We start from the raw sequence: 72,089 nt of genomic DNA, 5'->3' as shown, positions 1-72,089 counted from the left end.
GCAACAGTTTAACAACAGCAAACTTATCAACAATACTATGAAATGGAGGGGACTAGTGTTCATACTTCTTATCACTGGTAAAGGGCCTTGCTTCAATGCACTGGGCGAGTGGCGGACAATGCTGAAAGCAAAAATAATCAACAATCAATGCAAGCAAATGGCCCTGGTCTTAAATAAGTGGGATGTGGCTATCTATTGGGGCTTGGCTGTAATCAGATTGACTCTAGACAACCATTGGCTAGTGGGTAAATCTGCTACAAAGTATGTTGGTAGTGAGGCTTTTTGAATTTAACAGTGGAACATTCAACCTTCAAGTGAAGGCATTTGAATTGCACAAGGATTAGTCTATCTTCAGAAAAGGTTTCCAAAGCAATTACCAGGGTGTGGAAAGAAGGCCCCTTTTATGGAAAGTAATGTAATAGTGTCATAGAGAGGTGCAGGAAAACGTCAACACTTGTGGGGCACTGCTGCTCACCACTCCAATGTTTCTAAGAATGTCCTCCTAGATACAGTCTGTTTCTTGATGGCCACCTCTACAAATTAGGCTTCTGGCAAGCTGGGGTAGACCACATGGTAGAAAAAGGGCACACTGACCCTTGCATGATTAGAGTGGATGAAGGTGAATATGTGCTCAGCCAAATCAATTGCCTTGAGGTGCCCATTCTCTCTGTTCTCTCTCTCTGTGAGTAGTACCTCTGGTTTCTGAATGAAGAAAATGTACAAGCGGCATACTACAGCTGGAACTAGAAGTGTCATCACTGGATGTTTGGTGCTACAGTACTGTGGGGGGTGAATGACTATAACAGTTTTAATGAACAGAGCAGCAGCTAAATATGGGACAGGCTTTATTTTTTTCCAGACTTCTATTTTGACATAACCCTGAAATATACACATACATTTTTTTTCTAAATAATAAAAACATTCGTTTAAGAAAAGTGATATGCATCTTAGTGTTTTTGGTTTTCTGAAAAACTATGAGCAAAATACAGTGTAATGAAGGGCTGTAAGAAGTCTTGTGACAAGCCTGGAAAGTACAGAGATGTTCTTCAGAAGCTGACATGAAGAACAAGTTCACAAATAAAGAGCCTGGGGCAATATTTGAAAAAAATTCTATAATCCAGAATGAGGTGACTATCTAACGGTCTCACAGCCAACAAAGTATTTTCAGATACAATGCTAAGCTTCCTACATCCTTAACATTTTCTGAACAGATGGTAAAACCTGGCAGATCAATGTTTACCTGTGTAAATATTTCTCAAATTGACTTATCTGACTTATGCCAAGATAAATTTAAGAACAGCCTATATTTTTCTGGGATGGCCTTCTACAAGATGTTCAAGTGTGTCTGTAGGAAATTTTTGGACACTATACCATTACACCTGTATGAGATCGATGGACATCCCCTTCCAAAACCATGACCATTATTAGTGAGGTTGCCCCCCTTTGTGGATATAACAGCCTACACTCTTCAGGGAAGACATTCAACAGGATTTTGAAGTGTGTTTTGGGGAATTTGTGTCCATTCTATCAAGAGAGCATTTGCGAGGTGAAACACTGATGTTGGAATTAGAAGAACTAACTCATGATCTATCCTCAATTTCATCCCAGTGTTCAGTTGGGTTGAGGTCTGAAATTACTTAATTCCAAACTCATCAAAGCATGTCTATATGGAGCTGGCTTTGTACACAAGGGCACAGTCACGCTGGAACAGAAAATGGTCTTCCCCAAACTGTTACCTCAAGGATGGAAGCTCACAGTTGTCTGAAATATCTTTGTATGCTGTAGTATTAATAGTACTCTTCCCTGGAAACATCTGAACTGAATCAGTTGGAGCAGTATCCACCTACTTTTGGCCATATGAGTATGTTAATGGTCCAGTGCCCACAAAAAGTTGGTCTTCATAAAGTTCTGTGAATTATGTAACACCCTGCTATTATTCAGACTGCAGGATGTTAAAAGAGACACAAGGTGGAAGTGTCCTGCAACTCAGTGGCACACAGATTCTAGTGGAAAGCTTTACTGTATGGACTTTGTAGGCTGGTCGCAAGATTTTGCTGTGAGACAGCGTATTAAAAGATTACATTTCCCAGAGGAGCTGGGCTGACAGTATATACAGAAGCTTGGGAACCTGGGGGGGGGGGAAGTAAGCTGAGAGAGTTAGAAGGCGGGTGTGAGGAGAAGGTAGTGTGAGTCTGGAGGACTGGACCAGGTCACAGAGTGAGAGAGTGGAAGGAGAGAGGGGAATCACTGAGCGCTGACATTGCCGACAGGTCTGTAGGACCACCCTATTGGCCGGCAATCCAAAGTGTTGCTGCCAGGAGGGATCCCTGAAGGAAGACCCGCATGACCGCTGGGGGCCCCCAGCTACAGAAAGACAGCCAGTTACTTGAATGATGTCACAGATTGAGTGAAAGAGCCCCATTCTCAAGCCATTTTAGTTATCACTGACATTGCTCAAGCCACCCATTCTCTACTTAGTTATTGACATTGCTCAAAAGTAGCACATGTTGAGGCCTAGTTCGTCCGGTCTATTAGCAAACACACCTACAACATAATTCAGTCGCCAGAGCCTACTGCAGTGTCTGCCCTCTGCAGGCCAAGCCATATCAATGCTTCTTCTGCAATTGACCCTGGATTCTTTCTTGGATACACAGAATATAACTGGTTACTAACATTTATAGGTAAAGTTGATCCAGGGAATATCCAATTGCCTCTCGGGGGATCAGAAAGGAATTTTTTGCTCTGAAGGAGAAAATTGGATCTTGCTTTGCTGTTTTTTTTTGCCTTCCTCTGGATCAACTGTGGGTTTAGGATTATAACTTTTTTTTATGGTTGAACTGGATGGACTTTTGTCTTTTTTCAGCCAGAATAACTATGTAACTATGACTCACATTCATCAAGGGACAACTTTCATTGTTTCCATTTGCTATTGTGGCTTAAAGAGGACTTAACCCTTACCACCAAATGCTTCTGCCCACCCCTTAAACCCCTCTGTGTAAAATCTGCATCTCAGTTTATGTGTTAAAAGGAGACTACTCAAGCTTAATGCCACTTAAAGAGGTAGTGTTGTTCTTTGCATTAATCCTTTAAGGAACTTCCACCTCTTTCTTCGCATCCAAGGAGATCTGAATTCTTGCAGTGCACCAACGTGGGCCCCACAGAGTGCACAGAAGATATTTCACTGCAGTCAAAGGGACATCAACCCTTTAAATTAAAGAGCTCTTTCCTCGCCTCAGAATTGAACTCTGTCACCAGCCTCTCAGAGCCCAAAGTGAGCTAGCCTTACTTGTTGGTAGTTCCTCTGCTCACTGGGGAAAACAACATCTCAGGGTTGTGTACGGTGGTGCCAGCAGGGGTTGGGCTTCCAGAGTGAGGTCAAGGACTACAGGGAGCCCAAAAATAACTCAGTGATTCCTAAGGGGGTAGTTCAACAATTATGTGTAGGAAGGTACTTTAAACCTAGTCAGATTTATGAATCACCAATATAGGATATGTCATGGAATAGGGCAGCAGGGCTGTCAGGAGAAGAATACAGGCACTCCAGTGTATTACGAGGATCCAGACTGTAATTTAGCCAGGTGCTAATTGTTGCTTCCTCTGTGAAGTTTGTACAATTGTGTAGGTAGGACAGAATATTAAGTACAGTAAATACAGTTCCACTACTGTTTTTTTTCCTTTTTCCTCATATTTTCTTCTTAATGCTGTATTCATTTCTCCACCTAGTAGAAAACTCATTGGCATCCTTTGTGTTCCAATAGCGAACCTTTCCAATATAGGTATAATTCTTCACCCCTTGGGAAATTATATCATTTTGTGATTTTGGTCCAGTAAGTGATTCACTATATTGCCCAGATGAGATATGTTTCAGTAAACTGTGTTTTTGACATATGTGCTTATATTCTAGATGTAACCACCTTGATATTTCCCCCTGATGAAGATTTGCATCAAGAATTGAAATACATTGGGATTGTAGTAATATGCTGATATGCTGCATGGTGGTGCTATGCATTTTAAGGGACCAGTTTTAGAACAAATTGTAATAAACCTTTTTACTTTTAAGTTTACATTAATATTTTTGGTTGCCATTAAAATCCCTTTCCTTTTTTCTATTCCTTTTAGTCATATTGTTGGTATATATATATATATATATATATATATATATATATTTATTGTGTGTGTGTGTGTGTGTATATATATATATGTATATATATGTATATATATATATGTATATATAAAGAATAAAGAACTGCTAGCACAGTTGGGTGACAGTCTTCTAATCATTGGTCAAGAGGTTGATTTATTAAAACTGAAGAGTGCATGATAGCCAATCAGTTTATAACTTGAGCATGATCAATTAAGACAAAAAACAAAACTGGCAGCTGATTGGTTACTATGCAGCGCTGCACAAGATATTACACTCTCTAGTTTTAGTATAGCAGCCCCAAGGTCTACCAACAGTGTTTAGATAAACTGTCTCTTCCAGTCTTTCCACCTCCAGACTCAGTGTGCTTTGCGAGTCTATAATGTGACTATTTGAATCTGTATATTGGTGTGTAGAAGCACCAAGAAATAGAAAATAAGACATCAAGTCATTCAAATTTGACCTATATATTCAATAAAATACCTAAAACAATATTTTCTGATGAAGAAGACTATATACTTACACAGTTGAGCTTATGTAAGTATATATTCTTTCAATAGTATACTAAGTTTAAAAAAAATCTGGGGACAAAGGCTCGATATCCCTAGCCTAGCAACTTTTTGACCTTCTTTTAGGGGGGGGGGGCACTTTACTTGGTTATACCCAAATTCCAGGAGGCAATGCTGTTTCTGCACCTGAAGGGACAAATCCATAAAGCTTTTTACTTAACTTAAGTTGTTAGGCAGTGCGTTCACCTTGGAGAAAGTGTATTATGAATGGAAGCATTACATTTGACTGTCTGTAGTTTTACACTGATGCTGCATACCATGACTTGTCATCTACTGGTGGCACAACACAGGTTGCATAAAATACATTTGACAGAGTGTTGTACATTTTCTGTTTTATTTTCAAATATAGGAATCCACTATATTTCTTATACACTTCCTGTCCCAGGGTTGTTGGTTCATGGAAAGAGGAAGTAGAGAGAGAAAGAAAGTCTCAGCCACATGTCCTGCCCAAGCTGCTAAACCCCAAGCCAGAATTTACTATTATGCAAGTATTTCTATGATCCAATAGTTTTAGGTAGTGATGTGCTGAACACCCCTGTGTTCGGTTCTCATTTGAACGTTCTAATCTAATGAACGTTAAACCACAAACTTCGAACTCAATGCAAGTCTATGGGACTCGAATTTGTAAATTCAAAAGTGCTAGTTTTGAAGGTTTATATGCAAGTTATTGGCCATAAAAGGGGTATGGGGATTTGGGTACTGCTCTACGGGACACAAATCAGTGAAAAATGTTTTTTTTAAAAACGTACTGTTTTTAAAGGGGCAGTCATTTTCATTACTTAAAGTAAAAAATAAAAAAAAGATATTTTAAATATCATGCCTGGGGGGTCCCCTTAAACTACCTGCAAAAATGCAATTTTTATTAGAAAAAACAAAACAAAAAACAGTATGGGATCACCCACCCCCCAATCCATACTAGACCCTTTAGATCTGGTAAGAAGGTTAGGAGGGACTCCACAGTAAAAAAGAAAAAAAGGTCAGATGTAAACAAATAGGTATGACTAGTGGTGACGTCACCATCAATGTCACTGCTAGCTAAGCCCAGTTGCGTACATCTGACCAGCATCTTTCAGACTTGGCATATTGTAGCAGTGCAGTCAGTGCTCAGCAGGTGCGGGCGGGTGTCGTTTTTTGTTTTTATTTCGGTGAGTTGGCATCTTCGGGACAACACTGGACACCGAGATTGTTGATGGATTACATCAATGGAACCATTTTTTTTGCTTTTTTTTTAAATTAAAGGACTTGTCAAAAACTGTTATTTTTTTTTGTTCAATTAAAGGAATTTTTCAAAAGTCTGGCATCTTTATTTTTTCAAAATGTAACCTTTTAGTGAATGGGTAGGGGTACAAGTACCCCTTACTCATTCGCAAGGGGAGGCAGAATCAGGGTGCCCCCTTATTTAAAGGGGTAATCTGATGCTAATGAGCTCCCCTGCCCACAGACACCCACACCACCATAGAGGAAGATGAAAGAAAGAGCACACAAACCTCAATAAATAGTGACAAATGTTATTAATAAGGAAATATACTCACAAAGTGATGGTATAACAGGCATAAGTAACCATAATCCAAACAGGGTTACAGGTAAATCGAAAATTGGGGGGGGGGGTGAAGGCTAACGCGTTTCGAAGGGTGCTCCCTTCTTCATCAGAGCTGGGTTGAGCAGATAGAGACTTCAATATGGCAGAGTTCCCATGGCAAGGAGATATTCAGCACTGAGTGTCAGTATTACAGCAGTTCAGCCTGTTTAGTGTCATGCCAGGGTTGTGGGGAAGAGGTCCTTGTCCCCATCAGCATAGGGACACCATCCCAATGCCAAGGGCACGTGACCTGGTAAGTCACAGAGAGGAGGGGGGTCGATTGATCACCCCCTTTCCCTCTTTCCTGCCCTGCCAGGCCTGTGATCAGTTTAAAGGTCTAGTAGGAATTTGGGGGGGGAAATCTTTTCCCCCTATTTTTGGGGGGTGGGGTTCCCCTTCAAAGTTCAGAGAGCGTATTCTCCCCTCTGTCTTCAGCAGTGTAAGGCTGCAGTGTAAGGGTAGGGACTGTGCAATGTGAGTTGGTGGTGTCTTCACATAGTAACCATTCAGATTTATTCTTCATGAGTGTGGGAATAGACCCTGCTCTAAAAATTTAAATTATATGCACCTGTCACACAGTGTGTTGAAAAAACTAACCTTGGGTGTTGGTGCCTCTGCACTGTAACCCATTACAGTTACTCTTGATGAGTGCAGGAATTGGCACTGCTCTAAAAAACTGAAATTATATGCACCTGTCACATAGGTGCGGAAAAATTGGGCCTTGGGTGCTGGTGGTGACTGAACAGTTACTCTTGGTGAGCGCAGGAATTGGCGCTGCTGTTAAAAATTGGTAAAAATTAGAAACAAATTGAAAAACATTTAAATTAGATGCAACTGCCAAACAGGTGCAGAAAAATTGTGCCTTGGGTGTTGGTGGTGCCTGAATACTCTAACCCCTCACAGTTACTCTTGCTGGGGGCAGGAATGGTCCCTGCTGTTAAGAATTGTTAAAAATTAAAAAAAAAAGTAAAAAAAAATGAAATTACATGCACCTGCCAAACAGGTGCAGAAAAATTGGGCCTTGGGTGTTGGTGGTGCCCTAAACCAAAAACATTGTTGGAAGCTAGCATAATCAGGAATAGAATCACAGATCCCTAACAAATTTAATCAATTACACCAGCATCAGGGGCTTGATAGCTGCTGTTGATCCAGGACTGATTCATGTTGATAAATGTCAGTCAGTCAACGGAGTCTGTAGACAAATGTACTCTTTTATCCGTCACAAAACCTCCAGCCGCACTGAATGTCTATTCAGAAAGCATGCTGGATGCAAGACAGGCCAGTAGCTCAATTGTATATTGAGAAAGTCACTGTGACTTTGGCCAATCATGACTCTCACAATGCACTGTGAGAGCACAGTGCATTGTGGAGCACTCAGTGGGCGAACAGACCACCGAACGCCCTTAACGTTCGTGTCTTCAGCGAACACACGAACAGAAGATCAAATACCACCAAAACAAAGCTCCATTTGTGGGAAAAAGGACATAAATTGCACCTGGGTGCAGCATTGCATGACTGCACAATTGTCAGGAAGAGGGGGAAAATCCTCTGGAGGGCAAGTGGTTAAGGAAGGCTCTACCAGAGGTAATAGTGTCTTAGAGAGGTGGAGGCAAAGTTCAGTACATAAAAGGGTGCCCAAATGACGGCCATCCCTACAAACCAGGCTTCTGACAAGCTTGGGTAGACCAGCATGGGAGAACTTGGTCACAGCAGCTGACCTAAAGAACATGTGCACAAACCAAGAGCCTGGGGCAATAATTCAGAAAACTGTATAAACCAGGACAAGGTGACTACGTAACAGTCTCACAACCAACTATGGGGCTGATTTACTAAAGGCAAATGAACTGTGCACTTTGCAAGTTATTGGTCATAAAATGGGTATCGGGACTCAGGTACTGAATGCTACATGAATCAGTGAAAAAAACATTTAAAAAATTATTTATTTTTTATTTAAATTCCTGTAAATATCATGTCCCCTTAAACTACCTACAAAGTTGCACATCTTTCGGTCTGGTAGGAAAGTTAGGAGGGATCCCACAGTATTTTTTTTTTAAAGTACGTGGGGTTCCCCCTAAAAGCCCTGCCAGGCCCTTTAGGTCTGGTAGGACTTTGAAGGGGAACCCCACCCCCCAAAAAATGGGGTAAACAAAGTGTGGGGTCTTGTAAATTCCTACGAGACCCTTGATCCCAGCACAGGCCTGTCAGGCCAGGAAAGGGGGGGGGGGGTTTGAGCACCCCCCTTCCCTGGATCTTACCAGGTCACATACCCTTGGCATTAGGAGTGTGTCCCCATTCCGATAAGGGCAACAACCTCTTCTCCACAACCCTGGCCTGTGGTTGTGGGGGTCTGTGGGTGGGGGGCTTATCAAACCTGAAAGCCCCCTTTACCAAGGGGGCCCCCAGATCCTGGCTCCCCCCATGTGAATGAGTATGCGTGTAGTGTAAAAAATTACAGGAGACAGTCTTTGACAAGCCCTTTATTAAAAAATAAAAAAATGTCCCCCAAAGTATATCCAATGTTAATCATGATGCCCGCCGCCGACCCGAAATAAAAAAAATAAAAATCAAAGCACATTAATAGAAAGTTATGTGGAAGGGAGAAGTGTGGAAGAAAAAGGTGCACAAGCAGCAGGGATGACCGCAGCCTGGAGAAGAGTGGTAGGAAAAGGCCATTCAAAAGTGTTGGGGACTTTCATAAGGAGTGGACTGAGGCTGGAGTCAGTGCATCAAGAGCCACCACACACAGGCGGATCCTGGACATGGGCTTCAAATGTCGTATTCCTCTTGTAAAGCTGCTCCTGAACAACAAACAACGTCAGAAGTGTCTTACCTGGGCTAAAGAAAAACAGACCTGGTCTGTTGCTCAGTGGTTCAAAGTCCTCTTTTCTGATGACAGCAACTTTTGCATCTCATTTGGAAACCAAGGACCCAGAGTATGGAGGAAGAATGGAGAGGCACACACTGCAAGATGCTTGAAGTCCAGTGTGAAGTTTCCACAGTCTATGTTGATTTGGGGAGCCATGTCATCTGCTGGTGTTGGCCACTGTGCTTCATTAAGTCCAGGGTCAACGCAGCCATCTATCAGGAGATTTTAGAGCACTTCATGCTTCCTTCCACAGACTAGCTTTATGGGGATGCCAACTTCATTTTCCAGCAGGACTTGGCACCTGCCCACACTGCCAAAAGCACCAAAACCTGGCTGAATGACCGTGGGATTACTGTGCTTGATTGGCCAGCAAACTCTCCTGACGTGAACCCCGTAGAAAATCTATGGGGCATTGCCAAGAGAAAGATGAGAGACATGAAACTAAACAATGCAGAAGAGCTTAACCTCCTTGGCGGTATGATTCTTTCCGATTTTTTGTGCTGAAAGCGGTACCATTTTTTTGCATGGAAATATGTAGTTTTTTATTGTAGGCTGTAATTTTTAGGAATAACTCACTGAAATCTGTCCGAACAAGAGTCTAGTAAACATTCTGGATATGATAAAACTTGAAACACGAAATCATAAATTATAATTTAATAAATAATCATAAAAATAAAAATAATAATAATACATTTAATTCAATAATATAATCAAACCAAAAACACTGAAATTTGAAATACAGAGGCAAATTCGCACATCGCTGAGCAAAGTCGCAAAATCGTTTTCAGTGTCTGATGACGAATTTCCCCACAAATCATTATCACTCAATTCTGCAAGTGGTTCTGATTTACTATCGCTGTTCTAAAACCGCTTTTGACGTAAAGGAACGCTTTTTGGATGACATGGACTTTTCTAAGTTTCCAGGCAGAAAGAACAGTCAAAATGCAGGCAAGGCACAGGACAAAGCAGTAGGGACAAAATATATGTGAAATGCATTCAAACAGCATTACAGCAAAAATGACATTTTTTAAAAATTTCACATTTCCCGCCGGTTCCGGCTCCCGTACGTTCCGACGTCACAGGGACCGGAACACAGAAGCCGGATGCCGGCATCGGACGGAGGAGATGGCCGGGGACGCTGCAGGGGACACATCGCGGGAGCGAAGGACAAGGTAAGTGCTGCAGGGATCCCCAGAGCAACGCCTCATGGTAAGCCCGAGTGTAGCTCGGGGTTACCGCTCTTGGTATAGAAATTTTACCCCGAGCTACACTCGGGAATACCGCTAAGGAGGTTAAGGCCGCTATTGAAGCATCCTGGTCTTCCATAACACCTCAGCAGTGCCACAGGCTGATAGCTTCCATGCCACGCCACATTGAGGCAGTAATTGCTGCAAAAGGGGCCCAAACCAAGTACTGAGTACATATGCATGCTTATACTTTTCAGAGGTCCGATATTGTTCTATGTACAATCCTTGTTTTATTGATTGCATGTAATATTCTAATTTTCTGAGATTGTGCATTTGGGGTTTTCATGAGCTGTAAGCCATAATCATCACAATTATGACAAATCACGGCTTGAACTATCTTGCTTTGCATGTAATGAGTCTAACTCATATAAATTAATTTCACCTTTTAAGTTGCATTACTGAAATAAATGAACTTTTGCACGATATTCTAATTTTTCGAGTTTCACCTGTAAGTAGAAACATGAAATATTAAAATATAAAAACACCCCTTTCTAAGTTTACGCTTATTTTAGTATACTGCCGTAGCACCCTCCTAGATAGCTAGGGGGAGCTAGTGTCAAATTATTAGTCAGTAGCAGCCTGTGGTAATAGTCAATGGGAAGTTAAATTCAGGTCAGAGCTGAAAGGCTCTGCAGATCAGCTCTCTGAAACTTCCCCCTGCTCTAGCATTTTAGAGAAGATTCCAGAAACAGTGGGAGGGGGTGAGGAGTGGCTGGTCTGCACTCTTTAGGGATCCTGGTTAAACCCAAGCAGGAGCCTATGCATTGGGTCAGGACAGCCCTTAAGAGTGGGAAAGCCTGCTCAGCAGCAGGAGAGTTCGGGTGAAAGATGAAGTGAAAGGCTGGAGAACAGGAGCCTGGGAGGGCGCCCAGATGGGAAGAGGCTCACCTACAGACAAGGTAGCTTGGAGAGGAGAAAATTGGCCCTCATAACAAGGACCATCTGGGGTCCCTAGGGTACAATAGAGCAGCATTTTTCAACTAGGGTGACCAGGCATCCTGGGCTCCCTTCAGAGTTCTTCAGGGGTGCCTTGGCAAGATGCCTAAAAATTGCCCCAAAATTGTACAGAAGCCATCAGGTGCATCAAGCCCGCATTTTAGTTGCACAAAATCACAGGTTTTCATTGTGCAACCTCCCAGCTGCCAGCATCCTAACAACTAATGATGTAGTTGGCTGATAAGGAGGCCATCAGGTACCTGCACAGCGTCCTTGGTTGCCCTTCCTCTGCCAATCTCCATCAGCACTAGGATCACATTAGCTGAATGAGGGTGAGAAACATTGCAATACTAGTCAGTACCAGTGCAAAGGTGTATTTACATTTTAAAATAGGATGCCTTGAGAATGTGCATGATTTTAAAGGATGTTGTAACTGAAAAAGACATTGAGAAACACTGCAACACTGCAAGACATTGAGAAACACTGCGGGGCAGAGGACTTACTGGGGTCTAATAGAGGGACAGAGGAAAGACTGAGGTACCGTAGAGAACAGAGGAGGAATTAAGGTTCAACAGAAGTACAAACGGAAGCCTGGAGTACAATGGAGGGGCAGAGAAGGCATTGGGGTATAATAGAGGGACAGAAGGTATACAGTAACTGGGGTACAAAAGAAGGGCAGAAAGGAGATTGGGTACCATAGATGATAAGATAGTAGAGTACAATAAAGGGACAGAGGGAGGATTGGGATATATTTTTGGATCAGAGGGAGTAATGGGGTACAAGAGAAACAGAAAGGAGGATTGGGGTGCAAATGAGGGAAAGAAGAGAGATTGTAGTACAATATAGGGATAGAGAAGAGATTGGGATACAACTGAGGGACAGACTGAGGTATTGCACTGAGATAGAGGGGGAATTAGGGTTTACCAGATGAACAGATGCAGGATTGGGGTACCAAAGAGGGACAGAAAGGATTTTGGGGTACAGTAACTGCAAATTGGGTGGATAAGAGTATAATAGTGGGACAGAGGGAGGACTGGGGTATCATAGTAGGGCAAAGGAAAGATTGGGGTACTATAAGTGAACAGGGGGATTAGGATTCAAAAGAGGAACAAGGAGAGGATTGGAAAAGAAGGGGAGAGGGGAGATTAGGATACAGTCAGGGGCGGACTGACAACTCATGGGGCCCCCGGACAATAGGGGATCATGGGGCCCCTGTGTCCTTGCCCAAACTCAAAAAAGCCTATGAAAAAGGTACCAGGGGCATCTCATGGGGCCCCCTACTGACCCCGGGCCCTCGGGCAGTGCCCGAGTTTCCAAATGGTCAGTCCGCCCCTGGATACAGTAGATGGTAAGAAGGTGGATTGGGATACACTAAAGGGACAGAGGGAGGACTGGGGTATAATAGTGGAACAGAGGGATCAATAGGGTACAATAGAGGCGTATAGAGGGAATTGAGTTACCATAGAAAGACAGATTGGAGCCATGCTGCTGTCACATTTTACAGTGACACACCTTCAAAGTAGTAACATGGATTGTATTTTAAAGAACATTAGTGATTGGTTGGATAAAACTGTGCTCCTTTATAAATTATATGAGCTGTTGATAATGTCATATTTACAATCCGTAACACATATTGCTTATTCATTTTGTGTACCTTGAACAAATTACAGTTCCTTTCTACTTTTATTATTTTAATTGGATTCTGTCCAAAACATAATTACAGGCAGTATATTTTATTAATAGGACAGCCATGACACAGAAACAAGAATAATGATACAGAATTAGAATAATGACACATAATCAATGCCATAATTAATCTCTTACAAATCTGAGCCAAATGATGCATAGGCCTGTACATGATGTGCCTACCAAAGTAATCTTTCATAAAATCCAAAATTCAATCCTTCTGATAGAACGAGCTAAGTGCTGCATGCAGATTCAAAATTGTCTGTCCTGGCATTATTGAACCACTTTGGGACTTTATTACTGTAAAGGTTTTATGAACCCTGCTCTCAGCAACAGTGTAGTATTTGGAGTCTCTGTGATCAGGATGATGTTGGAAATCCTATGTCTGACTCAACCATCAGAATTGACTAGTCCATATAATCTATGGCCACTTCAAAATGCAAGAACGTTTCTTACACCAGGTAAGCTACCATCCCCAAAGGTTATTGGCCAAAGTGGAAAAGTTGGCCCAACATTTTTTCCTCTATAAATTAAGTAGCATGAAAATGAATATTGTAATTCGTCTGACTATTACTGGTTGTCCAGTGTGCTCCCACCAACATGATAAAACAATACTGCCCAAGTGGTAAGGTTCATTTCTGTTTTCCAAAAGCAAATTCCAATCACTCTTTTTGGGTAAATTTTAGATAAATATCTTTAATAAATATATATCAAAATCTTGGCAAACATTTTGGCGACAAGCTTGAATGACGGAATTACAAGTTTAATTAGTTCCCAACCACGCAATAGCTGAAGGACAGCTACAGTGTGGTTGGCTAGTTCTGGGACGACGTCCATGGACGTCATTCCAGAACACGGCCCCTGTGCGCTCCCAGCAGCGCGCACCCGGCGCTGCCGGTGATCGCTGTGTCCTACGGACACAGCTGATCACGTGATACGGTAAACGGCCAATCACGGAGGCCTTTTACCACGTGATCAGCTGTGTCCAATAAATACAGTTGCCAGTTATTGGCTGTACTTTCCTAGTATATTTGTATTGCTGTCCGTACCCCGTAAGGGAGATTCACCCTCTATAATTGTATCCTGTTTACTATTATCATCGAAACTGAAAGTAAAAGAAACCCCAAATTTTGGGTTGTCCCCAGAAAAGTAATAAGGGGGAAAATTTCCAATGGGAACACTAGTTCTGATGACCTGGGGGTCCCCAAGGAATTCCCTTAATTTGCATGGATTTTCTCACTTCCTGTTTTGGCTATGGGACAGGAAGTGAAGTTAAATCTCTCCGATATGCCACGGATGGCAAAAAATAAACTGAGAGGGGATATAACTCTACTTTACTCGGTTGGGTGCATTGCTTTGACCAATCACAATGTAATGTCAAGGAGCAGTGCATTGTGGGGCGCAATCATGGAACACACGAACAGCCCATGTTCGAGTTGAACTTAGGTTCAACTCAAACATGAAGCCCAAAAGTAAGGGTCCCAACACTGAACCTTGGGGTACACCACTGACAACCCTAGACCATTCAGAGTATGAATCATTAACCACTACTCTCTGAATACGATCTTTTAGCCAGTTTTCTATCATTTACATACGGATTTTTCCAAGCCCGTAGACTTTACCTTACACATTAGTCTTGTGTGGGGAGCTGTGTCAAACGCTTTTGCAAACTCCAAGTATACCACGTCCACTGCCACCCCTCTGTCCAAGGTTTTGCTCACCTCCTCATGAAAAGAAATCAGATTTGTTTGACAACTTCTGTCTTTCATGAATCCATGCTGTCTGTTGCTTAAAATATTTTTTCAAGCAAGAACTCTTCTATGTGGTCTTTTATTAAACTGTCCAGTATATTCCCAACTATAGAAGTTAAACTAACAGGTCTATAATTACTTGGTAAATATTTTTATCCCTTTTTAAATATAAACACCACCTTGGCCTTGCGCCAATCCCGTGGTACTATGCCAGTCATTAAAGAGTCCCTAAAAATAAACAATGACTGTGAAATAACAGATCTCAGTTCTTTAAGGACCTGTGGCTGTATGCCATCCAGTCCAGGTGCTTTGTTCACCTTTATTCTGTCTAAATATTTCTGGATCATATCAATGTGGATCATCTGGAGCTGTGTCAATACCAGGCCCATTATGGACAAGAACTCCCCCATGCTCCTTTGTATATACAGAGCTGAAGAAGGTATTTAATAAATTTGCCTTCTCTTTGTCCCCAGTCACCCACTCTAGGACCTTTTTACTATTAATATATTTGATGAATGTTTTGTGGTTTGTTTCAATTTTTGAGGTCTTGATTTCCTTTTTACATATTGTCATATTCTTTGTAATGTTTAAATGATGATAGCGTTCCTTCATTTTTATATTTTATAAAAGCTCTTTTCTTATTATTTATAGCTCTTTTTTAACTTTGGCCACATAGGTTTGATTGTTAGCCTTTTAAACTTGTTGCCCATGGGAATATATTTTGCAGTGTAACACCCAAATTAATTTACAGATTAATTTATAAGGTTCTGGGTAAAAAGTTTCCTAAAAACCTTAACGAGGCACTGCTTAACCACTTCAATACCGAGCACTTTTACCCCCTTCCTGCCCAGGCCAATTTTCAGGTTTCAGCGCTTTCACACTTTGAATGACAATTGCGCGGTCATGCAATACTGTACCTAAACTAAACTTTTATAATTTTTTTCACACAACTAGAGCTTTCTTTTGGTGGTATTTAATCACCGCTGGGGTTTTTATTCTTTGGTAAATTAACAAATATAAGACCAAACATTTTGAAAAAAAACCTACGTTTTTCTTTGTTTCTGTTATAAAACGTTGCAAATAAATAATTGCTGTTCATAAATTTAGGCCAAGATGTATTCTGCTACATATCTGGTGTAACATACGCAGGACAGAAATATAAGTTGAACTTTTTTGCCGACGATGCCCTCTTGACTCTCACTAATTCCTTGACGACGCTCCCAAATTTGCAACAGGTTCTTGCGCGTTTCTCTCTGATTTCGGGTCTCTGTATTCATTTGGATAAGACTGTCGCTCTCCATATTACCTTGGCCTCAGATTTGGTTTCACGCTTACAGTCTCAGTTCCCTTATAAATGGGCTTCCTCTTCACTTGAATACTTGGGCATCTACCTGACCCCTACCTATGGCTCTTTGTTTGCTGCAAATTATTATCCCTCGCTTCGTTCTGTGTCCTCTGTTATGCAGTCTTGGCAATTCCCGCACCTGTCCTGGATAAGACGGATCAACTCGGTAAAAGTGATCATCCTGCCTTAATTGTTATATTATTTTCGCACCCTCCCAGTGCGGGTTCCTCCTCATTTTCTTCGGCTGATTCAGGTGAGGGTTATACGATTCATGTGGGCCAACAGACGCCTCAGAGTTTCTAGAAATACGTTTTTATCCATAGACACCAGGGAGGTCTTGGGGTGCCTAATGTAGCTAAGTATTACCAGGCGACCCAGATTTACCCACTGTCTATGTTGCACGCTTCCTCTGATGTTCCTCTTTGGGTCCTTTTGGAACTGCCTAACTGTGCCCCTATCACGTCACGATGCTTTTATGGTTCCCCTCTGTCCTGCACCCACTGACACTGAGTCCGATTTTGCTCCATGGCCTACGAGTGTGGGATTCGGTACGTTACTCCATTGGCTTGATGTCTCCCTTTCTGCCTTTGCTCCCAATTACTAATAATCCTCTTTTCCCACTGGGCTTCGATCAACCAGGGGCATTCTCATTGTGGGTAGCCAATGGTTTTTCACCTAGTGTGACACTTTTTGCCTTCTCGATCCTTCCCCACTTGGAGCTTTCTTCGGGAGTCACGGGATGTTCCTGAGGTGGAATTTTTTCATTATCTTCAATTGTGGCACTGGCTGGCCGCATTGTGGGGCAATTCCACTTTCCCGTATCAGACATTTGCCTTTGAACAGCTTTACCAACAGTGTCCGGGAGCCTGTTGGCCAATCAGCAGAAGTTGGCTTCCTATTTGTTTTTGTCGGCCACTAGAAAAATTGCTCACGCCTGGAAAAGCCTGTTTGACTATTCTGATGCTGAATGAATAGATGTCAAGTAATGCTAACATGCACCCCTGTGTGGCAATACCACAATTTACACCATCTAAAATACCAAAATGGTCAAGATTAGCATATTAAAGCTCAATCCCAGCTTTGTCAGAAAATAAAATGTCATTCTCTATATTAGGTAAAAAATAAAAAACAGGATCTACAGCTTTAATACTCACCCTATTTAGTATGTTGTCTCCTGTAGACTGGATCAAATTAAACCTGTGTAGTTGCAGGCTATGCAGAGCAATTCTTTCTCAAAATTCAGGGCAGAAACACTGAGGTCCTTCCCTCAACGAGCTGCTGCGTCACTGCTGGGAGGGGAGAGAAGGATGAACTGAGTTGCTAAAACACTGATGGGAGGGGTAAGCAGGGTGAGCTGAGCTGCTGAGTCACTGCTGGGAGGGGGGAGCAGGGGAATCTGCTAAAGCACTCCTGGGAAATTGAGTAGGGTAAGCTAAACTCTGGAGTCACTGCTGGGATCTGAGTGAGCTGAGATCCTGAAAAAAGGACTTGGATAACTTAAATGGTTCTGTTGTGAACTTTGCATATAAATTGCTCCACAGTGCCCACAGCTACAGAGATCAGTGAGGGATTACTTTCATATAAGTTTGTTGTATCTGAGGATGTTTGTTCATAGCATGGCCACATGTTTACTTCAAGTAAATGCCACTTTTATTGGGAGTTGGTAGTGTACATCAGGGTTCTCCAAACTTTCCAAACAGCCAGTTTACTGTAACAATAAAATGTGAATGAACTCAAGCACTTATTATGGTGAATACAAAATATATAAATCAATAAGCAAGATATGAATACTGTAGCTGCTAGTGCACACAACCCATGTCTCAGTGGGCTAAATAATAAATAATAAACAATGAAAAATTGGTGTGCTACTTTTAAAAACACACCGCTAAAATATATATGCATATAATGGTGATAGCAAAAAACCAAGAACAAAATTAGTGACACCAAAAAATGAATAGTTCATAAAAAAATATATATACCACAGTCCAATAATTAATGTGTTCTCCTGTGACCCCTCCTTAGGATAACGACTACCCTGTGAATCTGTCACAAAATTCCAGTGCAAAACATCCTCCACCCTATATCTGCTCACCTCCAGCAGTGTGACCTCACATTATACAATGTTTTGGTCTGACTGCACTTTTGGTCCCAAATGTATGGACTTGGAAGATGAAATAGCTGAATAACAGCTCCAAAGAATGCTCCCTTCAGTTAACCACCTCAGGCTCAGCCATGTTCCTCATTTAAAAAAAGCTCACAATAGTGATTTACCCTTTAACCTCCCTGGCGGTATTCCCGAGTGTAGCTCGGGGTAAAGTTTCAGTACCACAAGCGGTAACCCCGAGCTGCACTCGGGCTTACCATGCGGCGCTGCTCCGCGATCCCTCAATCACTTTTACCTTGTCCTGCGCTGCCGCGATGTCCCTCCTGCAGTGTCCCCGGCAATATAATCTGGCGGATGCTGGCATCTGTCATCTGGGTTCCGTCTCCTGCGATGTCGGGACGTACGGGAGACGGAACGGCGGGAAATTTGAAAATGACAAAAAGTGACATTCACTAAAATCACTAAAATAACATAGCAAAACATTACTGTATCAAAGCATTTCACATACATTTTGTCCCGAGTGCTTTGTCCTGTGCCCTGCCTGCCTTTTTACTGTTCTTTTAGCCTGGAAACTGAGAAACGTCCATGGCGTCCAAAAGGCATCCCTTTAGGTCAAAAGTGGTTTTAGACCAGCTAGAGAACAGCGATAGTAAATTAGAACTACTTGCAGTTGCAGAATTGAGTGATAATGATTCGTGGGGAAATTCGTCATCAGACACTGAAAACGATTTACGAATTTGCTCAGTGATGTGCGAACTTGACGCTATATTTAAAATTTCAGTGTTTTTGGTTTGAATATATTATTGAATTAAATTTATTATTATATTATTATTTTTTATGATTATTTATTAAATTATAATTTATGATTTCATGTTTCAAGTTTTATCCTACCCGGGATGTTTACTAGACTCTTGTTCGGACAGATTTCAGTGAGCTATTCCTAAAAATTACAGGCCTACAATAAAAAAATACATATTTCCATGCAAAAAAATGTACCGCTTTGAGCACAGAAATATGGACATAATCAGACCGCTAGGGAGGTTAAAAACTTTTATTGCACATTAAACATAAGAAATGCACTTAAGTTCTGTAGGTCCATATCTGCGCCATATATGATGAACATCCAGTAATGTACTAATTAGGCACAAGATGGCAGTATCATCCCCAGCAGCATAGAAATAGTTCAGGCTCCAAAACGTTCAGGCTCCAGCGGCCGTGCTGGATGGATGGATCACTGGGGAGCAAGATGAGGATGCAAGGCCAGACGAACTGGGTCTGTAGCAGTCGGGCAGACCAGGTATAGACAGCAGGAGGTACTGTAGTCGGGTCACAGACCAGGTCAGCAGCAGGAGTTCAATCAGACAAGAGCAGGAGACAAAAGAGTAATCCAAGACAAGCTTGGAGTCCAGGCAGGTAGCAGACAAGCGGAGATCAGGAACAAGCTGGTTCAGTATCAGGAGTCAGACACAAGGATCAGGATACACACTCAGGAGCTAAAGACAAAATGGCAGAGACAATACTGCAGCCAGTTTAAATAGCCCATTTGGCACCAGCATTAGTGACAGGTGTGCACCTGGATGCACGAGTGCGCATAAGTACGCACAACTGTGCGTGCCTATGCCCAATTACATGCACATCTGTCCAGCCCGTTACTGTTCTGCGCATGCTTGTGCGCCATGAATCTTCGCCTGCAAGTCTTTCCTGACATTGCCTCCTCTCTATGGGCAGCCTGCGGATGCCCAACTGACTCCTCTCCTGTGGTTGATTAAGAAAAAATGCACAAATTAAGTCTGTAGCATGCACGTTATGTACAGGTTCCTAAGAATTTTCCTCTGGCCCATACCCTTTCCATTTAATTAGGTACTGTATCTGACCCCCTCCCCCCTTCTTCTACAGTCTAAGATAGCTTCAACCGCAAACTCCTCATCTCCAGCAATAATTAAAGGTTTGGGAGGCCTTGATCTCCAACCAGGGAAGGGATTGGGCACTGCAGGTTTAAGTAACGATACATGAAAAATCAGGTGTACTCTAAAGGATTCTGGTAATGCTAGTTCATTTGAAACATCATTAATCTTTTGGCTTACCGAAAATGGTCCCACAAACTTAGGTGGCAACTGCCTTGCAGAACATGCCATCTTTAGGTTAGTTGTGGCAAGCGAAACCTGGTCTCCAGGGTGTAGGATCAGTTCTCCCCTTCTTTTCTTGTCGAAAGCCCTCTTGTTGTCCTCCTGGGCTTTTGTGACAGTCTCCTGTAACAATTTGTTGTTTGTGTTGAAAAAACTCATAATGCTTTGAGAAGCAGATACAGAAGATTAAGGGACAAGATCAGGTAAAAAAAACGGGGTGAAACCCATAGATAGCCAAAAATGGGGACTGTTTGGTAGCTGAATGACTGGAGTTATTGTACGCAAATTCTGCCAGCGGCAGGAGTGATACCCAGTCATTTTGGACAATTGAGGTGAAACACTGAATGTACTGCTCCAGAGTTTGTTTAGTCTATTCTATCTGCCCATTGGTCTGTGTGTAATAAGCCGAGACAGTTCAATTTTCACGGTTTCGTATGGTGCCCTCCAGAATCTTGATGTAAATTGAACCCCTTGTTCTGAGACAATCTTTGTGGAAACTCTGTGAAACCTGACAAATTCCTTGATAAAGACCCAAGCAGACTCAATATGGGCCATCTTTGATAGTCGATCTGCTACCACAAAGACAGCGGTACAACCTTTGGAAGGTGGGAGTTCAACTATAAAGTCCACAGAGATCATCTTCCATGGTCTATCGGGTACAGGTAAAGGTTTGAGATATCCCCAGGCTCTATTTGGGGTACTCTTATTCCGGATACAGGTAGCACATGTGTTTACATACATCTTGTACATCCCAAAGTGGAACATCAAGGGATGGTCATGGCAATATCCCAGGACAGGGGCCCACACTTTTTCTAGTACAAAAGTTGTTCACTTTTCCAAGTCCTTTTTTAACTTGCAATGTGACCCCAGGAGGGCTGGGTGTTCCTGCTGAGGCCTGCTGCAACTGAGACAAAAGGCTGGTCTGTAGTAGCAGAAAGTTCCCTGCTGGCAAAATAGTGTCTTTTGGATCCTTGAACATGTGTGACAATGCATTGGATTGGTGTTTTTGGACCCAGACCTATAGGTGCTATGGAAGGCAAGAACAGTGCCCATGGGGCCTGACTAGGTTTGAGGCTTTTCAATTCCTAAATATTCAAGGCTCTTGTGATCCGTATAAATCAAAATCGGATGGGTATCTCCTTCCAACAGATACCTCCATTCTTCCAGGGTGGCTTTAATTGCCAGAAGCTCTCGGTCACCCACATGATAACTCCTCTCAGCCGAAGAGAGTTTTCGTGAAAAAAATGCGACTGGATGGATTAGCTCCTTGAATCCCTGTTGTTGGGATAGCACTGCCCCAACTGCATTTTCCGATGCATCTAATTCTAGAATGTAAGGTAGCGTAGAATCCAGATAGCTCAGGACAGGAGCAACTGTAAATAGTTCCTTCAGGGTTTCAAAAGCAGCCTGTGCTTCAGAGGTCCAGTGGAAACACATACCTTGCATGGTCAGTTGTATGATGGGCGAGATGAGAGCTGAAAAGTTCTTTATAAACTTACAGTAAAAGTTAGCAAATCTTACGAAAGGCTGGATTCTTTTTATCTGAGGGAATTGGCCAGTTCAGGACTGCTGAAACATTCTGCGGATCCATCTTAATTCTGGCTGTAGAAATGATTAGGCCAAGAAATTGATTGATCTGTTGCTCAAAGTCACATTTTTCAGCATTGAGAATGCGGAAAATATGAAAATGTCATCTAGATAGACCATGACAAAGATATCAAGACAGTCTCTAGAAATGTTATTGATAAAGTGCTGAAAGGTAGCTCATTGCACAATCCGAAGGGCATGACTAAATACTCAAAGGAAATGGAATAATCTTGATGCAGCAAACTTATGACAGAAACATAGTTATTTCAAGGCCTTCATGTACTCATTGTTCATTTATTTATCATCCAGGAGTTTTGTTACACATGCCTCTACTACCATATTAGAGGAATTGGAAAGAATTTTTGATACCTTAAAGATAAAGGATACAGATTCAAAATATGAAAGATTTACTTATAGATATAGAAAAAGTGAGCGCTCCAAAATCAGCAGCAATGCACGCAAGGTAATCCCAGCAAACCTCATAAGATAATAAATAAAGTATAGTGCAGCGCTAAGTAATAGCAATGAATGTGAGAAGTATACATAAATGATAAATTAATAATACATGTCCCATAAAATATCTGGAAGCACAAATGAACCGTTCATAAAATATATAAGATGATCCACTTGTAGCAGTATACCAAGGCAAGTTGTGACAGGAACAAATGATAAAAGTGCGCACTCACCGGATGCGCATAAATATTGCGCATGTAATCAATATCCACCTGGATCACTTAGGAAGGCGGAGTACGTGAGCTTCCATCTAAAATAGGTAATCTTGTCTTCGTAAAATTAAACTGCTAGGTCCAGAGGTCCCCTTAAGGTTGGACGGGTGCACAGCCTGGTTACAGAGCTCCCTCCCTCTGGTGGTAGTGGATTGCAATCAGATGTCCTGGAAATCAATTAGCTCCAATGAGAGCCAAAAAGGTGCCCATAGTGTAGTATTTAAATACTTTATTCAAAGGGTGCACATATAAAAACAGGGTAGTATACACTCTACATATATCTGTACTAGTGAAGAGTAGTACTGACCCCTTAGTAAAGATGGCCAACCTTCAGGGGACCTCTGGACCTAGCAGTTTAATACAATGTCTACCTTTTCATGATCCATGGGATCTTATTAAATACAATTTGCATTCACTTACTTAGTGATTATTATTCCGCGTAGGATTTGCAATATACCGCTTTATAGCAGGTCTGCTCTAGTCAGCTGATATTTTCTATCCACACCTTATACATTGGGTGAGTCGGGGAATATTTAAATGGTGATTACACCTAATTTATATGGCATTTTGTCTTTATAATAGATGTTGGGTCACAGGCAGGGGCGGGCTGACAACTCATGGGGCCCCTGGGCAATAGGGGATCATGGGGCCCCTGCGTCCTTGTCCAAACTCAAAAAAGCCTATGAGAAAGGTACCAGTGGCATCTCATGGGGCCCCCTACTGACCCCGGGCCCTCGGGCAGTGCCCGAGTTTCCAAATGGTCAGTCCGCCACTGGTCACAGGCCATTGTCAGCAATGGTGGAGCCATATCAGACAGAGGCAGTAAGCAGAGGCAGAATCTGGATAACAAGCAGTGGCCAGGGCAGGTAGCAGAGAAGCAGAGTTCAGGAGCAACCTGGGTCAAGATCAGAGGTCAATACACACATGCACAGAAGCTGCAGACCAAACCTCAATTAGCCAGTGCAATAGCTCATTTTAAGTAGGCTGTCTGGCACCAGCCTTGGTGACAGGTGCGTGCCCAGCCTTGGTGACAGATGCGTGCCCAGCCTTGGTGACAGGTGCGTGCCCAGCCTTGGTGACAGGTGCTTGCCCAGCCTCGGTGACAGGTGCGTGCTGAGCATGCGCATATTTATGCACCGAGAATGATTGTTTGTACTATGAGCACGCCTTTCCTGACAATCAGGTGTTCTCTTACATCAGGTGTCCCAATCAGTGTCCTCTTACATCAAGTGTCCCCACTACAGTTTCCCCTGACATCAGGTGTCCCCATCCGTGCTGTTATTCCTCAGAGTTGTACCCCCTTCCCCCTTGTACTCACAGATCCCAAATGCTGTTCCCTCCTATAATGAAAGTAGCTAATCCTTCCTCTCCCCTGCTGAGACCGAGATGCGTTTTCAGTCTGTGCAGGCTCTCTTCCGCAATATAAAATATTTATAAATTCATTTTTTTAAATATATAAAAATAGACATTTAATAGGTCTATAACAGGAAGTACCCATCCAGACATCACCATGGTAGTATAGTAAGATATACAATTTAATAAAACCTGTAAAAAAAATGAAATACAATTTTACTAAAATATTAACAAAGTGTTCCTAAACTCACAACAGTAAAATCAGTCTGTATATGCAGTAAAGCATGCTTATTATACTCACTGTGGAACCAAAGGGGTTAATCCTCTGCATTATGTAAAAAGGCCGTTTGATCCTGATTCCTCCCCTTGTTTAAGTGATCACCTCTTATCTTCTGATAAGACAGACTGCACGGTAGGCATTTTGTAGATGCTCAGTTTGGTGTGTATTGCTAGAGAGTGTTTTTTTTTTCTTGGGAGTGTACACGTGATCAGCACAGGGCCAATCTGCACTGGTCAGACAGAGGTTAGGGGTTTTGCATCCCTAGAACAGAAAGAAAACTCCTCCTACAAGCTTTAGCTAGTGCATGGATGAACACTGATAGAAGCCACAGGACTCATGTAACTTCTGATGAGAAAAGGTATTTAGCAGTTATTTACTAAAATAATTGCATTTCCATGTTCTGTGTACTTTGGGAGACCAGATATAGTGAATGCAGGGTCCTGGGTTTAGTAACACTTTAAAATCTATATGAAATTTTAATTATTTGGGTTATTGGAATCTTTTACTTTTTAAATTATGATTTGATTTTGCTATGGCATCTGTTGGGCTGAAGAGCAAACAAAGAATGTACATAGTTAATTGGATGTTCTCTCCTAGATAATATTTGCAGTACTAGGTCTTCCCTAGAGACTTGTTGGTTGAACAGAATATGCCGTAGGGACTTTGCTGCAGTTGTGTTTTTTCCATTCCCAAATAAGTTTGTGTCAGCTGCCCCTGGCAAGGTGGAACCTACAGAAGGATTTATGTATGACAAGAAATCCTACGATACTGTAGAAGTACATAATAATATATGGCTCACTGAAAATACACTATAATTTAGTTTTAACTGTGACACAATCAGATTCTTTTAGAGCCATGGTTTGACTCCCTTTTTTGTTCCCAGTAAAACTTTTCCACAAATTTCTTTCATGTAGCTCCACATATCTTAAGCCGGCCATAGATGGAGCATTCCCCGGCTCACTTGACATAGACAAAAACATTATAACTAACATAAAAACGGCTCACTCACTCTAGATAACCATTAGCCCAAGTATACAGCACACACTAAGGAAAAAAGGTTTCGGCAGTCATAAGAGATAAAGCAGGACCTAAAGGGGAAGGTAGTCGGCTCACAGCAGTACTCCTTGGTGTATTCAGGAGACCTGGGGGATCTTAATCAAGGTCATGAAAACAGTGAAGGATTAAAAGGGCTACATTATAGGAGGCATCTCAATTCATCTCATATCAGCTGCAACTGTGGAGGCAGATTCCAACCACACATCCCAAATTTTGTTGAACTTTAGAGGACATCTCCTGAAAATATTTGTCAGTTTATAGAATGGACCACAGAATTAACCAGTATTTTCCAAAAATTTAAGGAGGGGGACTGAGCTGCCTTGCACTTCAAAACAATGGTCTTTCTGGCATAGTAGAGTAATAGACCGAGGAGTTTCCTAACAGCTCTGATATGTGCCAAAGGACCAGACCTAAGAGATACACATCCATCGTCTGAGGAATGTTTATGGGGTTTGGGAGCAAATTAACTCTAAAATCTCCATCCAAAAAGTGGAAATGTGAGGGCAGTACCAGAATATATGGAAGAAATCCACTGAGGCATTACCACAGTGCCAGCAATTGGATACCACTTCAGGAAATAGTCTATGCAGTCTGGCCGGTGTTAAATAGGCCACATGCAAAATTTTAAACTGGATAAGTTTGTCTCTGGTGGCCACCAATTGTGTAAAGGGATATTCTCAAGCATCTTCCCAATCCTCCCCATCGAACGCAGCAATCTATGCCTGCCATTTCACTTGTAGTGGGTGCAGACCTACGTGGATGGTAGGTAACAATACCTTTTATAAATATTAGACAATGGCTTCTTAAGAGAAGGATCCTGTAAGAGGGACTCCAAATCATCTGCTAGCAGCCCCAAACTGAGAGAGAAAAGCATGGGGAAGTTGTAAGAATTGAAACAAATAAGAACTGGGAAGATAACATTGGCTTTTAAATTGGTCAAAAGTAAGTAACAAGCCCACATCACAGATATTGTTTAAATATTTAATACCTTTCGAAGCCCACATCAATAGACCATCGAAGGTCTCGAATTCAGGTAAATTGGGATTATACTACAATGGGGTATGAGGAGACCAAAAGGCAGAGGCTGAGGCACATTTAGGCATAACTGTGGACTAAGCCCTAACAGCCCCTTTGATAATGTGCATGAGCACAAAACGCATAAGGGAGGTGCCCTACCCTGTGACGTCACTCCGCATGGCCCACGTGGATGGCCAGCGGCCATTTTGGTTACTGTTTTATACCAGTTAAGAAAGTGAGTGTTTTTCCTTGTTATCATCCCTATAATTCAAATAAAGTACTACACTATTGGAGATTTTCTCTTTTTGGCTTGTCTACCACGAGCCGCCCCCCTCCAAGGTGAATCCTGGTGACCCTGCATTACCTGCATGCGTGGTTCCCTCTGCTGTTTGAAGAGTGTATCTCTGGAGCCTGGATATTCCTATGGTGTGCTACCTGCCTAGCTGACGCTTGCCAGATGACCCCCATTGTTCCAGTTTCCAGATGCAGATGACCAGGAGTTGGTCTTGATTTACTCAAATGCGCATTAGTTTGCGCTTTCTGGTTAGTGCAATCTACACTCATCCTATTAGACACCACAATAACGGATTTTCATCAATTTTGCTGCTATTTGAAATTTGTAATTTTTATACACCACTATATGCATCTTATGACGTCAAGTCTGGACGTTCTCACATTGCTTTTTTTTTATTGCTTTTAGCACCATAGAGCGCAAATTTATATGATTAATTATTTATGCTACCTTTTATATCTGTATACCATTATTTATTTCAGCGCCACAGAGCGCAAATTTATATGATATAATATTGATATGGTTTTTATATTATCTATGTTTTATTACATAATATCTATCCATTATTAGAGCTGCATGTACACATTTTATGAAGCCCTAACGACCGCTCGCATAGATGAGGTAAGAGGTGAAAAAACAACTCCCAGATTTCTAAGCGCGTCATAAGAGCCAACATACGCCGCTTCGAAAATGATCGAGGAATTCCATCCAGTTCAACCATAAAAAAAAGTTATAATCATATACCCACACTTGATCCAGAGGAAGGTAAAAAACCCAGCAAAGCATGATCCAATTTGCTCCTGCAGGGGGAAAATTCCTTTCTGATCCTCCGAGAGGCAATTGGATATTCCCTGGATCAACTTTACCTATAAATTGTTTCTTGAGGGAGTCTATTTCACATTTTCACACCTTTTATTGTGAAGAAACCTTTCCATATTTAGGGATTAAATCTCTTTTCCTTCATATGTAAAGAGTGTCCCCTTGTCCTCAATGATGATTTCACAGTGAATAACTCTACACCGGGTTCACTATATGAACCACTGATGTATTTATACATGTTGATCATATCCTCCCTTAATCTCCTCTTCTCAAGAGAGAATAAATTCAGTTATTCTAATCTTAATTTATAGCTAAGCTCCTCCATGCCTCTTATCAGTTTGGTTGCCCTTTCTCCAGTTCCCCAATGTTCTTTTTGTGAATTGGTGCCCAAAACTGAACTGCATATTCCAGATGAGGTATTACTAATGATTTGTACACCTTAGTTTGTTAAACCTAGATGGTCGAGACTACCAAAGAAAGGAGCTAATAAGAGAATGGAGCCGAACAAAAAAACTTTTTTGGTATTCACGCCGGAGAGTGTCGGAGTGTATATAAAAGCACCGGGAGCACTTTAATTTTAATTAAATTAATTATGCCAATTATAGTTAAAGGGAGATTGCTCTTTGCTTTCAGCTTCTGCCTAATAGTCTGGACCAATTAGTACAGATTAAGCTGACAGTAGTCATGTACTTGTGTAGAGATAGTTATGCCCAGATAGTACATCGAGGTTACCCATGTCAATGGATGAGCCTTGTTCGCTGCTCCCCACGCCTCCAGATCTACAGGGGATCTAGGATTTGGGATTACACCCAATTAGCTTAGCCACCAGAACCTTGGTGAGTATCTTAAGATCATAATTGAGGAGAGAAATGGGCTTATAGGAGGCACAATGTCTGATATCCTTGCAGAGTTTCGGAAGCAGAATTACATAAGCTTGATACATAGTGGGTGATAGTTACCCCTATTCCAGGAATTCAATAACAAGCTCTGGAGTTTGGCAGCTTTTACTGCGCCATTTTCTGTATACTATTCTCTGGGGAGACCATCTGGTCCTGGGGTTTTACTATTTGGGAAAGAATGAATAGCTGCTTCAATTTCTAGGGGTGGGTGAAAAGGGGGCCTTCAAGCCCTCCCTTTCTTCAAGAGAGGGTGGGCAACAAAATTTGAGCCAATACTGTGGAACATGCAGAACAAGAAGCCAGTTCAGTTTGTGAATAGAGGGTGGCATTGTATTGAATTCTCGCTGGAGGAGAGGTAAGTATATCTCCTGAGTAGGAATTTATCTCAGGGATTACGGTTTGATAACAAGGTTCTGCAACTAAATTGGCAAGACGCTTTCTATTTTTATCCCCGGACTCAAAAAGCTTCCCTGCCAAGGCTCTGGCCATGGTTCTGGAGTGAGTAACATTTGTAAGGTGTATGTTAAGATCTCGGCTAGCATGTTCTAAGGAAGAGAAGTTCTCTGAGGTTGCCGACTCTGCAAAAGCAGCCTCTGCCTCCCTGTCCTCAAGCTAAGCAGTGTGAGGCATACTCCGAGTTCTTAGTTTTAATTTCGGAAATAAATTCACCCCTAACAGTAGCCTTGTATGCCTCCCATACCGTAGCCAAGGCAGAACCTTCATTGATTGACGAGTATTCAGATAGGCAGTTATCATCCAGCACCCAAAAAGGTGCTAATAGTGCTTGTGAGCTACTATGGTGAAATTCAATTGTGCTGAATTAAATCAATTAAAACAAATGAATACACATTTGGTTCGCTGACACTCAACACCAACACATAGATAGTGCTTATAACTCAGTATAAGATAATATACTGTAACACGTAAGGGAGGGGCTCTGACATCACCACGTTGTTGGCTACTAACGGCGAGTATAGGAAGTGTGCTGAGCACACACAAATGCTTTCACTTACAAAAAGGCGCAATTTATATTTTAAATATGTGAGTATTATGGATCTTATGCAATCAAATTACTTAAGATTATAAGGCACAATGTTTTTCTTATTTTTTTTTACACTACTTATGTGGAGTACTGGAGGGGATATAAGGAGAAGTTAGACCCCTGGAAGTGAGAAGGAGGAATCCATCCATCAATAACCAATACAGGGATCGGTGCATTGGAGAGACACCAGGTGGAAAAATAAGAATATTACAACACTATATCATTCGAAAAGATTTTTGGCACAAGAGCATTTCATCTGTCCATATAGGACAAAAAGCTATTTTAGCCTAAATATTTATTAGGCTAAAAAGAAGGTGAGCGCATAGGAAAATCATAACTGATTCATTTATTGGAGCAGACCCCTTTTTGAACCTATATGTAAAGAGGACTCTCTCTCTCTCTCTCTCTCTCTCTCTCTCTCTCTCTGTGTGTATATATATATATATATATATATATATATATTTATGGACACATTTATATGTTAATTTTTCATTATATTGATTTTTCACTTTGATGATTGTTGATATATCAACCAGCACCCAAACCTCAGAGTCCATGAATCCATCTAGGGGCCAGTCTCCAGCAACAAGGTTCCTGCCGACCACCCACCCCCAAGACAAGCTTGAGGGGAGAGTGATCAGACAGGCAGGCCGGAAAATAAGAGATGGAATCCACATGGGTTAGCACCAAGGAGGTCCTGAAGATTAAGTCTATACGGGAGCCATATCTGTGTGGGGTGGAAAGATGAGAGAAATGCTTGACATCTGGATGTTTCCAGCGCCAGAGTTCAGTAGGATGAAAAGCACCTGCCCATCCCACCAGGTCTTCCTAGTAGGGTTACAAGTGTCTAGAGCTTCATCTAGAATAGCATTAAATAATCACTCCAATAATCACTTTAGCAGGCAGGAAGGGAGCTAGACATTCTTGGATGTGATATAGAACATCCAGGTCAAAAGAAGGTGGAAGGTATAAATTCACAAATGCCCACATAGTTACATGGAGTTCCAGGAGTAAGATGGCATATCGACCCCCTGGATCAGTAATTATCTTTACTATATATATATATATTAGAGATTTATGGAGGAGAACTGCAACCCCCCCTAGCATAGACAGAACAAGTAGCAAGAAACTAGTGATGGGCCGAACACCCCCCGTTCAGTTTGCGGCCGAACATTCGAACCTGCAGAATGTTCAATTGCAAACTTCAAACGCGAACAATTTAATGAGTGGTATCTTACCACACCTGAGCATGTGGTAAAATACTGCTCAGTTACTTAAATATCACATGAGTTACATTATTAAGTCATGCAGTATTTTAGTAGTGAAGTATTCATGTTTCAGCTGACAGCTGATTGTAAAAAGAATTGTCAGCATTGCCTGACAATTAAAACATTTTTTTAAAAACAACATGGGGTCCCCCCTCCCATGCATACAAAGCCCTTCGGGTCTGGTATGGATTTTGAGGGGAACCCCCATGCCACAATTTAAAAAAAATGGCATGGAGGTCCTCCCCAAAATCCATACCAGACCATTATCCTAGCATATAGCCCGGAAGGTCAGGAAAGGTCAGGGAGTAGCAAGTGAGCACACGAATGGACAATGTTCGACTTGAACTTAGGTTCAACTTGAACATTCAGCCCAACGCTGCATGAAACCCCTGCTTGACCCAGGCCCTGCAGAGTGCCAGTATTTCAGAGGCCACAAAGTGGGTCTCCTACAGTAATAAAATGTGGGGTTTGTGGGCCTATAAATATTTAAACACATTTGGAGCACATTTAATTTTGTCATTAATACTCCTAATATTCCATGATATCCATCTAAGAGCCCTAGTAAATATGGTGCAGTAATTGATTATGGAAAATATATATAGCCTAAAAGGGGCTATCATAAGTCAGTGGGAGAGAGAGGAGTTGCCATGCCTCCAGCCAAACAAATACTAAGACCCCAGGGGTGTGGACTGCCTGACCAGTATATAGGAGAGTGAGCAAAAACAATACCTGTAACAAAATAAACACCCTACTGTGTAGCTAAACAATTAACATCAACTAGCTATCACAGTTTAAGGCTGCCATAGACGGGTCGTTTATTGGCCGATTTTTCGGCTGATAAACGAAAAATCGGTCATTGCTGGCAGCGATGCTGCCACCAATGTCCACAAAAAACAGCCGTTATTTGTGGATTTTCCTGCATGACCGATAAAAGTAAATGAGAAGGTCTGTGAAAAACGGCCGATGGTATTGCCCCACTAACGGCGTGAATATCGCCCGATTTTTCGTGCGGACGAAAATTCGGCCGATAAACGACTCGCCTATGGCCTGCATTAGTCCCAAACTTAGTGCAAAAACATGTCCACTAAACAGTAAAGTCCTCTTGAAAGTCTTTCATACAGTGGACAGTCTTCAGTGAAGGAGAAGGTGAAGAAAGAACAGCAAGGATGAGGTTGATATTGTCCGCATCTCCCTGTGGAGGGAGCGATACGGCTCCCTACTGGTCTGCTGCCATCTCAAATTCAGCAAGAAGAGCATGGAGCTTTGTGGCCAAGATGACGCCCATCCCAGCAGCCTGGGGAGAGTAGAAGGAGCTTGATGGTGGGACTGAATCTTGAGTTTCCTGGGAGAGAGAGGAAAGCTCAGCAAGGTTCCTGGTCAGTGTAGCTGCTATACAGCCCCACAGGGCCGGTCAGAATAAAGCAGGATAGTGGAAGCTTCTCAGGCTAGCGTCCTCTTGGCTCTACATCTGGTTATGCCCCCATTATTTTTTTTTTTTTTTGGAATTTTGGTTTTTATAACCTCTAGAAACAGACAGAGCATTGAGCTGTGCATTGTAGTTTGAACTGTTACCTAGAATAGACTCCCATCCAGGGGTGGACTGACCATTTGGAAACTCGGGCACTGCCCGAGGGCCCGGGGTAAGTAGGGGGCCCCATGAGATGCCCCTGGTACCTTTTTCATAGGATTTTTTGAGTTTGGGCAAGGACACAGGGGCCCCATGATCCCCTATTGCCTGAGGGCCCCATGAGTTGTCAGTCCGCCCCTGGCCTGATCCCAACCTGTGACCGCTCCTTACCGACCTTGGCTTGTTTCCTGACCATGCTTCCATTTGATCCTTACCTGTTCATATGCTACCGGACCTCCGCTTGCTCACCTCCTGGTGGGGTGATACCGAGGACCGCGACCTGGTGCTAACATACAGCCAAATCCATCTCCACCATTAGGAGCTCTGATGAACACCGGTTGGTACTTAGACTCTGAACTTCAGGTGATCCCACTCTTCCACCTCGGTGACCTGCCTGTGTACCTATCCTGCTGGTTTCAGGTAAGCCTTTACACTGCTATACCAACTGGTCTTTGAGCCTGACCCCTGATCGTCAAACCGTGCTCCTGCCTGCAGAAGATGGGGACAGTGAAGATGAAGAGATCGGAATGGATTGGCTGTGGTTGTCTCAGATGCCTGAATCTGCTATCCCTCCGTTTCCTTCGATGGTTATCGACACCGGGATACTCAGGCCAGAAGCTCCTGAGTTTGTGCCTCAGAGTCCACTAATTGAAGAGCTGGAAGACTCTCAATCCTCTTTGCTGAAAGCAGACCCTGCAGACTTCCCATCCTTCATTGAAGTGGAAGTTAGGGATGATGCTAAAATGCAGGAAGAAGAGAAGGTTGTGGATGAAGAAGAGACCAGGGTGCTTGCAACCCCAGAGCCTAAAGAACAGCGAGAGTGTAGGGTTATTCACCTGCCAAAGAGACTAACATATGATACTTTGGGTGAGAGCTTTGAAGAGGTCATTCTCACTGCAAAAAGGACTCTTGAAGCACCTGATCCTTTTACTGCAGATTTGGTGGTAAAAAATCCTGACTCACCCCCTGACACATCTGGCTAGGCCATTCCAATTAAGGTGGCTTGTAGGCTACTAACTGGTGGGAGGTTCCCCTGCCAAGATTTTATGAGAATGTAAATTGTTTGGTTCCCTGTGTGTACTAACTTGGTATTTTTCTCTGCATTTATATATCAAGCATGTACCAGGTCAAGGATTGTTACTGCCTTTGGAGGACCAAAGGTTCTTTGGTGGGGGGAAATTAATATATGTGACTGCTGTTAACCTGCTGACTTACATCTCTGTAATCTGACATTTGCACTGGGCACACACAAGGCAGTGAGGGGTTTCAGCCCCTCCCTTCTCCTCTCAGACTGAAATGGGGAGAGAGCCAATCAAAAGAGCCATTAAAAGAGCTAATGACAGGGACTTTCTGAAGCAGGAGGTGCAGCTGCAAAGCACTGTGAAATATGCAGTCTTGAACAGAAACGGCCTGATAGGCTTATATCAGGAACAGGGGCGGACTGACCATTTGGAAACTCGGGCACTGCCCGAGGGCCCAGGGTCAGTAGGGGGCCCCATGAGATGCCCCTGGTACCTTTTTAATAGGCTTTTTTGAGTTTGGGCAAGGACAAAGGGGCCCCATGATCCCCTATTGCCCGGGAGCCCCATGAGTTGTCAGTCCGCCCCTGATCAGGAATGGAACTACAAAGACAAGCATGCTTAGTGAGAGCAAAGTGAAGGACTCCATCTTGTTTTTCCTGAGGGGGGGGTAGTCTGCATGTGGCAGGGAAGAGTCTGGACCTAGCAGAGGAGTGCTTAGGGCCAGTTCACTGCATGTTTAGTTATCTGCATCATTCAAGTAGACATCCAAACTGAGAGATGTGGGCCTACAGTACAGTGCCTACACAGACAGTGTGAAGCGCTCATCGTGAGGTGACCAGAGGAGCCTGTCATTTCCAGGACTATTGTTTGGGCCTTAGTCACTTGATCTGGTGTGAAGGATTTTTCCTACTGGCAGATGACAGGAACACTGCACACAGACAGAGATATTACACTTCGCCCATGCTCACCAGGCACTGGGTTGTGTAGATGGCCCTTCTAAACAGACACAGTATTTGCTTTGCTATACGAATACTGCCACAGTATTACAATTATACTTTACCATAGGAGTTTAAGTGCACCAATGAAAGTGGCTAGCTGAAGATCCCAAGATTCATCCTGTTACCAAGAGGCTGAAGTTACTGGTGCCATACGGGCACGCACATGCTTATTCAGGCCTCTATATTGCATGGTGTGTGAGGGAATAGCTTTACCTTGGAAAGTAGCTATTAAGCATCGGTTGGGTATAGTGTCTGCCTATTGGGCATGTGGTGTCGGGGGTTAGAAGGGAGAAGTCTGACACAACAGAGTCACTCTTCTGCTCTCCTCCTGCTTGGACATCATAGAGCCAAATTTATGTAAAGAGATTTAGACCCACTTTGAGGTTACCATTTAACTGTTTGCCTCTGATATTGGGGTTATTCATGGTTGGAATCCCCTGAAAGCTGCCTGAGTGTAAAAGTGAGCTATATTGCTTTCAGTCACAGTATTTGCTGTTCTCTTGATTCACCTAACGTATACCTGTTTTTAATGTTTATTACTTTCCATAGAGGTCTTACAGTAAAGCTGATCTCTGTGTTTTGTTATAAAGTGTGTGCTTTTCATGGGTCCTTGCACTTACACTATTGCCAGGTGTGTCAGTTGGGGCTGAGACAGTTCTTGGGGTTGAGAGGCAGAGTGGCGGAGTGAAGAAACTTAAGCAGCTCCTTCGGGGGGTATCACTACACAAACAACCAGTGGAATTGGCACTATTTGTCTAAAAATATGCAAAATACGTGTGAACAAGGTGTCAATGATTTAAAGTGTTTGCTCACCAATGCCAGAAATCTGCCAAGCAAAATAGGTGAGTTGGAAGCTTTGGTGCATGAAGAGAACTATGATTTAATTGGTATTGTTGAATCTTTGCTTCATTCTTCACATGACTGGGCCATTAATATTCTTGGCTATGTTCTCTTTCGGAGAGACAGGGTAAATAGGAAAGATGATGGTGTCTGTCTCTATCTGAGAAGTGATCTCAGAGCAAGTGTGAAAGAGGACCTAGTTGATGGAGAGTGTGATAAGACTGAAGTGTTATTGGTGGAACTGCACATGGGGGTGCATACTACAAAGGTAATCAATGCAGTTTGTTATAGGCCTTCCAATGTTAATGAGGAGGTGGAGACTCAGCTCCTTGCACAGATCAAAAAGGCTGAGACAGTGATAGTAATGGGGGATTTTAACTACCTGGAAATTGACTGAAGTAATGGTACTGCAGGAACAGTTAAAGGGCAAAATGTTTTAAACCTACTATAGGACAATATTATGGTTCAGTTCACAGAGCCCATATTAGGAATGATGCTCTGCTGGACCTGGTAATCTCAAACCATGCAGAGCTTGTTATGAATACCCATATAAAAGAACATCTGGATAGCAGTGACCATAACATTATTTCATTTATTGTTAGCTGTAAACAGCGAGCACATACGGGAAAAATAAAAACGCTCAATTTTAAGAGAGCTACTTTTCCAAGGCTGAGAACTGCTCTCCAAGACTTAGACTGGGAGGGAATATTGTCATCGATGAACACAACACAGAAATGGGAGTTCTTCAAAAAGACTATGTGAACACACTGCAAAAATATATTCCCATGGGCAAAAAGTTTAAAAGGCTAAAAATCAAACCTATGTGGCTTACGGCCAAAGTTAAAAAAGCTATAGATAATAAGAAAAAAGCTTTTATTAAATATAAAAATGAAGGAATGCTATCATCATTTAAACATTACAAAGAATGTAACAGAATATGCAAAAAGGAAATAAAGCCCTCAAAAATTGAAAACTAATGACAGATTGCAAAAGATAGCAGGACCAACCCCCAAAAATTCTTCAAATAAATTAATAGTAAAAAGGTCCAGTCCGAGCATGTAGGCCCTTTACAAAATAATCTAGAGTGGGTGACTAGGGACAAAGAGAAGGCAAATATATTAAATACCTTCTTCAGCTCTGTGTATACTAAGGAGCATGGGGAAGCTCTTGTCCATAATGGGCATGATATTGACACAGCTCCACATGATCCATATTGGCTCACAATTTGTATGATCCAAACATATTTAGACAGAATAAAGGTGAATAAAGCACCTTGACCAGATGACATACACCCACGTGTATGCCACCCTTTAATGAGCGCTGTCATTTCAAAGCCATTGTTTCAAATTTTTAGGGACTCTTTAATGACTGGCATAGTACCACTGGATTGGCAAAAGGCCAATGTGGTGCCAATATTTAAAAAGGGGTCAAAATCTTTACCAAGTAATTATAGATCTGTTCGTTTAACTTATATAGTTGAGAAGATACTGGAGAGTTTAATAAAGGACCACATAGATGAGTTCTTGCTGGAAAAAAATATTTTAAGCAACAGACAGCATGGATTCATGAAAGACAGAAGTTGTCAAACAAATCTGATTTCTTTTTATGAGGAGGTAAGCAAAACCTTGGACAGAGGGGTGGCGGTGGACATTGTATACTTGGATTTTGCAAAAGCATTTGACACAGTTCCCCCGCACACACAGCTAACGTGTAAGGTAAAGTCTACGGGCTTGAAAAAATCTGTATGTAAATGGATAGAAAATTGGCTAAAAGATCGTATTCAAATAGTAGGGGTTAATGATTCATACTTTGAGTGGTCTAGGGTTGTCAGTGGTGTACCCCAAGGTCCAGTGTTGGGACCCTTATTTCTTAATATATTTATAAACAATATAGGGTCTGGGATTAAAAATCCCATTTCAGTCTTTGCAGATGACACCAAGCTGTGCAGTGGAATAATGTCCTTACAGGATGCCTTCAACTTACATGCTGACCTCAATGCACTGTTTACATGGGCAACTATGTAGCAAATGAGATTTAATGTTGATGAATGTAAGGTTATGCACTTGGGGGCTAAGAATATGCATGCATGATACATAATAGGGGGGAGTACAACTGGGGGAGTCAATGTTGAAGGACCTGGGGGTTCTGATAGATGACAAGATTAATAATGGCATGCAATGCCAACCTGCGGTTTCTAAAGCGAGCAAAATCCTCTCTTGTATTAAAAGAGGTATAGCCTCCAGAGAGAGAGATATAATTTCCCCCGGTACAAATCATTAGTAAGACCTCATCTGGAATATACAGTTCAGTTTTGGGCACCAATTCACAAAAAAGAACATTGGGGAACTGGAGAAAGTACAGAGAAGGGAAACCAAACAGATAAGAGGCATGGAGGAGATCAGCTATGAGGAAAGATTAAAGGAACTGAATTTTTTCTCTCTTGCGAAGAGGAGATTAGGGGGGGAAATGATCAACATGTATAAATACATCTGTGGTTCATACCGTGAACTCTGTGTAGAGCTATTCACCCTGAGGTCATCACAGAGGACAAGGGGGCACTCTTTTCATCTGGAGGAAAAGAAATGTAATCTCCAAACATGGAAAGGTTTCTTCACAGTAATAGCTGTGAAAATGTGGAATAGACCCCCTCAAGAGTTGGTTCTGGCCAGCTCAGTGGATTGCTTTAAAAAAAAGTCTGGATTATTTTAGGTAAACAGAATATAACTGGATACTAACATTTTATAGGTAAAGTTGATCCAGGGAATATCCGATTGCCTCTTGGGGGGTCAGGAAGGAATTTTTTCCCTATAGGAGCAAATTGGATCATGCTTTGCTGGGTTTTTTTTCTTCCTCTTGATCAACTGTGGGTGTAGGATTATAACTTTGTTTTTTAATGGTTGAAGTGGATGGATTTTTGTCTTTTTTCAGCCAGACTATGTAACTACGATCAGAGACTTCGGACATACTACAGGGGATGACCAGAGACTGCGGACGTAGTACAGCAGACGACCAGAGACTGTGGACATAGTACAGGAGATGACCAGGGACTGCGGATGTAGTACAGGAGACGACCAGAGACTGCGGACGTAGTACAGGAGACGACCAGAGATTGCGGACGTAGTACAGGTGACGACCAGAGACTGCGGACGTAGTACAGGAGACGACCAGAGACTGCGGACGTACTACAGGAGACGACCAGAGACTGCGGACGTACTACAGGAGACGACCAGAGACTGCAGATGTACTACAGGAGACGACCAGAGACTGCAGACGTAGTACAGGAGACGACCAGAGACTGTGGACTTAGTACAGGAGACAACCAGAGACTGTGGACTTAGTACAGGAGACGACCAGAGACTGCGGATGTACTAGAGGGGCCTTTATTTTATTTCAGGTACTTATATCGCGCCGTCAATTTATGCAGCACTTTACACATATATTGTACATTTACATCAGTCCCTAACCCTCAAGGGGTGCACAATCTAAGGTCCCTAACTTACATTTATACATACACATATTAGGGCCAATTTAGACAGGATCCAATTAACCTACCAGCAGGTAGAGTGTGAGAGGAAACCAGAGTACCCGGAGGAAACGTACACAAGCACAGGGAGAACGCCAGGCAGGTGGTGCCATGGTTGTGATTCAAACCAATGATCCTAGTACTGCCAAGCGGAAGTGCTAACCATTTAGACACTGTGCTGCTCCAATTTAGAATCAAATTTAGCTTTTCTTTCTGGTCATGTGATGGCAAAGCTTTTTAACTTCTCTGTACTGTGGAGCGTCTAACGACAGTGCTGATTCCCCTGTAGTCATCTGGCATCAATAGCTGTCAGGCTTGCTCGGGCCATTCTTGGCTGTGATTTGCCACCCATCAGCCAGAGAAAGGAATGAGTTTGAGTGTCTGCATTGATTGCCTGCTGCTGCTCATAATGGCCACATTAGCAGGATGCTTTTGAATGGTCACTACAGATTTTGCTGCTAAAATATTGAGATTTTGCTATTATGGGTATCCTATGCTCTAAACTCTTTCTTGAGTTGATTATGAAAATAAGACTTTAAAACTAAAGTGATTGGCTCACAGCTGTATAAGACAAAGATCCTCTCTGAGATCCACTTAGGCTCATCCACCTTACCAACCATGCAGTATCTACCAATCCCTCTACTAGCTTCCCCTCACCCAACGAATAAAATTCAAAATACAAACTTACAAAGCCACCCACAACTCTGCCCCCAGCTACATCACCAACCTGGTCTCAAAATATCAACCAAACCGCTCTCTTCGATCCTCCCAAGACCTTCTGCTCTCTAGTTCCCATGATCCCTGAAAACCCTTCTCTATAAAGAAGCCTATCCTGCTTCTAACTAGTACACTACCTCTTATTTCCTCCATCAACTCATCCCCCATAGCTATTACCTTTTGTATCACTCAACCCTTCCTCTTAAGAGTGTAAGCTCTAGTGAGCAGAGCTTTCTGTTTCCTCTTCTACCAAATTGTATTGTAACTGTAATGTCTACCTTCATTTTGTAAAGCGCTGCAAAAACTGTTTGTGCTAAATAAATCCTGTATAAAAAATAATATGATAAAATTCTAGCCTGCCAGGGTTTATGAAATCATTTTTCACTGCTCAGGAGTGAAAAGCGCTGCACTTTTTCAATTCATATTAGTTTCCTTGTTGGTTTTACCTAATAAACTAAAGTTTTCTGTAATTAATGTGACACCAGAGACAGAGTCCAGGTACACAATCTTGGCAGTTATAGGAAGGTGCATTTCTTGAACAGTTGCAAACATATAGTAAAGATTTTCCTGCATGAAGCATCTACACATCAGAGGCCTTAAAGTGTACCAGAAGGTAATTTAAATTGAAATTTCAAATGGGCTTTCATTTCCCATAATCTATTATATATCAAAAATGATCTTTACCACTTCCAGCCAGGAAGGTGGAGTTCTTATTGCCAGTTGGAAAAGGCGAGCTTCTCAATCATGTGACTACTATGATTGGCTATCACAGTGATCACATGACCCGGAGTCTGTTTCCAGCTCCCGACCATAAACAAGTGATGTTGTTAACAGTGGTGCCAGGTGAACATACCACTGTGTTGCCACATATACAGTATGTGTATGGCTAATTTTAAAAGGTTTAAAAAGGATGTTCCAACATGCTAAAAGATAATAGGATGTAATGCATTGCAAAGTGCTGTCATCCTTGCTTGTTTCATATATCAGGGAATGTAAAGATCCAAGTGTAGGTGAACTTAGTGCATCTAAGATCTTGTAGTGGAGCTTATACATGGCCAGCATAAAAGTGAAAGAAGTAAGCGGAAGAGCAGAAGGTTTCATAAAAAGAAGTGTCTGGTAATACATCTCATGTACATGTATTTTTAACTGTTCCCTTAGTTGATTGGCAAGGGTTCCAATTTTACTTCAATGTGAATTGAGGCCAATTTTCTTGTGACATATCCCATTATTCCTTTTTACGCTTAGGGTAATGCTTGAATTTTGGTAACCAGCAGTTACTTTCTGAAATCATCTTCATTTGGAATCCAACCACTTGGGTATAGTCATTTTTACAACCCCGATCAGACATGCATCCCTTCACTGAAAAATTGCTTTTAACTCCATCTGTAAGAACAAAATAATCAGCATTAGCATGATAAATGTCCAATCATTAACATTTGGTCTTTAAAGTTGAACTCCAGGATCCTACTAACTTCACATTTCCAGATCCCTGAACCTATTCTCAATAAAATCACTGACAAAGTAAAAAAAATAGTTTTTTTTATAAATGAATGTTGAACCCTATTACGTCATCATCTTCGGAAAAAGTGATGTTTCCTGGAATCAGAAAGGACTTTTGCTGTTGCCTTCCATCACATCCAAACAAGAAAAGATGACTACATTTCTTATTATGTAAAGGAGAATTCAGGACATGGTTGACATGAAGACCATAAGTCTCCTGACCTGTCAGTCATGGTTAGACATGTGTGGTCCATTTTATTCTTAACTTCAAACTAAATTTGTGTTATTTGGAGATTCAGATGTATGAATTATGAATTAAATGAAATAACAAATTTGAAATGTAAACATATTTCTGACTATTGTTGATTTTAGTCAAAGACTGTGTATTACAATATAGCCATCTTCCAAAATTTTAATTTCAAATAAAATAGAGAATAAATGAATAGAATAAAGAATAGAATAATATAGAATATAGTCGTCTTCCGAAATTCAAATTTTGTAAAGAATAGAAAAAATAGAATAAAAAGTAAAAGGTGCAGAACAGAAAATAATAGGATTGAATAAAATGAAACAGAATTTAACTGTCTTCTGAAATTAAAATTTCAAATAGAATGGAAGAGAATGATATAGACTATGTCTTTTGAAAATGGAATAGAATAAAATAAACTATAGCCATCTTCTGAAATTCGAATTTTGAAAACATTAGAATAGAATAAAACAGAATAGAAAATAATAGAAGAACAGAATGGAGAATGGAATGGAAAAAAGAATATAGCTATTTTTCAAAACCTTAATTTCATAAAGATAAGAATCAAATAGAATGGATTAGAACAGAATAAAAGAGAATAGATTAGAATAGAAAAGTATATAATATAAAATAGAATATAACAGAAAAAAATTGAATAGAATATAGCTGTCTTTCAAAATTCCAATAGAATAGAACTGTTCTTCACAATGAATTTGGATTGATGCAATATTTTCGATACAAATTTGATTAAAATACTCTGAATCCATTGGAAAAATTTAAATTTTGTCAAAAATGAATAAACGACACTAAACTAATTTTGAAATTTAAATTAGTAAATTAACAAATCAATCTGAAATTAAACACATTTTTTTTGTCCTGCACATGTCTAGTCATGGTGTGAGGTTTCGGAGAGTGGGACTGATCAATAGTTGTGTGCTGCCTTGTATTACACAAGGCATTCTTTAGCATTCAGCAGTGTCTGTCCCTTTAAGGCCAGGACTTCCTGTCTGCTAACTTGGGAGGAAGTGACCTCATCTCTTCAGACTGAAGAAATTCTACAATGCAAGTACATGTGGGATGCTGTTCCCTCTTCATATATGGGCTTGATTAGACCCCCAAAGTCTGTAAGTACCCCTCCTATGTACTGAGGAATGTTATGTATATAGCTAGGTAGTTAGATATGTACTCATGTCTGTTTATTCTGTTTGTATTTCAGTTTTACCACATTCATCCGCGCATTTATTCACATTCATTCATTCTCATTATGTCACATGTTATCAGTAAAAGATCATCGGTTATCAATCATCGACTCTTTACTGTGTGGACATCAAAGGTTATACTGCCTGTAATCCTCTGTAACCACTTCATAACTGCAGAGAAGGCAGGACAGTAAAAAGACTTACACGGTTACTTCAGAGCACATTGTGTGAAAAATCTACAGCAAGCCCCACAACACAGAAAAGACTCTTAACTGTTAATACAGCAGCACGTGTGTGTGAAATCCCCACAGCACAGCCAGTCTAGGCATAGCAAAGTGAAACTAACTCAGATATGAAAGATATCACTAAATTAACCCTTCCTAAAATCTCGTGCAAACAGGAAGAAAATATGCACAGTACGCTGGAAACTAGGTCACAATGCAGCACGCCGAGAACTTGTAACAAATCGGATCTGTCGTCATCCAAAGCAGAAACCGCCAGATCTAAGCGTTCAAGTTCCAGGCATTCAAACGTCACAGACCTATCGTCAGTCAGTGCTGGGGCAGTCAGGAGTAAGCATACAAGTTCCAGACATTCTAGCGTCACAAACTTGTCTTCAGTCAGCGCTATCGCCGCCAGGGCACAAGCCAAGGCCGAGGCCGCATGCGCTATGGCTTCCTATGCCATACAGGAAGCAGAGCTTATGAAAGAGCAAGGCTACCTAGATGAAGAGCGGCAGAAGAGTCAGGCTGAAATAAAAAAGAGACAAGCCGAAGGGGAAGCTGAAATAAAAAAGAGACAAGCTGAAGGGGAAGCTAAAATAAAAAGGAGAGAAGCAGAAACGCTTAGGAGAAAGGCAGAAGTACAAGCCTCTTTACACATACTCCAGCAACAGAAAATAGCTGCAGCAGCCATAGCTGAAGCCGAAGTTCTCGCGAGAGCTGCAGATATTCAGTTTGTAGAGAGCGATGTACTGGAAACCCCGATAACACCTTTCAGTACATTCCAACGCACCCGTGAGTATGTGCAATCACAAGCAACCCTGTACCCTGATAAACAGCCTAGTGACGCACCAAAACCATCAAGGACCCAGTTGGGAGCAGATAGCTTTGATGTTATGCATTACTACAAGACTGAACCTGAACCGCCACGTGATAAGTCAACCAATCACGAGCTCAGATACCAAACCGCCAACACGCTAAGAAACCAAGTAGATGGCGATATAACCTCTCCTCGTGCAAAACCAGATCTAGACTACAATAGAGGAGAGCAACCATCTGACCAATATAGACTTAGTCAAATACCTCAACGAACCCATCAGTCACTATCAGCCAGTAGTCCCGCGTTTGTACCCAGAACAAACGCACCTGACACAGCAAGGGTTACAGACGTGTCGAAATACCTGATGCGCCGTGAGATGGTGAGCACTGGTCTCTTGAAGTTCGACGATCGTCCTGAAAACTACTGGGCCTGGAAGTCATCCTTCCTAAGCAGCACCCAAAACTTAGAGCTGACAGACAGAGAGAAGCTCGACCTACTCGCCAAATACCTAGGACCAGAGTCCTCAGAGCAGGCCAAAAGAATCAGGTCAGTGCATGTCCATGATGCAACAGCAGGACTTGCGATGGTCTGGCAGAGAATGGAAGACTGCTATGGGTCACCTGAAGTAATAGAAGAAGCACTTTTAAAGAAAATTGAAACTTGCCCAAAAATGACAAACAAAGACAATCAGAAGCTGAGAGAGCTTGGAGACCTACTCCTAGAGATAGAAGCAGCAAAGACTAGTGGAACTCTGCCAGGTCTCTTATACTTAGACACAGCACGTGGAGTAGAGCCCATAATCGAGAAGCTCCCTTTCAACCTGCAAGAAAGGTGGGTCTCTCAAGCATCCAGATACAAGAAAGACTATCGAGTTGCATTTCCACCGTTTGTCTTCCTCGCTGAATTCGTTGTAGACCAAGCTAAGACACGCAATGACCCAAGCTTCGCCTTCCTGAACAAGAGAGTTGCAAGCTCCCCAAGGACAGAGAAGCAGCCACCAGTACACTACAAAGAACGCAGAGCAACAGTGTCTGTGCGGAAGACAGAAGTCCCGCCTGAGGCTGCAGCCAATCAGGAAGACAACACAAGAAAGGAAGTTGAGGATCCAGACAAACAGTGCCCAATACACAACAAGCCTCATCCACTAAGAAAATGTCGCAGTTTCAGAAGTAAGACATTAGAGGAGCGCAAGGCTTACCTTAAAGACAATCACATTTGTTTCAGATGCTGCGCCTCAATGCAACATCTTGCAAAAGACTGTAAGAGAGAAATACGGTGCACAGAATGCAACAATGACCGACATCTGTCAGCACTGCACCCAGGACCACCACCATGGAGATCAGAAGTTCCAGCAACTCAAGAAGATCATGGTGGGGAGCAAAAAGAAAGTGCAACACCAGCGATAACTTCAAAGTGTACTGAGATCTGTACAGAACCAGGACTCTCTAGATCATGCTCCAAGATATGCTTAGTCAAAGTGTATCCCAACGGTCTCAGAGAAAAGGCAGTGAAGATGTATACAGTCCTAGACGAACAAAGCAACAGGTCTCTAGCAAAGACAGAGTTCTTTGACCTCTTCGGGGACAAAGGAAGTTCAACTCCATACACCTTGAAGACATGTTCTGGAGTTATAGAGACATCAGGGAGAAGAGCAAACAACTACACCATCGAGTCATTAGATGGAAAGACGCAGCTGACTCTTCCTACCCTCATAGAATGTGACATGATACCAGATGACAGGTCAGAGATTCCCACACCTGAAGTGGCACGTCACTACCCTCATCTCGTGCGAATAGCAGACAGGATCCCAACACTCAACCCAGATGCTGCAATCATCCTTCTACTAGGAAGAGACATACTGAGAGTGCACAAGGTCAGAGAACAATACAATGGACCGCACAATGCACCATTTGCTCAACGTCTTGATCTTGGATGGGTTATCGTTGGAAATGTATGTCTGGACGGACTTCACAAACCCGCAAAGGTGAATGTCTACAGAACAAATCTGCTGCAGAACGGTCGCACATCATGTCTTTGCCCATGTAACAACAGCATGCAGATTAAAGAGAAACTATCTAACCCAACACATCCCCAGAACATCCAGAGGTTCCTGGAAGATACAGCCTCAGCTGAAGATTCAGATCAGCTAGGCCACAAAGTGTTTGAGAGAACTCAAGATGATGACAAACTAGCACCATCTGTTGAAGATAACCTCTTCCTTGAGATCATGGACAGAGAAGTCTTCAAAGACAAAGCAGGCAGTTGGGTAGCCCCACTACCATTCCGTACACCACGGCATCGTCTTCCCAACAACAGAGTGCAAGCAGAGAAACGCCTTGCGCTATTGCAGCGCACTCTTGAAAGAAAGCCAGACATGAAAGAACACTTCCAAGAATTCATGCCTAAAATCTTTGACAAAGATCAAGCTGAAAAAGCACCAGCACTGCATGAAAAACAAGAACGCTGGTACTTGCCAATATTCGGAGTGTACCATCCTCAAAAACCAGGTCAGATACGTGTAGTATTTGATTCCAGTGCAAAGCATGAAGGTATTTCCCTTAATGATGTACTTCTCAGCGGACCAGACCTGAACAACACACTTCTTGGAGTCCTTATCAGATTCCGAAGAGAACTTGTTGCAGTAACAGCAGATGTACAGCAGATGTTCTACTGTTTCCTTGTCCGTGAAGACCACAGAGACTACCTGAGGTTCCTATGGTATGAAGACAATGACCTCAACAAAGGTATCATAGAGTATAGGATGAAAGTGCATGTGTTTGGGAACAGTCCCTCACCAGCTGTCGCTATCTACAACTTGAGACGAGCAGCGCAGCAAGGTGACAGACACAACCCTGAAGCCAAACAATGTGTTATGAAAAACTTTTATGTAGATGATGGACTTGCTTCCTTCTCCAGTAGTGGAGAAGCCATTGACATTTTGAAAAGCACTAGAGACTTGCTAGCAGACTCTAACATAAGACTGCACAAAGTGGCTTCCAACAACAGCAAAGTCATGGAAGCATTCCCAGCAGAAGACCGTGCAAAAGACCTCAAAGACCTAGATCTAGGTACAGATTCACCACCCCTTCAAAGAAGCTTAGGGCTTAGTTGGGACTTGAAGACTGACAGCTTCACCTTCCGAGTATCCAGGGAAGAGAAGCCTTTCACAAAGCGAGGTGTCTTGTCTACGGTCAACAGTCTTTACGATCCCTTGGGGTTCGTAGCACCCATCACCATGCAAGGCAAAGCTCTTTTGAGAGAGATTACAACTGAGCTAGAACAAAGTGATTGGGACACACCTCTACCTGAAAAGAAAGAAATGCAGTGGAAGTTGTGGAAAGACTCTTTGCTGGAGCTTGAGCGATTTAGCATCCAAAGACCATACGTCTCTGTTTCTTTGTCTGTTACAAAACGAAGAGAGATACACGTGTTTTCAGATGCATCCAATGTGGCTATAGCAGCTGTAGCCTACCTTAGAGTCATAGACACTCAGGGACAAAGCCATGCAGGATTCATCTTGGGAAAGTCCAAACTGGCTCCAAGACCTGCTCACACGGTCCCACGCTTAGAACTTTGTGCTGCTGTCCTAGCTGTGGAGATAGCAGACTTACTCATTGCGGAACTGGACATCGAGATCCATGCAGTGAACTTCTACACAGACAGCAAGATTGTTTTAGGTTATATCCACAACGCTTCAAGAAGATTCTACACATACGTGTCAAACAGAGTAACACGTATCAGAAAGTGTACAAGTCCAGAACAGTGGCATCACATCAGTACAGACAAGAACCCTGCTGATCATGGGACTAGACTGGTACCAGCTGCTGTCCTCAAACAGACTAACTGGTTCACAGGTCCATCCTTCTTGACTGGACCAGAAACTGAAGAGACTGATCAGAAAGGAACTTTTCAGCTTGTAGAACCAGACCAAGACAAAGAGGTAAGACCTCTAGTTGCAGTTTACAAGACTCTAACCACCAGAGAAGGTCTTGGCTCATGTAGGTTCGAAAGGTTTTCCAGCTGGAAGTCACTCATCCGTGCCATAGGGAAACTCATCTGCTTGGCCAGATCCTTCAGCAAAACAGCCAGTGTTGACCAGGGTAACAATGACTATCTTGAGCGAGCCAATGTCACCATTATCAGATGTGTTCAGCAGGAAGCCTTCAAGGAAGAAATTCAAGGTCTTCTCAAGAAAGAAGAACTTTCTAAACACAGCCCACTCAAAAAGTTGAACCCTGTCCTTGATGAAGATGGAGTGATGAGACTTGGAGGTCGTCTACCAGCAGCTGATACGACTATTCTAGAAAAACATCCCATTGTCATACCCAAGAATCATCACGTTGCCGTTCTTATGACAAGACACCACCACGAGCAAGTTGCACATCAAGGTCGCCACCTCACTGAAGGAGCAGTCCGCTCAGCTGGATTGTGGATCCTAGGAGGTAAAAGACTAGTCTCCAGTGTGATTAACAAATGTGTAACTTGCAAGAAAATCAGAGGAAAACTTGAAGTCCAGAAGATGTCAGACTTACCTTCAGACAGGCTGGCTTCAGATCCTCCATTCACAAATGTGGGCCTGGACGTTTTTGGTCCTTGGAACATTTCTTCTCGCAAGACCAGAGGAGGCAGTGCAGAGAGCAAACGCTGGGCTGTTCTTTTCTCGTGTATGAGTACCAGAGCAGTTCACATTGAGGTAATTGAGTCTCTATCTACCTCAAGCTTCATCAATGCCTTGAGAAGATTTTTCTCCATTCGAGGACCAGCAAAACAGATTCGTTCTGATTGTGGCACAAACTTTATTGGAGCCTGCAAGGAATTGAAGATTGTTGCAACAGACTCAGAGACAAGTAACTATCTTCAAAACCAAAGATGCACTTGGATCTTCAATCCTCCTCATGCCTCACATATGGGAGGAGCTTGGGAGAGGATGATTGGAGTAGCTCGCCGCATTCTAGATGCAATGCTTCTAAAGATTGGATCTACTCGTCTCACACACGAAGTCTTAACCACGCTGATGGCTGAAGTCATGGCTATCATGAACGCCAGACCTTTGGTCCCAGTGTCTACTGACCCAGAGATGCCAACCGTCTTGACACCGGCAACGTTGCTGACCCAGAAGATGGAGATGGTGACAGCTCCCAACGGGGACTTTGATCTTAAAGACTTATACACCAAGCAATGGAAACAAGTTCAAAGCCTTGCCGATATCTTCTGGAAGAGATGGAGGCAGGAGTACCTGATGACCCTCCAACCACGCAACAAATGGCAAGCCGACAAGCCCAACTTACAAGTTGGAGATGTTGTTCTACTAAAAGACTCTCAGGTCCACAGGAACGAGTGGCCAATTGGACTCATTGTGGGGACTGATGCTAGTAGTGATAGCAGAGTCAGGAAAGTAGAGGTCAGAGTAGTAAAATAGGGCACCCCTAAGGTGTACCTTAGACCCATCACGGAAGTCGTTTTACTCCTTCCAAGAGTTTAATAGTGGCATATCATTATTATGCCAGGTGGGGAGTGTGCTGCCTTGTATTACACAAGGCATTCTTTAGCATTCAGCAGTGTCTGTCCCTTTAAGGCCAGGACTTCCTGTCTGCTAACTTGGGAGGAAGTGACCTCATCTCTTCAGACTGAAGAAATTCTACAATGCAAGTACATGTGGGATGCTGTTCCCTCTTCATATATGGGCTTGATTAGACCCCCAAAGTCTGTAAGTACCCCTCCTATGTACTGAGGAATGTTATGTATATAGCTAGGTAGTTAGATATGTACTCATGTCTGTTTATTCTGTTTGTATTTCAGTTTTACCACATTCATCTGCGCATTTATTCACATTCATTCATTCTCATTATGTCACATGTTATCAGTAAAAGATCATCGGTTATCAATCATCGACTCTTTACTGTGTGGACATCAAAGGTTATACTGCCTGTAATCCTCTGTAACCACTTCATAACTGCAGAGAAGGCAGGACAAGTTGCTTGACCTGTCACTCAAATGTGAGACCTGGAGTCTGAAATGTCCTAGTCTCCCCACTACAGAGAGCAACAACATAAATATGACACTGCTTACTGAAAAATAGATGACAGAGAAGACATTACAAGAGCAGTGACTGGGGAAATAAAAAGTAGAGTGACCACCAGTCTTGTTAAATAGAAGTACAAAGGACAGAGTGCTTTTTCTGAGACTCCAGCATAGATTTCTAAGTTCTGCCCATAGTCCAGGTTTAAGCTCAGACACAGCCTGCCAACAACAAGACTTCGAGCACTTTGAGTACCAGCCTATATATACCTTTCATTACCAGGCCATTTTTTGCAGTTTTCAGTGCTGTGATGACTGAAAATTACAGCAGCACTGTACTCAAATATATTTTCTATTGTTTTTTTTAGACAGCTTTCTTTTGGTGGTATTTAATAGGGATGGGCTGTATGTTTGAGTCAAATGTAAGTTCGACTCGAACATTGGCTGTTCTTGTGTACGTCAAACACACGAACATATGGGGCATTTGGCGGGATGTTCGTGCCCCACAATGCAATGCGCTCTGGCGGCGCATTTTGATTGGCCAAAGCATTGCACATGACAATAGGACAGGTGCAATTCTTTGGCCAATCACAGCTTGAGTTCACAGAAAGAGTCTTGATTGGCCAAAGTCTTGGTGACTTTGACCAATCATGGCTCAGGGGCTAATCCATGCTCCACACTATATAAGGCTGCGTATACAGCAGCCTTGTGCAGTGTTATAGGAGCAGCCTTGTGTACTGTTATAGGAGCGGCTTAATGCACTGTTATAACAGCCTTGTGCAGTGTTATAGGAGCAGCCTTGTGCACTGTTATTGGAGCAGCCTTGTGCACTGTTATTGGAGCAGCCTTGTGCACTGTTATAGGAGCAGCCTTGTGCACTGTTATTGGAGCAGCCTTGTGCACTGTTATAGGATCAGTGTTATAGGAGCAGCCTTGTTCAGTGTTATGGGAGCAGCCTTGAGCAGTGTTCTAGGAGCAGCCTTGTGTACTGTTATAGGAGCGGCTTAATGCACTGTTATAACAGCCTTGTGCAGTGTTATAGGAGCAGCCTTGTGCACTGTTATTGGAGCAGCCTTGTGCACTGTTATAGGATCAGTGTTAAAGGAGCAGCCTTGTTCAGTGTCATAGGAGCAGCCTTGTTCAGTGTTATGGGAGCAGCCTTGAGCAGTGTTCTAGGAGCAAAAAAAAGAAAAAAACCACACAGTTTATAGTGTAACAAGCACATTGCACCCAAGCACCAAAGCCCCATCCCACACAAAAAAATAAGTGGAAAACTCCCCATCATGTCCAAAAGGCCAAGAAGCAGAGGCAGATGCTCACAGGCATCAGAGAGGGTAAGCAGCCTCTGTGACCACAGTGAAAAGTGGTGGTCATGGATAGAGATGAGCGAATCGAACCAGGCGAACCGGAATTCGAGTCGAATTTCAGGAAATATTCGATTCGCGGCGAAACCGAAATTTTGCCTACTTCGGGTGCGCGAATCGAACATTTCCCGATCAGCCGGCAAAAGTGTCCCTGCAGTGAGCTCCGCTATTTCTGACAGTTCTCTGACAGAAGGAACACATGTTTAGCGGTTGAAACATTGTATCTATTAGTTTACATTTAGGATACAGATGTTTCAACCACTGTTCATGTGAAGAAGCTGTGAGAGAACTGTCAGAAATAGAGGAACTCTGCACATACACTTTTTGCCGGCTTGGAATTATTCTTCTTTTCATCCTACTTCTTCTTCTTCTTCTTCATCTTCATCCTCAGAAGAAGAGGATGAGGATGAGGATGAAGAAGAAGAAGAAGAAGTAGGATGAAAAGAAGAATAATTCCAAGCCGGCAAAAAGTGTATGTGCAGAGTTCCTCTATTTCTGACAGTTCTCTCACAGCTTCTTCACATGTACAGCGGTTGAAACATCTGTATCCTAAATGGAAACTAATAGATACAATTTGTATCTATTAGTTTCCATTTAGGATACAGATGTTTCAACCGCTGTACATGTGAAGAAGCTGTGAGAGAACTGTCAGAAATAGAGGAACTCTGCACATACACTTTTTGCCGGCTTGGAATTATTCTTCTTTTCATCCTACTTCTTCTTCTTCTTCTTCTTCTTCATCCTCATCCTCATCCTCTTCTTCTGAGGATGAGGATGAAGAAGAAGAAGAAGCAGTAGGATGAAAATAAGAATAATTCCAAGCCGGCAAAAAGTGTATGTGCAGAGTTCCTCTATTCTGCAGATACACTTAGAGGAGCTCTGCACATACACTTTTTGCCTGTTTGGAATTAATCTTATTTTCATCCTACTTCTTCTTCTTCTTCTTCTTCTTCTTTATCCTCATCCTCAGAAGAAGAAGAAGAGGATGAAGAAGAAGAAGAAGAAGAAGAAGAAAAAGAAGTAGGATGAAAATAAGAATAATTGCAAGCCGGCAAAAAGTGTATGTGCAGAGTTCCTCTATTCTGCAGATACACTTAGAGGAGCTCTGCACATACACTTTTTGCCGGCTTGGAATTAATCTTATTTTCATCCTACTTCTTCTTCTTCATCCTCATCCTCATCCTCAGAAGAAGAAGAAGAAGAGGATGAGGATGAGGATGAAGAAGAAGAAGAAGAAGAAGAAGAAGAAGTAGGATGAAAATAAGAATAATTCCAAGCCGGCAAAAAGTGTATGTGCAGAGCTCCTCTAAGTGTATCTGCAGAGCTCCTCTAAGTGTATCTGCAGAATAGAGGAACTCTGCACATACACTTTTTGCCGGAAACCGCTGTATGGAGGGAATGTCCCAGAACTGTCAGAAATAGTCTATTTCTGACAGTTCTGGGACATTCACTCCATACAGCTGTTTCAACCGCTGTATGGAGGGAATGTCATAGAACTGTCAGAAATAGACTATTAATGACAGTTCTGGGACTGTCCTTCCATACAGCGGTTGAAACATTGTATCTATTTGTTTCCATAAATGACATTCTGCAGATACACTTAGAGGAGCGCTGCAGATACACTTTTTGCCGGCTTGGAATTATTCTTATTTTCATCCTACTTCTTCTTTTTCTTCTTATGAGGATGAGGATGAAGAAGAAGAAGTAGGATGAAAATAAGATTAATTCCAAGCCGGCAAAAAGTGTATCTGCAGCGCTCCTCTAAGTGTATTTGCAGAATGTCATTTATGGAAAAAAATAGATACAATGTTTCAACCGCTGTATGGAAGGACAGTCCCAGAACTGTCATAAATAGTCTATTTCTGACAGTTCTGGGACATTCACTCCATACAGCTGTTTCAACCGCTGTATGGAGGGAATGTCATAGAACTGTCAGAAATAGACTATTAATGACAGTTCTGGGACTGTCCTTCCATACAGCGGTTGAAACATTGTATGTATTTGTTTCCATAAATGGATCCATTTATGGAAACAAATACATACAATGTTTCAACCGCTGTATGGAAGGACAGTCCCAGAACTGTCATTAATAGTCTATTTCTGACAGTTCCATGACATTCCCTCCATACAGCGGTTTGGAGTGAATGTCCCAGAACTGTCAGAAATAGACTATTTCTGACAGTTCTGGGACAATCACTCCATACAGCTGTTTCAACCGCTGTATGGAGGGAATGTCATGGAACTGTCAGAAATAGACTATTAATGACAGTTCTGGGACTGTCCTTCCATACAGCGGTTGAAACATTGTATGTATTTGTTTCCATAAATGGATCCATTTATGGAAACAAATACATACAATGTTTCAACCGCTGTATGGAAGGACAGTCCCAGAACTGTCAGAAATAGTCTATTTCTGAAAGTTCTTGGACATTCACTCCATACAGCTGTTTATCCTCATCCTCAGAAGAAGAAGAAGAGGATGAAGAAGAAGAAGAAGAAGAAGAAGAAAAAGAAGTAGGATGAAAATAAGAATAATTGCAAGCCGGCAAAAAGTGTATGTGCAGAGTTCCTCTATTCTGCAGATACACTTAGAGGAGCTCTGCACATACACTTTTTGCCGGCTTGGAATTAATCTTATTTTCATCCTACTTCTTCTTCTTCTTCTTCTTCTTCATCCTCATCCTCATCCTCAGAAGAAGAAGAGGATGAGGATGAGGATGAAGAAGAAGAAGAAGAAGAAGAAGAAGAAGAAGAAGAAGTAGGATGAAAATAAGAATAATTCCAAGCCGGCAAAAAGTGTATGTGCAGAGCTCCTCTAAGTGTATCTGCAGAGCTCCTCTAAGTGTATCTGCAGAATAGAGGAACTCTGCACATACACTTTTTGCCGGAAACCGCTGTATGGAGGGAATGTCCCAGAACTGTCAGAAATAGTCTATTTCTGACAGTTCTGGGACATTCACTCCATACAGCTGTTTCAACCGCTGTATGGAGGGAATGTCATAGAACTGTCAGAAATAGACTATTAATGACAGTTCTGGGACTGTCCTTCCATACAGCGGTTGAAACATTGTATCTATTTGTTTCCATAAATGACATTCTGCAGATACACTTAGAGGAGCGCTGCAGATACACTTTTTGCCGGCTTGGAATTATTCTTATTTTCATCCTACTTCTTCTTTTTCTTCTTATGAGGATGAGGATGAAGAAGAAGAAGTAGGATGAAAATAAGATTAATTCCAAGCCGGCAAAAAGTGTATCTGCAGCGCTCCTCTAAGTGTATTTGCAGAATGTCATTTATGGAAAAAAATAGATACAATGTTTCAACCGCTGTATGGAAGGACAGTCCCAGAACTGTCATAAATAGTCTATTTCTGACAGTTCTGGGACATTCACTCCATACAGCTGTTTCAACCGCTGTATGGAGGGAATGTCATAGAACTGTCAGAAATAGACTATTAATGACAGTTCTGGGACTGTCCTTCCATACAGCGGTTGAAACATTGTATGTATTTGTTTCCATAAATGGATCCATTTATGGAAACAAATACATACAATGTTTCAACCGCTGTATGGAAGGACAGTCCCAGAACTGTCAGAAATAGTCTATTTCTGACAGTTCTGGGACATTCACTCCATACAGCTGTTTCAACCGCTGTATGGAGGGAATGTCATGGAACTGTCAGAAATAGACTATTAATGACAGTTCTGGGACTGTCCTTCCATACAGCGGTTGAAACATTGTATGTATTTGTTTCCATAAATGGATCCATTTATGGAAACAAATAGATACAATGTTTCAACCGCTGTATGGAAGGACAGTCCCAGAACTGTCATTAATAGTCTATTTCTGACAGTTCTATGACATTCCCTCCATACAGCGGTTGAAACAGCTGTATGGAGTGAATGTCCCAGAACTGTCAGAAATAGACTATTTATGGCAGTTCTGGGACATTCACTCCATACAGCGGTTGAAACATTGTATCTATTTTTTTCCATAAATGACATTCTGCAAATACACTTAGAGGAGCGCTGCAGATACACTTTTTGCCGGCTTGGAATTAATCTTATTTTCATCCTACTTCTTCTTCTTCATCCTCATCCTCATCCTCATAAGAAGAAAAAGAAGAAGTAGGATGAAAATAAGAATAATTCCAAGCCGGCAAAAAGTGTATCTGCAGCGCTCCTCTAAGTGTATCTGCAGAATGTCATTTATGGAAAAAAATAGATACAATGTTTCAACCGCTGTATGGAGTGAATGTCCCAGAACTGTCATAAATAGTCTATTTCTGACAGTTCTGGGACATTCACTCCATACAGCTGTTTCAACCGCTGTATGGAGGGAATGTCATGGAACTGTCAGAAATAGACTATTAATGACAGTTCTGGGACTCTGACAGTTCCATGACATTCCCTCCATACAGCGGTTGAAACAGCTGTATGGAGTGAATGTCCCAGAACTGTCAGAAATAGACTATTTCTGACAGTTCTGGGACAATCACTCCATACAGCTGTTTCAACCGCTGTATGGAGGGAATGTCATGGAACTGTCAGAAATAGACTATTAATGACAGTTCTGGGACATTCACTCCATACAGCTGTTTCAACCGCTGTATGAAGGGAATGTCATGGAACTGTCAGAGTCCCAGAACTGTCATTAATAGTCTATTTCTGACAGTTCCATGACATTCCCTCCATACAGCGGTTGAAACAGCTGTATGGAGTGAATGTCCCAGAACTGTCAGAAATAGACAGAAACTGTCACAGAACTGTCCTTCTTCTCATCCTTCTCCTTCTTCTCATCCTTCTTCTCATCCTTCTTCTCATCCTTCTTCTCATCCTTCTTCTCATCCTTCTCCTTCTTCTCATCCTTCTCCTTCTTCTCATCCTTCTCCTTCTCCTTCTTCTCATCCTTCTCCTTCTCCTTCTTCTCATCCTTCTCCTTCTTCTCATCCTTCTCCTTCTCCTTCTTCTCATCCTTCTCCTTCTCCTTCTTCTCATCCTTCTCCTTCTCCTTCTTCTCATCCTTCTCCTTCTCCTTCTTCTCATCCTTCTCCTTCTTCTCATCCTTCTCCTTCTCCTTCTTCTCATCCTTCTCCTTCTCCATCTTCTCATCCTTCTCCTTCTCCTTCTTCTCATCCTTCTCCTTCTCCTTCTTCTCATCCTTCTCCTTCTCCATCTTCTCATCCTTCTCCTTTTCCTTCTTCTCATCCTTCTCCTTCTGCTTCTCCTTCTCCTTCTTCTCATCCTTCTCCTTCTTCTCATCCTTCTCCTTCTTCTCATCCTTCTCCTTCTCCTTCTTCTCATCCTTCTCCTTCTTCTCATCCTTCTCCTTCTTCTCATCCTTCTCCTTCTTCTCATCCTTCTCCTTCTCCTCATCCTTCTCCTTCTTCTCATCCTTCTCCTTCTCCTTCTTCTCATCCTTCTCCTTCTCCTTCTTCTCATCCTTCTCCATCTTCTCATCCTTCTCCTTCTTCTCATCCTTCTCCATCTTCTCATCCTTCTCCTTCTCCTTCTTCTCATCCTTCTCCATCTTCTCCATCTTCTCATCCTTCTCCTTCTCCTTCTTCTCATCCTTCTCCTTCTTCTCATCCTTCTCCTTCTCCTTCTTCTCATCCTTCTCCTTCTTCTCATCCTTCTCCTTCTCCTCATCCTTCTCCTTCTCCTTCTTCTCATCCTTCTCCTTCTCCTTCTTCTCATCCTTCTCCTTCTCCTTCTTCTCATCCTTCTCCTTCTCCTTCTTCTCATCCTTCTCCTTCTCCTTCTCCTTCTCTTTCCTCATCTCCAAGGGCATTTAAATTAAAGGTACAGTGTTCTGCACTAATTTAAAGGCTCTCTGAAGCCTAGAAACCCTTTTTATATGTCATCTTCGTAGCGAAGAAATTCGCATCGAATCGAATTTCACACTGGAATTCGCCGAATCAGCCGAATCGAATTTTTGAGAAATTCGCTCATCTCTAGTCATGGACATGGTGTATCCTCTGCAGGCAGGGTATGCTCGTCCTTTTTTTTTTTTTTTTCCCAGTGCTGGCCATATTATTGAGCCACAACATGCAGAAGAGGTGGTGGAGTGGATAACTCAGCCATCCTCATCCTCCTTATCATTTGTCACCCAGGCTGTAGCCTGGGTGACAGCTCATGAGGAGAGGAGAGCTGGTCGACATTACTCAGAGGGGACATGTACACTGACCATGCCACCTGTTAGTGTCCATCAATGCCACCTGCCAGTGCCCATCAGTGCCACATATTAGTGCCCATCTGAGCTGCCTTTCAGTGCCACCTATTAGTGCCAGTAAGTGACGCCTATCCGAAGTGTCAGTGGCATCTATCAGTGCCATCTATCAGTGCCATATATGAGTGCTGCCTTTCAGTGCCCATCAGTGATGCCTGTCAATGCAGTGATGCCCGTTTAGCAAAATATAAAAAAAAAAACAGAGGTTATTAAATACCACCGAAAGAAAGCTCTGTCTCAATAAAACGATAAAAATGTCATGTGTACAATGTTACATGACCACACAATTGTCTTTCAAAGTGTGAGAGCTCTGAAAGCTGAAAATTGGCCTGGGCAGGAAGGGGGTAAAAGTGCCCAGTAGGCAAATGGTTAAAGGAGTTTTTTTTTTTTTTACTTTGAGCAATGAAAAATGACTGTCCCTTTTTAAAAACTGTACTTTTTGAAACTTTTTTTTTTTCGCTGATTCATGTCCCTCAGGCAGTACCCAAGTCCCCATACCACTTTTATGGCTAATACCTTGCATATAAGCCTTTGAAATGGGCACTTTTGAATTTGCAAGTTCAAGTTCCATAGACTTGCATTAGGTTCGATGTTCACTGCAAACGTTTGGTCCGTTCGAATGTTCTACCGCGGACGGTATCGGGGGTGTTAGGCCCATCACTAGTATTTAATAAATATAGGGTTCTTAACTTCTCACTATTTACAGAAAAAACTACTTTTTTTTATATAAAACATAGCAAAAAAAAAAAGGCAGAAAAAGTACAAAAACCCCTTTATTGGAAGTAGACATTAGAAGGCAATCTAATTTTTTTGAAACAGCTTTTTGGAAATGAAGAAATGTGCTAGTATAGAAGGGCAGAGATGCCAGGCAGACTTACACACCTGGTTTCAATGCTCTGACCTTCTATATTTTCCATAACATCAATCACATATAATAGTGGTAGGAAACTGGTAGAGCTTGGCACAAATTTCACCACTAGTGCCACATAAAATTGTAAGGTGGAGTTGAGGGGATTCATTTGCAGAATAAAGGAATAAAGGAGGTGAAGAGGTTAATATACTTTTATTTAGAATTAATGACGGAAACAAAACCCATATCCCAAAAAGGAAGGAGACCTACCTGGTTTTTCGATCTCTCCAACTAATGAGGCGCAAAAGTCAGTCTTGCTTCTGCAAACAGTATTTGTAACAGGCTTGCATGGCCCAAGGGTTTTAAATGAAGCGCAAGCTGGACATTCAGGCCCATTGAATTCATAGGTTTTATTCACCACTATATAACAAAGGGTTACAAAAATTAAAGCCTATCTAAAACCATAAACAAACATTTAATATATTGCAGTCTTTAGATGTACGATTTGCATTAGTTTTCTTTTTTTATGCTTTTTCCTATTATCTATATTTGTTATCCCTGAGAATAATGTCCTTCCTGTCCTAGGGTGGCTGGGTGGTGTACCTATAGAAGGAACCATGGTTGCTACCATGACTGGACTGTGGACATGTGTGCCTTTATCCATCTCTAGATTATAGTTTACAGAAGAATCAAAGCATTGTTTTTGCTTTAATTGACAAATAAAAATGATTTACATAAGTTATAAATTCTCTATGTACAATATGGAGATAAAACCTTCTTCAGCTTTTGGTCCATATTGAAATGAGATACTGTTGCCTTTCTATCATCTCATACCAGTATGTCCATTCTCCTCTGACCTCTGGAATCAACAAGCAGTTTAGTCTACACAACTGTCACTCACTGGATATTTTCTCTTTTTTGGACCATTCTCTGTAAACCCTAGAGATGGTTGTGTGTGAAAATCCCAGTAGATCAGGATTTTGAGATATTCAGACCAGCCCATCTGGCACCAACAACCAAGCCACATTCAAAGTAACTTAATTCCCCTTTCTTCCCCATTCTGATTCTGGGTTTGGACTTCAGCAAGTCATCTTCACCACATCTAGTTGCTGTCATGTGGCTGATTAGCAATTTGTGTTACCAAGCAATTGAACAGGTGTATCTAATAAAGTGGCCAGAGAGTGTAAGTAAAGTTGTCCTTTAACCACTTCTTGACCGCGCCATAGCCGAATGATGGCTGTTGTTGTCCAGTTCTGGGAGGGCGTCATATGACGTGAACACCCCCCCACCCCCGTACCCCCCTCTTTCTGTGGTCGCTGTCTCCTTTGGTCCTTTGGATGCACCTGATCATATGACATGGTAAAGGGCGAATCACAGCGGCCTTTTGCCATGTGATCAGCTGTGTCCATTCACAGCTGATCACCATGTAAATACACTGGCCGGTTATCGGCAGTACTCTCCTTACGCTGTGAGGAAAGTACTGCCAATAACTGGCAACTGTGAAAAGAGACATCTACACTGGTAATCAGGGCACTGATTATCAGCGCTGCCCATCTGTGCCCAGCAGTGCTGCAAATCTGTGCCAGTCAGTGCCACCTATCAGTGCCTTCGAATCAATGCCCACCAGTGCCGCCTCATCAGTACAGCCTATCAGTGCTGCCTCATCAGTGCAGTCTCATCAACGCACATCAGTGAAGGAAAAAAATTACCTGTTTGCAAAATTTTATAATAGAAACAAAGAAAATTTTTTTTCTCTTTTTTCAAAACTTAGTCTTTTTTTGTTTGTTTAGCAAAAAATAAAACACCCAGTGGTGATTAAATACCACCAAAAGAAAGCTCTTTGTGTGAAACAATTATAAAAATGTAATATGGGTACAGTGTTGCATGACCGCACAATTGTCATTCAAAGTGCGACAGCACTGAAAGATGAAAATTGGCCTGGGCAGGAAGGGGGTAAAAGTGCCCGGTAGGCAAGTGGTTAAGAGGACATAAGAGGTCCAACTACAGATATTTTCTCTACTATTGACTTACACAGTGCAAAACAAGGCATAGTATCTGTGTGGAGGTGACCATCTTGGTAGAGGCAGGGCTTTGCTTCTTCATATCAAAGACCCTCCCTCTTCCCTTCCCCCAATGATGGTGATCTGAAGACCTGCAGAGGAATAATTAAGAAGCAGCAGGAGAGGATCAGAATGGAGCAGAAGCAGGTAAATCTTTCTCCTCAAATATAGCTTCCTTGCCAGCAAGGAGAACATTGAGCAGCATAGTGGTAACATTATTAACCACTTACCTACCAAGAACTTTTACCCCCTTTCTGCCCAGGCCTATTTTCTACTTTCAGTGCTGTTGCACCTTGAATGACAATTGCACTGCCATGCAGCACTGTACCCATAAACAAAAAAAAACATTTTGAAGAAAAAAGTTTATACTTTCTAATAAAAATGTTTGCGAACAGGTAATTTTCCTCCATCACTGATGTGCATTGATGAGGTAGCACCGATAGGCTGCAGTGATGGGCACTGATGAGGCGGGGGGTATTGATGTTATTGGACACAACTGATCTCATGATAAAGGGCCGCTGTTTTTGGCCCTTTATCGTGACGTGATCAGGTGTGCCCGAAAGACACAGCGATCACAGAGAGCACCAGGTGCGTGCCGCAGCAGGCACGCGGGGGGGCGTGGTTCTGGGAGTACGTTATATGATGCCCTCCCAGAACTGGATGACCATACTTTAGCTGTCATTCGGCTATAGCAAGGTCAACACGTGGTTAAATCACACTCCAGTCTAGTAAAACTAGAAGTCAGAGGCGGCAGTGCCTTAGATTTGAGATTTCAGATGTATAGCTATGAGGTTTGAGATACAGGGATACCCAGAGCAGAAAGCGCATTGTTGTTTTTTTTAGGATGAATTAAAGGTGAAAGTTAAATGTGGTTAGGCACAATAAACTGCGGGTTTTTTTGTCCAAAAAAATCAAGCAATTACGAGCTAGGAGTTTTATTATTCTCATCTGACTAGGCAAAGATGCATGCATTTAGACACATTCAAAATTTACCAATTCATGTGATTTGCGAACCCATTTACTTGTCTCTAGTTATGATGAAAAGTGTATTTTATTATTTTTAGTTATGATACACATACATTTACTTACTTGTATTATTCCCATTATTGCAAAGATCTTCATCACAGCAATCATATAAAAGGTCATAGTAAATGCTGCTGTTAACATAAGCATACATGCTACTATTGCATTCCAGATTCATAGCGCAGCGCTTCTTAATGGAGTAGTAAGTATGATCTGCAAACAAAAAATAATTTTAAATATCAACAAAACAAAAAGCATCAACAATATTGCAGCTCTATATTAATTAACACATCATATAATATGTATTATTTTTAGTTACCCTTTATTAGTTTTTATTAAGCCTTTTTACTGCAGCAGGGCAGCATGGATGAGTTGGATCACGTACATGTATGTCATCCAAACCGTGACCGTTGTGATCACATAATCACAATGTCAACAAGGCTGTTATGAATGAATTTTATTAACAGCTGTGATTTCTATAGCGTTGCTGTGACCACAGCTATCACATGTAATCTGGGTCAAGAACAGCACCCTGTACCATATGATAGGTGTGGGCCAAGCAAAGCAACAATAGTAACCCATTCATGACAGTTAAAAAACATTGGTGTTGCAGTGATCATCGCTGCAACCATAATCAAAGTGTAAAAAAAAAAACAAAATCCCAGATCGCCCCCTCCAGAGTAGCAGTGTCACTGTACTTTGGTGACACTGGACTACTCTAATGAAAGTACTTAAAAAAAAACAATTGGGAGGCAAAGAAAAAAAAAAAGGTAAACAAAGATTGAAAACTTTTTTTTTTAATATACTATCACCAGTCAGAGTCTCTGGTCACTGCTACATCAGCTATATAATGATGTTGTACTGCACTGCTGACAGTATGTAAAAAAAAAAAAAAAAAATGTGAAAAGAGACATTTTTAAAAAATTTAATTTCCTAATTTTTCAAAAAAGTTTGCCAAAAAAAAAATTACAACTTCACATTGCCTTTTACCTAATACCTTGGACTGTCTACTTCCTGAAAAAGGGTAATTTGGAGGGTATTTGTGCTCTTCTGGCATTTTAAGGGCCTCAAGAACTGAGATAGGCCATCAGGATTGATCTACTTTCAAATATATATACCATATTTTGTAGACTTTATAATTTTCACAAAAAACAAATAATATGCACTTGTTGGGATTTTTTTTCAGACATGAAGCAGAATACATTTTGGCCTAAATTTATGAAAAAAAATGGTTGTTTTATAACAGAAAGTAGATTTTCTTTCCCTAAAATTTTCAAGCTTTATTAATTTGTATAATAAATAATAAAAAAACCCAGTGGTGACCACCAAATGTAAGCTTTGTTTGTGTGAAAAAAATTATATACATTTCATTTGGGTACAGTGTTGCATGATCACTCAACTGCCAAAAAAAGTAGTGCAGTTCTGAATAGCAAATATGGCCTGTCACAAAGGGGATAAAACCTTCTGGAGATCAAGTTGTTAAAGATGCGTATGTCTGTCTGTTTTTGCAGCATTAAATACATTTTTTTTAACCAGAAACATCATTATAATGCCTTTATAAAAGAGAAAAAGCAAAATAAAAGTTGTACTATTTCCCAGATAGAGGAACAACATTTGGTTACCATATTGTTAATAGAAGTCTGGATCCGTTTTAATACACTGGTTGTGACTGAATCTAGTTTAAACATGTTGCAAGATCAAGAAATTGAAAATTGATAATCTACACAGGGATATTGTATCACAGACCAGAAAACTATTTGCACATAAAGGAAATTCTAGACCAGTGCTTGGATCCGATTGATTAAAGCAATGAGTTATATTTTTGTATATTATATATTTAAAATGTTATTGTAGGGATATTTAAATAATTAACAAAAAAAAAGAAAAACACACTGACATTGTTAGCATTTAAAAAACAATTGACATTTACATGTTGTGAAACATGTATGGTATTAAAAAGGAAGGACAGCCATAGGAGAATTAAGAGAAAGATTTGGAAGGTAAGAAAGGAGAGGTAGCATGTGCCTATATACCTGCTAACAAAAAGCACTATTCTAAGAAGAGTTAATTCCAGTCTTATCATCAATCATCATATCTTTGAAATAATTGTGATAAAATATCAGGGTTTTTTCATATTTTGTTATTATTAAACTTAAGGCAAGGTTTCCATATTTGTAGATTTTTTTTAAATTGTTTTTCTTTTGTTTCTGTTTTTTATTATTTTAAAAAATTAGCTATTTAAGGTAGCCAGTTGGCCACAGTTTTACTCAATTGTGGGTTATTCATCCAGTATTTTGATAGGACCAATGTCAGTGCCGAGATAAAGGAGATCAACAGCTTGACATATTTGAATTTAACCTGAATGGTATTATTATATGTTTGCTATCATTTTTACGAAATAATTTTTTAGAAGACTCAATGGATCCTAAATGTTATTACTGTGTATTGGAGGTATTTGCAGGTGTTTTAATAAGTTCTAGATGTGTGCGTTTAATTTTGATTCATTTTTCAGATGAAAATATCATTTTTGGAGATTTGGCGGTATACTAATTGCTGAATGGACATAGTAACAAATGTCAACAAACCTGAAAGGTTATAACAAAATTAACTAATGCATATGTTTCATTCATATGACGTAGCAACATACGATAGTATTTCAGGTCCATGAAGAAATTAATTCAATTGTTGAATTTGTTCAATAATTTAGATTTGGAAAACAAATGGATCCAAATTTTGTTCCATTTGTTTCATTCAAATACACATGGCACCACTCAAATGTCCAATCAGTCATGCCATTTTTGTTTGGGGTTGGTCTAGCATCCGAAAATATTGAATCCATTGGATTCGATAATATATTGAATATATAGAAATCTTCTGGAACAAACTGCAGTATTTTTCGAATCCACCTGGAGCAATGAATATGCAAAACAAATGTGGAAGGGATGAAACAAATTCCGAAAACAAATTGGGACAACCTAATGAATACAATGAAACTACATTTTTTAATGAGTGAATGCATCTGGAATTAAACAACAATTTCTGGCATGCATGTGTCTAATAAGTTCTTTACATCCTGAAAAAATGCATTTTTCTACACCCATAGACAGATGGAAGATGGTCACTTACTGAATCCAGATTTTTCATAGATGATCATACAAGAGCTGCCTTCTGGGCATTCGGTTACTTCTCCCTTGCAATACTCAGTATTACGACCATGGCACTCATAACATTTAAGATTTTCAACTAGAAAAAAAATTACAATTTTAATAATACTACATATTTTAATAATAATCTGTTCTAATCAACCACTTAAATCTGAGTGTTGTCCTATCTATAGTGCAGAATGCTACCTATTGACTGTAAACCATCCAACAGGTAATCTGCTACATGTTAACACATCAGTGTATGTAAATCCTAAATCTATCATTCAGTATTTTTGGCATCACGCGTTCTTGTATACAGTTTTCTTTAGCAAATCTTTGTGTTTTATGAATCAGTTTACCTTGGAATTCTGTCAATGACAGCATGTCCTGTTGCAGGTTGGTAGTGCTAAGTCACAGACTCCCAACAAGCAGCAGTGTTGGGACCCTGCTGTGCCTTGGTGCATCTATGTGATATACCTGATAGGCAGCCCAACACACAAATGATGATCACATATGGCAAAGAAGCTGAACTGTACTACTGATTACAAGCTTGCAGCTTCTTGTCAAACTGCCACAGTAGAAAAAATGTAAAAATTTATTAAAGAATTATTTAAAAATGGTATTATAGGTTTTTGTTTTTTTAATATTTTGTCACCAGTCAGTATCCCTGATCACCGCCACACCACTCTTATGATGATGCTGTACTGCACTAGTGACAGTCATTTAATTTAATTTCTTCATTTTCCAAAAAATAGTGACAAATTATTACAACTTAAAAAAACTTGCCATGCCTCTAACTAAATACCGCGGACTGTCTACTTTCCAAAAAGAGGTAATTTGGGGGATATTTGTACTGCCCTGGCATTTTAAGGGCCAAAATTAATGAGAGAGGTCATCACTACATCAGGAGTAATCAATTTTCAAATATATATACTACAGTTTTTAGATGCTATAACTTTAACAGAAACCAATTAATATACACTTATTGGGATTTTTTTTCTACCAAAGACAAGTGGCCTAAATTTATGAAGAAATTAGATTTTTTTTTAATTGGATATGTTTTATAACAGAAAATATTTTTATTTGTAATATTTTTCATTTCCTATAATAAAAAAAAACAAAAAAAAACCTCAGTGGTGACCAATTACCAGCAAAAGAAAGCTCTATTTTTGTGAAAAAATTATATAAATTTAATTTGCCTACACTGTTGCATGACCGCATAATTGTCAGTTAAATTAGGGCAGGGGATAAAATCTTCCGGAGCTTAAGTGGAATGATTAACTTATAAATCTAGGAGTTTTCCCTAAAATAATATGGTCTAAATGAAGAGCAGTCCAGATTGTCGGGAAGACCATGTCATCTGAGATCCCCACTTAGGTTTTTGGAGCTCTCTGACACCTATTATTGACATGACCACAGCCACTGTATGCATTGGTGACAAATCAATGGTTGTATTCACCTTTGTTGGCATTGCTCTAAAATCAATTAAACCTAAAAAAAAAAATGAAGGCTTGTATTTTATAATTGAATCATTTTTCTTACCTGTATGAAGACCAAAGAAGAGAAGTAACAGGACAACACCAATGGTCTTCATTTTGATAGTTTCTAAATGTCTTGGATGTTGGTGATCTTCTGATGCTGCTCAAGTGATTTAAGTCCTCCTCAAATGCTGGTATATATTTGGTGTTAATGGTCAATGGGGTGGATTTAATTTCATCATGATGTTTGTTCAATAAATCATTGCTGAGAAGCCAAGCATAAATGTGTAAAAATAATATTGGCATTGAGTTTGGATCGAGCTCAACAATCTGAATTCAGCTCACAATAAAGTGCACATATTGCGTTTGCTTAGCCCTAAGGATGAAACTGAATACTTTTAGTGCATGACATTTTAGTGTCATACTGTCATTAATAGACAAAAATTAATGTCTAAGAAACAGTTGAATTTTAGGGTTTTATTGTTTTATTTATTTGGAGATAATGAATAAGACCCCTGTTATGCTAGCAATCCTGTTGCTGGTGAGAACTCCAATGCAAGACGCATCAGGATATTGAAACACTTAAAGCAATTCTAAAGGCATAGTTTCAAAAATAACAAGTATGTTATACTTAACTGCTCTGTGCAATGATTTTACATGGAGGGGCCCCAAAGTTCATTTTCTAGATTCCCCCACCAATGCTCCTGGCCCCTCCCCCTGCCAAGTGCCCCCATAGCACCCCAATCGTGCAAGCTCACTCTTGAGCTAGCTGTGTGTGTCCAATGAGGAGAGAGAGAGCCGGGAGAGCCACTGCTCTTGTGTGTTATTTGTAAATGTGATAACACCAGAAAACGCAGGGTAAATACATTTAATTCACATGTTACTGGTAAAACATATACTATAAAAGATTTTATTTCTTGCAATAGCAGGTACGTAGTGTACTTCAATGCCCCTGTTCAAAACAGTATGTGGGTCGTACCACTAGCAGATTACGTGATCGTTTACGCGAGCATGTATCCAACATTAAGAAAGGATACAGGGATCATTCCCTATCAAATCATTATAGGATTTATCATAATCAAGATTCTACCTCGCTTAAGTTTACGGCCATTGATATCATTACCCCACATTGGAGAGGCATGAACAAAACGCGTGCGGTGTCACAAGCAGAAACTAAGTGGGTATATGAATTGGGTACTTTACACCCACTAGGACACAATATTGAAATTGCTGTCAACTGTTTCATTGCAAACAACTGACAGATAACAAGCTATGCACTTATACACTTTCGCTTCATATGGCCATTTCCCTGCTATATGCACTATACCCATATGGAGCATATTAACCTTCATTATTTACCGCCATAATTTTTGGGGCCTTTTTTGGGCTTCTGTATTTACTTAGGTATTCCTGGATCCTTTGTATTAATTCTTTTATATCTTTTATATATTTTAATGTTGAGTCTTATTATGATTTTTAGGGATTTGCATGTTATATGATATACTCTTGATATTATTAATCTATGTTTTATCACACATAATATAGTCACTATATGATATAGTCATGTATTTAACAACCGTTTATAGGTTGTTATTTATATTTGCATTATTTATATTTTAATAATAGTGTTTAATTTTTTGGGGAAATTAGCACCCCCTAGTGTCCCTTTTGCCGTAGTGCAGAGAAACATATATGCTGATTACTATTGCTATGTATAATAGCATCTAATTTATGGGTCTTTCTCTTACCCATCTATTTTATACAGCATTATTCAGCTACCTTTGTCCATATTTGATACATTGTAAAGGCAAAAGCTCTTGGTTGCACCATTAAACGCTGGTAACAACCTTCCTTCCTTGCTAGGAACTGCATGTTATCTCCTCCATGGCAAAATGGCGTCTATGGAGCCGCGCATGCGCACTCCATGATCTTCGGCAAAATGGCGGCGCCGCACTGCGCATGCGCGAGCGCCTCTATTCAGTATAAATCAGATGGACGTCTGTCATGCTCTGGTTGGTATCCCCTCTGATAATGTGCTTGGGCACGAAAGGCCTTAGGAGGAACCGACAGCATGACGTCATTTCCCGCCCGGAGCCACGAGATAGCCCGGCGGCCATTTTAACTTAGGGTCAGTACCATCGCTGCATACTCTGCTGTATATCATTTACTTCACACAGCCTTACTACCCTGTATTCACCACCATATTTGGTCTAATAAATTTGTTTGAAATACTACACTATGGGCACCTGTCTTTTTGGTTCCTATTGGGAGCTAAATCAACTTGCAGGATCCCTGTAGTGTTCACCTATTACCACCAGAGGGACGGAGCTTTGGATTCTGGCTGATTACCATACCATCCTTAAGGGGACCTCCGGACTTCCCATATACCTTCCCAAGCTGATTGACCTACAGATTGAAGTTTACCCTCTTCATCTACTATAAAGATTCCAGTGGATATTCATTATATGCGCATTTTCCATGCGCGTCCGGTGAGTGTGCATTCTTTCCATTGTTTCCTGGTTTCATCAGCTATTTTTTTTGGGACTTACTCATATGAATTCATTTATTAACCACGGACTATTTTCTTTTGCACTTATTTTTTAGCGCTGCACTCTGTTTTTATTTGTCATTTATCGGTACACTGTGATTACCTTTAGTGCTTTAGCTGCTTAGTCAGGAGCGCTCACTTTATACCATTTTTATCTTGTGCACATTGATGGATCGAATTTGGGTTCAGGGAAGTATTTGGGGGGGGGGGGGGGAGCTGAGGGTTACATGCAGAAGGGCTTTAACTTTAATCTGGGCAAATTTATGTCAGATATCCAGTTGGCTCTTCCAGATAAACCAGATCTTCTGTCGCAAAAACCAGTGTACCATTCCGCTTTACAGTTACTGGTTTAACATCATGGCAGCCGAGGGTAAAGTTAATGATATTGGATGTGTTGCTGACAGCTGTCCTGCCCTTAAAAAACACACACCTGTTTTGGGTTTACTGGTTTCAAGAAGCACTGTCTGATGTGAACCATGCCTCGCAGAAAAGAGCTTTCAGAAGACCTACGATCAAGAATTGTTGACTTGCATGAAGCTGGAAAGGGTTACAAAAGTATCTCCAAAAGCCTTGATGTTCATGTGTCCACGGTAAGACAGACTGTCTACAAATGGAGAAAGTTTAGCACTGTTGCTACTCTCCCTAGGCGTGGTCATCCTGTAAAAATGACTGCAAGAGCACAGCGCAGAATGCTGCATGAGGTAAAGAAGAATCCCAGAGTGTCAGCTAAAGACCTACAGAAATCTCTGGCACATGCTAACATTTTTGTTGACACATCTACAATAAAGAAAACATTAAACAAGAATGGAGTACATGGGAGGACACCACGGAGGAAGCCATTGCTGTCCAAAAAGAATATTGCAGCACGTTTGAAGTTTGCAAAAGAGCACCTGGATGTTCCACAGCACTACTGGCAAAATATATTGTGGACAGATGAAACCAAGATTGAGTTGTTTGGGAAGAACACACAACACTATGTGTGGAGAAAAAAAGGCACAGCACACCAACATCAAAACCTCATCCCCACTGTAAAACATGGCGGAGGGAGCATCATGGTTTGGGACTGCTTTGCCGCCGCAGGACCTGGACGGATTGTTGTCATTGATGGGAAAATGAATTCCAGAGTTTATCAAGACATTTTGCAGGAAAACGTACGACCATCTGTCCGCCAACTGAAGCTCCGCAGAGGATGGGAGATACAACAGGACAATGACCCAAATCATACAAGTAATTCAACAAAACAATGGCTGCAACAGCAGAGAATACGCCTTCTGGAGTGGCCCAGTCAGAGTCCTGCCCTCAACCCGATTGAAATGCTGTGGCATGACCTTAAGAGAGCGATTCACACCAGACATCCCAAGAATATTGCTACACTGAAACAGTTTTGTGAAGAGGAGTGGTCCAAAATGACTCCAGATCGTTGTGCAGGTCTGATCTGCAACTACAGGAAACGTTTGGTTGAGGTTATTGCTGCCAAAGGAGGGTCAACCAGTTATTAAGTCCAGAGGTTCACATACTTTTTCCTCCCTGCACTGTGAATGTTTACATGTTATGTGCAATTAAACCATGGCAACATCTAATGTTTGTGTAGTATTATGTTCATTATGTAATGTGTTCTTGTTGTGACTTAGATGACGTTCAGAGCACATTTTATGCCCAATTCCTGCAAAACTCCACGTAATCCCAAGGGGTTCACATACTTTTTCTTGCAACTATATATATATATATATATATATATATATATATATATATTTGTATGTATATATATGTGTGTGTGTGTATTATACAGTATTTTTCACTATACAGTATATATTTATCATATTTTATGATACACAGTGTGTGTGTACCTCTCTCTCTCTATATATATATAGTGTATGTGTGTATATATATATATATATATATATATATATATATATACATATATTATTTTTGAAGAGTCCTATTTGGCAAGTAGGGATGAGATCTGGGAAGTGCCTATCAAGTTGTTTACTCACGGCAGCAAATTGAAGTCTTGGAGGATCCAGGATCCAGTGAAGTCACGAAAGAGGAAAGCAACCCCAACACCAGCTTTTGTCACAACAGAATTTTACTTAGATGTGGCAAATAAACAAAACCACAAATGCTGGAATATACAATAAATTTACATACACTCAGCCCAAAGGCTGAGACCCTTGTGCTTCACAGCACAGCGCCTTCTGATGGATGAAGGTAGAAAGTTTAGTAATTTACCTACTGGTGGGCATTAATAAGCTGCCACACCTTACCTGTTATTACCCTAAAAGCGCAAGAATCAGTGTATGGGTGTACGATATGGGCTAGCCTGCGGTGCAGCACAACAGCTTACAATCTCACACAAATCTACAGTATTCTCCCTCCCATAACTGGCCCTATAGCACGTGCCTGAGTATTCCTTCTGAGCAAAAAGCCAGTCTGGCTTGAGTTTGTAGGATTTTATCAGTTCTCCAATGTGAAATGTCACTTTAAATTGTGGAGTCCTTCCAATGACCAGTAACAACACTTGTGGCCTGACACAAACAGAGACCCTAACTATCGGCCTGGACTCAGTCTCTGGGCACCAACACTGAAATGAGCTGCATGCACGATCTTACTGACCCGGGTCTGTATTTCAGCCGCTGGTGACTCAGAACAGAACAAATGTCTCTCTTCCTGTTCACTGAGCTCTCCTGTGTAAAACCCCACCCCTTCCTGAATATAGAAATAGCTGTGCAGTCTGAAGCTGTGTTAGAAACAGTGATATCTTGTGTCCAAACTGCATAACGTCAGGATGTTTTCTAATTTACTTCACACAGTATTCAAACAATGAAAGCTGTTTCCCCATCTCACATATAGCTATAAGATGTTATATTTTTTCCCAATTAAGTCAGGAAGGAGAACTCCCTGAAGATTTATTACTGATATACAAGGTGAACACAGCCAATTGACATAAATATAAACACTTTTTTTTGTTCCAATGCCTTAATCTATGAGCTACCAGGTAGGAATTCATCATCTAGCCATTTAGGTCTACCATTTCAATATGCAGATTTTTTAAAATCCTTGTAGAGTTCAATGGCACTAGTACTACATGTCTTTAATCCTTAACATTTTGTCAGTAGATCCTGTCACCAAGGACATAAAGTCTCCATTTTTCAGCTTTGTAGGCGCATGTGTTTTTAAGAAGCCCTTTCAATTTGGTCACATTTTACCATAACCATTGTTTTTTTTTAATTTAGAAACATGTTTCTCAAAAGTGGTTTGAGTAAAAATTGTCAGCATGGAGGTGGTATTCATGATGGAAAGAGGGAAAACGTAGGTCCCACACTATCCTTCTTTTGATGTCAAGAAAAGCTGGACATCCAGGCAGCTCCAACTAGCTGTCTTTTACTTTCTTAAACTCTAAGATTAGGTGGGTAACATCCTACTCTGGCATACTTTATATAGCTTAACACCATACATGTCATGTTTACTGTGGACATATTGTTTTAAACTGGGTTTACTGGGACAGTGCTGGCCTACACTTTGTGGCTGTTGATTTTCACATGCAACTACAAAAATTATGCCAGCCATAATTGGTTTGAATCTCAACCGGTTCAGCAGGGAATGGCCGAGATTCAATCCATGTATGGGAAGACTAATTGTACTCACATTGATCAACTTGGGTGCAACCAGCATGCCGGATTTATTGCCAGTGGCTATAGCCGCTAGCAATAATCATTGTTACACCCCCCCCCCCAGCAGGGATGGCTCCCTGTACTCCCTACTGGGAGAACACAAAAGCTTCACAGGAGGGATTCCTCCATCAACACTGGCTGTATTGATTTGGGAATCCAAGTGATTTTCTTTCCTGCAACCCATGGTTGCAGGAAATAAAGCTGCAGCATCTATGGTCTGTTTAGTCAATAAATGCACTACATAATATCCTCCATAAACCCACAATGAAATTTCAAGTAACCTTCTGATTACACTGTTCAACA

At 41.3% G+C, this 72,089-nt stretch overlaps 1 protein-coding gene across 1 annotated transcript; it reads right to left on the bottom strand.

Moving 5' to 3' along the window:
- Nucleotides 1-38,539: 38,539 nt before the first annotated feature.
- LOC149462986 (uncharacterized) lies at nt 38,540-65,683 on the bottom strand. Its single transcript, XM_089676049.1, has 5 exons — nt 65,632-65,683; nt 64,073-64,189; nt 61,013-61,159; nt 58,134-58,283; nt 38,540-40,798 (listed from the first exon to the last, which is right to left on the bottom strand). Exons 1-5 carry the CDS (start codon nt 65,681-65,683, stop codon nt 40,641-40,643), a joined length of 624 nt encoding a protein of 207 aa, XP_089532175.1. The 3' UTR covers nt 38,540-40,640.
- Between the last annotated feature and the right edge of the window lie 6,406 nt (nt 65,684-72,089).

This window comes from Staurois parvus, unplaced genomic scaffold (genome assembly GCF_062004578.1).
Source record: "Staurois parvus isolate SC_StPar_1 unplaced genomic scaffold, SC_StPar_1.0 ptg000163l, whole genome shotgun sequence".
Taxonomy (NCBI): Eukaryota; Metazoa; Chordata; class Amphibia; order Anura; family Ranidae; genus Staurois; species Staurois parvus.
Note: the sequence above shows the minus strand (reverse complement) of the source record. Positions and strands in the feature narration are given on the sequence as shown.

Bases quoted from the DNA above. Each gene is read 5' to 3' on its own strand.
- LOC149462986 (XM_089676049.1), bottom strand. From the start codon at position 65,683: ATGAAGACCATTGGTGTTGTCCTGTTACTTCTCTTCTTTGGTCTTCAT. The intron at 61,160-64,072 runs GTAAGTGACCAT...TTTTGTTTGCAG, and splicing joins CTATGAAAAATCTGGATTCA to ATCATACTTACTACTCCATT. The intron at 58,284-61,012 runs GTAAGTAAATGT...TTTGTTATATAG, and splicing joins CAATAATGGGAATAATACAA to TGGTGAATAAAACCTATGAA.